General features: G+C 49.0%; 1 protein-coding gene, 1 long non-coding RNA gene and 1 pseudogene across 9 annotated transcripts; 1 reads left to right on the forward strand and 2 right to left on the reverse strand.

Moving 5' to 3' along the window:
• Positions 1-12,615: 12,615 nt before the first annotated feature.
• On the reverse strand, positions 12,616-13,618 carry LOC144161483 (uncharacterized; annotated as a pseudogene).
• Positions 13,619-15,935: 2,317 nt separating this feature from the next.
• Positions 15,936-39,968, forward strand: LOC144161487 (mitochondrial amidoxime-reducing component 1-like). Of its 7 annotated transcripts, none has more exons than XM_077692150.1 (9): positions 17,602-17,815; positions 18,845-18,929; positions 19,037-19,308; positions 24,282-24,458; positions 28,221-28,368; positions 35,356-35,502; positions 35,585-35,646; positions 39,185-39,256; positions 39,352-39,968. In XM_077692150.1, the coding sequence occupies exons 3-9, from the start codon at positions 19,067-19,069 to the stop codon at positions 39,494-39,496; spliced, it is 993 nt and encodes a 330-aa protein (XP_077548276.1). In that variant the 5' UTR covers positions 17,602-17,815; positions 18,845-18,929; positions 19,037-19,066; the 3' UTR covers positions 39,497-39,968. The 7 variants fall into 7 exon arrangements, with proteins under 7 accessions (XP_077548282.1, XP_077548276.1, XP_077548279.1 ...); XM_077692151.1 differs by having other exon boundaries at positions 17,804-17,940; XM_077692154.1 differs by lacking the exon at positions 17,602-17,815 and adding an exon at positions 17,950-18,005.
• Positions 39,122-43,450, reverse strand: LOC144161488 (uncharacterized). 2 transcript variants are annotated; one of them, XR_013320481.1, is made up of 3 exons: positions 42,429-43,450; positions 39,976-40,233; positions 39,122-39,490 (listed from the first exon to the last, which is right to left on the reverse strand). It is a non-coding gene; the product is annotated as an uncharacterized LOC144161488 (long non-coding RNA). The 2 variants fall into 2 exon arrangements; XR_013320480.1 differs by lacking the exon at positions 42,429-43,450 and having other exon boundaries at positions 39,976-40,354.
• Positions 43,451-71,277: the final 27,827 nt, after the last annotated feature.

The raw sequence follows: 71,277 nt of genomic DNA on the forward strand, positions 1-71,277 counted from the left end.
GGCGATTTGTCTGGACCAATTTTGTATCTTTCATTTAGATATCAATGCACAAAAACTTTTCACAGATGTTGACTGCGTGGGCTACGAAATGTCAATACAACCATGCATAATGTACAAGATGCGATGCGAAATGAAGTCACAAGATAATTCATGATGTGTAGTTATTTATGTAAACAACCGGCAATATATCACGAAAATAAGCAGCAAAATAAGGAGCCTTGTGTTATTTATGAAAACTAAACCATAATACCTACACGAGCTGGGTTTAGAGAACCACAGACGCCGGGTGCGAATCACGAATACACAAACAAAAGGTTTTCCAGTGAATTAGGCATCGATAAAGATCCGAAGAGTAAGTAGCACCATGATGCCTCGCTCGTGAGCACAAAAACACCGTTAGCACCGAGAAAGGAGTGGCCAAGAGCTACTTGCGGCAGCACACGATGTAATGCGCCAAACCAGAGCGCGCGGTAGTGGAAAAATGAAGGCTGATACGCGGCAGCGAGAGCATACCACATCACACAGTCGATACCATGCGAATGGATGCTTGCAAGAGCACTGCAGCTGAGAGAGAGAGAGTCTCAGGCCTCGGCAGGTAACGACACGACGACGCTATAAGCTGGCCACCAGAGTATTCGGAAATCTTTGCAGCCCGCTGTGCAGAGTAAATCGTACAGACGCCACGCAAGCTTGGAGAAGGGTAGCCAGCAACGATAGGGCTGTTTGAAGGCAACACATGCAAGACAACTATAGTTCATATCACAAGCTAGCTGCAGCACTGTGGAGGCTACATTGTTATCAATAGTGCGCCCATTGAGGTAAATAGTCGCTTCATTGAGGTAAATGTTTGTGTGTCTAGGAACAAACCTTACATGACGCTTTAATGATCACAGGCGGAGCCTGGTGAAGGAAGGCTGGGGGAGGATTAGAAACCCTAGTAATTAAACAATATTCTGACTGGCATTTAAAACAAGCAATTTCCAAATATTGTGAAGCAAGAGTGGTTTATAATGTTAAAGAAAATGCCCGCCCCAGATATTCGGAAAGGACGCCAGCACCTACGCTTGTCCACAGCCTCTGTGGCAACAACTGCATGCTGGAAATTTCTCTAGATGAGCCTTTCAGAAGCCAAGAAGTATTCGCTTTTACTACGAGTTTTGCGTTTAAAATAGATTCATTGTCAACTCTCTTTATTTAAATTGTTATCTCGTTACTGAGAAGGGGAGCAGATAGAATTGAGGACATGAAACGGGGAAATACTCGTCTGGCCGTACACGAGCCGTCTACGGACAGTGCACGGCTGACCGTGTGGATGTTTGTCTGCGACGATGTCGTCGTTTGCTTTTGCACAAGTATTCCATCACACCTTTGCGACTAAGTTAATTGATATTGGAATCTTTAGAAAATGAACCCAGTATGAAATGTAAGTTTTGGGCTTACCAGGGAGCAGCCGCGAGCCAACGGAAAAAATCCGAAGTGAAGGAGGTCACGAAGTGATAAAGAAGGAACTCTCGTACGGACCCGAGTGTATACCGGCGCCTCACGCTGGCTAATAGCCCCTCGCTCGCGCCAATCCCGCTATGTTGGCGACAACGATTTCATTCACGTCGTTGTGCAGATAGCTCAAGACGGCTCCTAGATGAATCAACCTTTTCCCAGTATATATGTATCATCACCCTTTCAACAAAAAGTGCTAACCAAGAACCATATGCTTTGGTAACCAGCGCATATGTTCCCTCCTCAGAAGTGACTGGGGTGACCTTGTAGCGCCGGCCACTCACAAAGCGCCTCGCTGTGGGGCGCAGTGCAGTGGCGTCGTAAGGGGGGGCCGGGGGGGGCACTGGGCCCCGGGTACCAGACCCTCGGTAAAAAAAAAGGGGGGGGGGGGTGCCACTTGTCCCCCTGCAATGTGCAATGCGGAGGCCGGAAACTGGAAGACGACTGTAACGAGACCACAACTTTTGCCTGTTACGTCCCCGCCTTTGCCGCGCAGTGTTTGACATTTTTTTCTAGTAATGTTCACAAAGCACTCAGCCGAACGCTTTCACTAGCACAGATCTCTAGCACTCAGCGGATCGAATGCCTAATGATAGAAAGCGGGTGACGTACCAGGTGTTTATCTTTTTGTTATGCAGTTAATTTTGTTGCCCTGTCCTTTTTTTTTACTCATCCTCCACCTTGAAAGATGAACCTACCAAAGCAACATATTCAGGCCATCAGCTTCAAATATTTCTTTACTTAGAACTCCGTGGGACGCTGTCACGAAAATGCATGATAAAATAGAAAGAAAATGACCACAAGGCTATCCGCTTTATTTATGTGCGCAACGCAAGTACTCATTTATGTTGCTTTTAACTTACAGGAGAATGAATGAATGAATGAAACTTTATTAACGATACGGGGGGCTTGGTAGCCTAGTTGGGGAAAAGGGGAGAAGGGAAAGGGAGTGGGGCGGCCGTCAGAGTCGTCCGGTCAGGTCTGCCGCTCGCACGAACTCCCACAAAGAAAGGATCGTGCTCGCGGCGTCCAAGTGAGGGGGCGGGGTTGTCCATTCTTCCAATGATGTAACGCCGGCGCCCTTGTGCCTGTTCCTCAGCGGCGAAAGGCCGGGGCAGTCCCACAGTAGGTGCCTTAACGTTGGAGAGGCACCGGTACTGCACGTGCAGCACGTCGCAGTGGCTGCCTGGTCGCCCTCCTCGTTCTGATCGGTGATGTCCACTTGTGGGTCACCGCCACGAGCTCTTTTGGATGCAGTGTGTGCTCGCCACTTGACCAGAACATCTTCCGTAAGGGCAGCACCTGTCCTAGCCTTGTGTATTAGCACTTCCGCACCGCGCGGAAGCCCTTTGGGAAGTGGGTGGGGATTGTGCGGCACCTTCGCCCTCAGTTCTCGTTTGGCTTGCATCTTCATCCGCTCGCGTTCCTCGTCCGGGTCAAAGAGCAGCGAAGCCTGAGGGACTGTGTCAAGGGGGGACGAGCGGAAACGTAACAGCTCGCTCGCCGCGTCATGGGCGGCGCCGTTTCCGATGCTGCCCGCATGCCCCGGGACCCAGTCCACCCGCACCATCACGCCGTAGAGCTCGTGAAGGGTTGCGCAAGCGACTTTCACGTTGTGCGCCAAAGTGCCGGCTCTAGGTGTCTTCGTCAGATTTTTGAGGGCGTCCAAAGAGTCGGTAAAAATTGTGAAGGTTTGTCCTCGCACAGAAAGTGGGCTGGTCCTTGCACATTCAGTCAACTTCTCTAGTGCATAAAGGATGGCCTGCAGTTCAAGTGACCTCACAGGTTGCTCTTGGCAGTATTGAAACGCCTGCGCATCCCGCTGCTGTCCTCGGACGGCAGCGACCGCTCCCCGGAAGGTGTCTGGGTCCCAGGCGGCGTCCGTGAAGATGGCGTTGTCCTGGAAGTCAGCCCTCTCAGCAAGGGCGGTTCGTTGGGCCGTGTGATCCCCTTTCGTGCGTCGGCGCGTGACTGGCTTCGTGACACGAACCTGGACGTCGTCCCAGGGAGCGATCGCGCGGAGCACTTCTATCTCTTCACCCAGCTGTTCCCCGTCCAGCTCTAGGAGCGACTGGCCCGCTGGCGTGTAGAGACGGCGGCGATCGTGTCCTGCCTTGCGTTCTGCGATGATGTCTCTGAGCGGCGGGATGCGAGAGTAGCGGTGCAGCTCCTCGACCCGGGCATGGCGGGGCAGGCCCGTTATCACCCGAAGACACTCCCGGTGTAGTATTTCCAGCTTGTCGTATTGCGATTTTGTCAGGTCAAAACACACAGCTCCGTAGCAAGCTTTGGACGTTAGTATTGCCATTGTGAGGGTACGAGCTGTGCGTGTGCTGGCTCCTCCGGATTTGTGGGCTATGCGTCTTACAAGATGCAGAAGCTGTTTCCACTTAGGCTCTAGCTGCCGTAGCCACGTTGCCGCACCTCCGCTTTCATGTATCGGGATGCCAAGAATCTTGATGTGCCGGTCTGGAGCTCTCTCGAGTGTCTGGCCGGCGAGGCAGAGCTTGACCTTTTCGTTTTCAACCGTGGAGCCGCCCAGGAGAATATATTTTGTTTTTTCCGGAGACACTTCCATTCCCGTAGTCTTCAAGTAGTCGGCTAAAGTATTGAGGGCGTCTTGTATAGCGTTGGCTGCGTCTTCTGTTGTTCTGAGAGGGTCACCAGGCTCCGTCCACAGCGTCACATCGTCGGCGTACATGGTGAGGCGCACACCATGAATTCGCCGCAGGCGTGTAGCTAGCCCTCGCATCACCAGGTTAAATAGCGTGGGCGACAGTATGGCCCCCTGGGGAACGCCAATGCTGCTGCTGTAAATCCTAGGGTTCCTAATGCCACTCCGAATCTCAAAGGTGCGTCCCTCCAGGAATGACCTGACGATGTTGAGGATGCGGGCTCCTGGCTTCGTGTCTTCGAGTGCGGAGATTACTGCCTCGTGCGCTACGGTATCGAACGCCTTCCGCAGGTCGACGGCTACCAGTATGCCAGGAACCCTTTTTCTTCCTCTCCGCTTTTGAAGACAACGGCGGAGCAAGAAAATGCTGTCTTGTGTGCAGAGGCCTGGACGGAATCCTGTCTGGCCCGGGTCGAAGTAGGGTTCTTTCTGTGCCTCTTCAAGGTGGTAGTTAAGCCGGGTGAGAACCATCCGCTCCAAGAGCTTGCTGAGTGTTGAGGTAAGCGAAATGGGCCTCAAGTTACTGATGCTGACGGCTGGCTTCCCTGGTTTGGGAATGGGGCTCACCACGGAGTGCTTCCATTCAGCGGGAATTTCGCCTGACAACCAAACCTTGTTAATTTCTTCAAGTAGCTGCATTTTCCCGTGTTCGTTAAGGTTGCGCAGCATCTGCCAGGTGATGCCATCCTTTCCTGGTGCGCTCTTGGCGTTGACGGATTCGAGAGCCATCACTAATTCTTGCATTGTGAAAGGCGACTCAACATCTTTGTCGGAAGTAGGTGCTGTGCGTTGATAAATTCTGGGGTCTGGTGGCACTGATGGCTGCGGGAAGAGCGTCTCTGCTGCCTTTTTTTCGAAGTCGGACGCCGAGTCGCCGGTCGCCAGCCTGACGTTTTTGACGGTGTTTCCAGTCTTGCGGTTGCCTGACATGGCCTTGTAAGTTTGCCAGAGCTTCCGCCCGCCAGTCCGTTCATTGAACGAGGCGCAGTGGTTGTGCCATCGCTCCCGAGAGAGCATTTTTGCGTAACGGCGCGCTTGTGCGGTCTTATTGCGCACCTTGACAAGGTCGACATGCCGTTTCCCCCTATCAAGGTAAACTCGATGCAGCTGGCTACGGGTGTCCCACAGGTTGAGAAGGTGCTTGTCGGGTGTAGGAAGGTGTTCATCCACTTCAATCTCTCTAGTGGCTTCCCGGGCAGCTCTGGAAAGCTTCTGAAGAAACGGGACGTTTTCGTCGTAAGCGTCAAAGCCGGATCGAAACCTGTCCCAGTCGACAGCTGCGGTCATCCGTTTTTTCCGCCCTGTGGCTCTTACTTCAAGTTCAATCCAGATCGGATAATGGTCGCTACCCATTCCGTCGGGACCGCACCTCCAGTCCTTTACAAGCCTGGACGTTGTCCAAGTCAGATCTGGTATAGTGTCGCGCTGCCTGGAGTGAAGTGCATGACGAGTAGGGTAGTCTGTGTCGTTGGCCAAGGTAAGTCCTGCCGCTTCGGTCTCTTCGTAAAGTCGGCGCCCCCTCTGTGATTCTTTGTCGTATCCCCAGCTCTTGTGTCGAGCGTTGAAGTCCCCCCCGGCCAGCAATCGGTCTTTGGGGTACCGATGTCGGAGTTCGCGTAACCAAGCGAAATTTGCAGTCTCCGAATTGCCCTTTCTGTAGCAGCTGCTCTCGGGACGTAGGTAGGCAGACACCAGGATGGTCTGGCGACCGCCGAGCTCACATCGCACGGCAACCACCTCTTGTATTCTGTTGCAGTACTTCCCAGTGTCGAGTTTGACGTGCGGAACATCTCTACGAATGAAGATTGCCGCCTGTGCTTCGACTACCTCGTCTGGCTGCTGACCTTGCTTCTTCTTGTTTGTCTGTGTGTGCACAATGGTAGGTTGAAAATGCCCTTCGTATCCCTGGATGCATGGATTAGTACCTCTTGTCTCCTGTAGTAGAAGGGCCACCGGTTGCCCTACGTGTCTGAAAAGTGCTCCAAGAAATAAAAGAAACGTAGATTTACCCGATAACAGTTAGGTAAAAAAATAAATGCCTACATAACTGTTCTATTTCTTGCATAATTTGTTCGACAACCTACTCGTCCGTTGTTCTTTTAGTTTAATTACATGGGGCCGCATCGGATACACCCCTTCCATATATCGCCATCGTCGTGCAATCGCCATGCGCTGGCTGCGTCGTTGGGCATGATGAACGAAAGTCAACGACTGAAAAAATATGAGCTATCAACACTCGATTTCAGATCCTTCGCGATTGCTTGGATCTCATTGTTGATTGGATTGCTTGGATCTCGATTGCTTGGATCTGGGTGCTCATTACTGTTAGGATTATTATTGATGCAGTGCCTGCGTCTACACCAGTGGGAGGGTTCGGAGGGAAGGATTTATGTTCTTAGCTGCTCTGTAAATACGCACGGCTTAAGTAGCACTCTTTTTCCCCAGTTGGTATAACGCTGTCGGAACGTTTCACCTAAGTTTCTTTTGAGGACTGATGTTTCGCAGTGCTGGGCGACAGTTATATACACCATTTTCCTTGCTAGAGATGGGCGCCGCCATTTGCTTTTTCTGACCGGACGCTAGCGCCGTCTATGAAGCGACCGCCGAAACTTCCGCGCTGGGCTGTTAAGTGCTCCGTTCTTTCCGTGCGTCTGCTCGGTACCCGTGCATTACCAAGTGAACCGTAGTGGTTTGGCGTTAAGTTAGCGGTTGCAGTGCTTGTGTGTGTGTGTTCTGTTTTGTTTTCATCATCTGCGGACGGATTTTAGGTCTTAATTTGCTGCCAGAGCGGAAAATGCCGCTCCCGGCTGTTGCGAGCAGCAGTAGCAGTGTAGTAGCAGTAGCAGTGTAGCAGTAGCAGGTGCCGGTGGTGCTCCGCAGTTCCGTGATGCAAACGTACCGGTATGGCACCGACTGACATAGAAATCGATATCGGGGAGTAAATACGTGTTTTCAATGCCACCGTGCTCGTTATGTTCACCGATTAGTCATGTTTACGGAAGCGCGGGCGTCGAATGCGAAGCGCGCACAGCATATGTGGGTCACGGTGATCCGTGCTCGCGATGGACTTTCGACGAGGCGATTGCTCCGCTGTTGACATTGCAATGTAATATAATCTTACTTAACTAGACTTATGACGGTTACTGACGAAACGAAATTACCTGGGCGGAAAAATAACGCGACTGCACAACCAGACAAATTACTATTCGAAGGATGAGCAGAAGGGTCGACGTTCGGGCGAGTTAATTCTGGTTGATCATGATCGTGATTGTGATTGACCTAACTCTGCGCAACGCATGTGGCCTGTCGCTCGGAGCCCACCTTTGTGAAACCGCTACTTGCACCAAATGCTTTACGCGACCAGCAGTAACTGTTTTGTAATTGTAATTAGATTCCGTGACAACGTAAAAGGATTAGAAGCTTTTCCTTTGACCGCGTTGTGAACAGGTTGAGCTATTTTTCAAATGCAGCGTTCACGCGTATCTCGAGCTTCGTTTCCACATTGGGCTGCCTGCTTATCCTGCTATCGACCAGCAGTGTGCGAAGGAGAAAGTTATCCTTTCATATCGTTTGGCAGTGTAATGCGTTGGCCTGAAAAAAAGTAAACAAAACGCCGTGATTTTAAAGGTTAGATTCGATGAAAAGCGTATTGTTTAATGCCAATCGGCTGTAATGACCAAACAATATATGGTATTTTAAATTGACTACAAGGAACCAGAAGGTATTGTAATGTTGTATTGTATCGGCGCTCGTGAAAGATCCTCAGGTGGTCAAAATTAACCCGGAGCCCTCCACTACGGCGTGCCTCATCACCCAGAAGCGTCGGGGCGTTAAACACCATAATGAATCAATTAATCAATCAATGCTGTATGGTAAAGGATAAAGTTGCTTCTAACATTTCAGGGGGTTCCGTTCCCTGTCGCAGCTTTGCGTGTGATAAATGGATTTTGCTCCGTCTGCTTGCCGTCCAAGTGCACCCAACAAACCCTGGAGTTGGTCGTTGGTACAAAGTCGTTGCGATTTATCAGCGGCATCCACCAATATCTCAACTCGGTGTGTGTTGGGAAGCGATGCAGCAAAAACACGCCGCAACCGCACTGCATTTTCTCCAGGCAGTGTCGTGCACATGCGTGCTGTCAGCGACTGTTTCTCGCTTTCTCTGGTTGTTCAATAACCCACCACCGCGCAGTGCTGACCAAGTGACGTGTGCGCCTTGAACGGCATCGCAGCATTGGCTAAAACAGTTGAAAGTTCCGCAAAAACTAAGCACGCGGTGCGAAATACCCCCTGTATACGCAGCGGAGCATACCGCGCCGAGCGATGTTAACAGCCCAGCGCGCACAGGCAACACTGGTCGGCCGCCGAGAGAACTGGTTTGAGAGTATTTTCCTCCTTTCCCGGCTGCTTTCTTGCTCTGCCTGACTCGTTCCAGTAGATTTTCCCTCTCCCCAATGCATGAGGAGGGGCACTCAGCGCAAAAATCTTGTATTCGACACCGGGCGTCCGGTGCCACAGACTTTGATAGTTTTTTTTGCTAGAAATGTTCACAAAGCACTCAGCCGAACGCTTTCACTAGCACAGAAACTGCCGTTCTCGCCCACCTCAATTATCGTACGATTCCCCGACCATCTTCGGAGATGGGCAGCACTCAGCGGATCGAAGGGCCAAAGATAGGAATGGGGTGGCGTACCAGGTGTTTATGTAATTGTTATGTAGTTAATTTTGTTGCCCTGTCCTTTTTTTACTCGCCCTCTACCCCTATAGATACACGTACCAAAGCAAATTATATTTAGGTCATCAGCTTCATTTCTTTACAGAGAAGTGCGTATATGGGACCCCCACACGAAAAGCGTGATTAAATAAAAAATAACACAAGGCTATCCGCTTTATTTATGTGCGCAACACAGAAAACAGGCAAATACTCGTTTATTTTGCTTTTAACGGATAGGAAAATAAAATGAAAAACTTTGATTTACCTGATTAACAGTTACCTAAAACAATAAATGTCTACATAACTGCCGTATTTCTTGCATAATTTGCTCGACAACTTACTCCTCCGCATTGGTTGCCTTCTGAAAATCTGACAAGCGGTCCGGAGTACATGTGCACGGTCTCGGACGCGTCACCACAAAGGCGCCAGAAAAAGGTAAACATTTACCATGAGCGCGTACACAACATTTCATGCCCGCAAAAAAACAAAAAACAAAAAAACGCCACGTGGAAAGCCGCCGAGGACACATGACCAGTCTTGTTCTCGTCCGCTGCCCTAAAAGTGGTACTGGACGGGATGAAGGGGCTTTGTTAGCCCCATTGCCGTCCATTAAAAAACAAGCTCGCTGGCTACACACGTCCGCGCGTAGCAGTCATACCGATGTCACACCCTTTCCAGGAATAGTTCCTTCCTACTAAGGTAGCGCCATCTTTAGATCTCGCCGCCTTTCGCCCTCGCCCGCGCTCCTCTCTTACTTCGTTTTTTGCCATTTTCTTTTTCGCCGGCGAACGCCGCGCGCCATTGGCCAAGGGAAAAGTCACGTGGTTTTGTTTTTTTTTGCTCCGCCGCCGGGTCGCCTCGCCGATGCCTCGCCGGCTGGGACATTGCGCAATGCCGCCGCTGCGACGCCATTGCTGGCTTCCGAGCCACCGTCGCCACCGTGCTTCAGTACCGGCGGCGGCTTTATCGTAGGCGCCAGCTAATAGCAAAGTAAGAATTAGCTGCTCGTTTCGAAAAAATGTCGCACCGGTGTCGTTTTAGGTTGCTTCTCGGTGTCGATGTGTTGTGCCTTAGGCAGCGCGAATATCGTCAGGCAGGGCACAAGACTTCGTTATTCCGTCCGGGAAACGCGACGCAGAAAGGAGAAAAGTTTGGTTGCATAGATTTGAACGGGCATACTTCAGGCCGACGCTACCATCACTCTTTTGCGAGGTAAGTTTCTGAATGCTTGTTCTTGCTCTGTTAAATTCTGCGCGAGCTAGAGCGGTCACTTACGAAGAGATGCGTATTCCCTTCGCGACCGTCGTCCACGCTTTGTTCTGAGTAGGCATTGCGCGCAGCGCCGAGTTCGTCCCGTCGTAAGCTTTGGTTTGGATAAGAGGCCGTGTATTTGTCATGTGCGCGCTTAACTTCCAGCATCAATATCAGCGGCGTAGCATGTTCAGTCAGTTGTCGTAAGGGTTTCGTGACGCGAGAATTGTTCACCTGAATTCATGCTTGTTTTGGCCGACGGCAGCTTGCGTCTGACCATGTATCGTGTGCGTTCCGAGTGCGTGTACGCTCTTTTTGGCGTGAAGTCATGTTTTGTGTGTTAGCTACCCGGGTGGTATTATAATCCCGTTGTTATGACATCGGAGTGATTTGCTGCGTAATATGGGCTTGGTCGGTGCGGCGCAAATTGAGGCTGTTGCGAGAAAAAAAAATTGCGGCTAGGTAAAACATTTTAAGGTCAGCTAATATAGTGACCGCGCCGTTGACGTACGTTTGATGCGCAATTTCTGTTATCGCTTTATTAAATTCGCGCACGTTTGAATGAGCACTTCAAATGCATATTCGCACCGTAACCGCTGTACGCCCTTTCTTCCGTGTATGCACAGAGGAACGTTAATTACGACTTACGTTTGCATTACACGTGATGCCGTACATTTGCAGTGTGCGCGCTTACTTCATCTTAGTAGTCAATGGCGCAGCGTATCCAGTCATTGCGATTTGAACCAAAACACACTGGGCGACTATATTATTTTCAGCAGACGTATTTTTGTCCAGCAAAGCGCTTGCTAAACGGGTTTAGTGTAGCGAGTTGAGCGGACGCGGCACTGAGCAGATGCGCGAACACGAATTTGACCATGCTACGGTAGAACAGTCACTAACTCCCTTCTGCAATGCATTATTGCCTATATTTGCGGAGTGTTTGTGGCGCATCTCAAACTCGGTGGCGACATTTTTTTTCCCTTCTCAATAGGATTATTTCACGGATCAATTTGAGCAACGGATATTGGAGAAGCTTGGCGTTAAAAAAACTAAACCCAAATGCCACTCCCAACATTTTTTCTCACGGGAAGCCACGTCAGCAGCACAAGCCACCTGCACGACGTCATTACGGACGTTTGTTCCAATAAAATATCTATTTGCTGGCACCAATTTATTTTTGTGATTTATTGTTTTCTCTTGATAATCATCGTGACATTGGTCCTCTTTCGAATTTCTTTCGGGTGTATCCCTGTGTTAGTGCAATGTACAAATCTGCCAGAATATATCCCAGCAGAAAACAATTCTGTCCAGGCGCCTCCATTAATAACGGCTGTAAAGACCGCGCCCGGTGAAAAAACGTATTGCATGATTAATTAACTGCAGTAACTAGTTACATAATTTGTACCTAGAGGGACTCGATCTCTGGTTCGTATGAGAAATAAGAGGCCACAAATCTGTAATTTCAGTTTACCCGATCGATTGATCGCAGTCTTCTCTGGCGCGTATTCCCAGAATTACAAGTCTGCGTTTTTCACTAGGTTCGCACATGAACGTACGGCCGCGAGTGTAGTTTAGTGTATCCGGCTGCGAACTCGGGGAAGCAGGGGCTTTTCACGTCGCTGTACGTGCACACACGCACAACAGCAGGTGTATGTTTTTAGTCTACTCACAGCAGCCTATAACGACATGAAGGTGAAGGAAACATTTCTACAAAAACGGCAAAGCACTCTAAACTGCGCGGAATTAAGGTAGGCTGTAGGTCGTTAGTAAAAGCGGGCGCAGAGTGAACGCCGCTGAGGATACACAATTATCGCAAGAAAGCCGAGTGCAAGGACGCCAGCGCAGCGCTCGAACTACGGCATTTGCGAATGAAGCGCACTGTATACTGCCGCGAACCATGCGCAAGACCTCTGTGCAGTGATTGCACGACCACAGTCACGCGAATGCAAGAAGGGAACTACCGTAACAGAGCAGTTTGAAATGTCCACGCTCGATCCTTTCGCATTCACGAGCTATCCTGAGGTGTTACAGAATGCCGCACACGTAAACAAAAACCGCGCTGTGCGTATGCGCCAGCGGCATCCGCCCCGCAAATATCCCCTTGTAGACAAAAATATAAAACAAAACACTATCACTCAGTGCGTGTTGGTAAAACGGGGCTCCAGAAATCCTATAAATGCTACCAAAGAGCGATTTCGGCGCGAAAACAAGAGCAAACTGCAGCGAGCGCCCTGAAGCGTAGCGAGGGCGTCTGCTCTCAAGTGGCCAACAAATATGGCGGCCCCGCCGCGGTGTTAAAGGGACGGCGGCGCCGCGGGTGAGGGGAGAGAAAAAAGAGGAGGGCAGCGGAGAAGGAGGGAGCAGTTGGCGCTACCTTAGTTCTTTCAGGGACCTTACTTCCCCTCCGCTCACCCTGCCGCCTCAAGCCGCACCTATCTAAAATGACGAGGGAGAGGGCATTAGCCTAGACCCCCGTTTTAGCCTAGGGCATTAGCCTAGACCCCGGAATCCCTTGGGATTCGGCGGCGGTCAGGGCCAGACCGATGACTTTGCGTTGCTCTTCTGCTTTATGGTTGAGTAATAAGATCTCCTAGGATTCCACATTTCTGTTCGGGTCGTTATAGAAAGTGCATGTCCAGACCTAGGTCCGCAATGCTATTGCAGTGAGTGCACTATAGGAGTAAAGACTTCCGGATGCCATTTGCTGTATAGTTGAGGGTTCGGAAACTCCCCGGTTTGCAATTTCCTCCACATAACTTCCTCTTTTTTGCTGAGCTGTTTATCCGCCGCTGGATAGGTCTTGCGACGGAGCTTATAATGAGAAATTATTTCTTGGAATGTCCTTAGTTCGTCACCTGAAGGAAGGGGTTCCTCGCGTGGAGGCGGCGAGTCAGCTGCGATCGACCGGTAAGTGAGGCCTCCGGTGGTCGCATGCGCCTTCTCGTTCCCCCGCAGACCCTGGTGGGCCGGGCACCATATCAGTGAAATTTGATGTGCTGGTACTTGACCTTCTCTGAGAACTTTGGCGGCTGCAGCAGAGACCCTGTCCATATCATAATTCTTAATGGCTGCCTTAGAGTCACTAACAACCACCCTTGTACCGGTTTGTGCTCTTGCTAGAGCAATAGCAACTTCTTCTGCCTCAGTTGCATTTGTGTTTTTGACGGTGCAGCACGAGACCGGGTCTCCACTCTCACGAACTACTACCGCTGTGTGTGCGGTCGTGTTAGTGTCGTATTCGGCAGCGTCCGTGTACAGCACACCGGACCTCCCTTCAAATTTGGCCTGCAAGGTGATAGCCCTATTTTTTTGTCTGCCTTCGTGAAATATATGTTTTTAGGCAGCGGTATAATCATGAGTCTATTCCAAGTTGGCCTAGGTACGATATCAGTCTGCTTGGAACACTGAGACGGTTCGAATCCCAGGCGCTCTATGATGTTCCTTCCAGTTTTACTTCTCAAAAGTCTTTGATGCTGAGACACCATGGCGGCTTCTATGAGCTAATCCAGAGTGTTTGACACACCTAGTCTTAGAAGTTTTACCGTCGGGGTGTTCGGAGGAAGACCTAGTGCGGTTTGGATCCCTTTCCTGAGTATGATTTCAATTTTATCTTTCTCTGTTTTACAAAGTTTGAGATAGGGTGCAACGAATAGTACTCGACTTATGACGAAAGCCTGAACCAATCTCAAGAGATTGGCCTCCTTCATCCCCACATGCTTGTTACAAATGCGCTTAAGTAACCGGCACGTCTGGCTGGTACTCGCTTCAAATCTCCTGATAGTTTCAGTGTTTTTGCCATTTGTTTGTATGCGCAGCCCTAGGACTCTAATACTGTCTACGGTCGGAATGACATTTTCATTCACTCGTAAAGCAATGTCGTAGCTCTTGCAAGGGGGACTGTTCCTTTTCCTCTTTGGAGATGGTAGAAAAAGAGCCTCTGACTTTCTGCCGAGCATTTCAACCCGATCGGCTCAAGCGATTTCTCTATTGTATCTACGGCCTTCTGAAGTGTACTTTCAATTTGACCGTGGCTACCCCTGTTCACCCACAGCGTCAAGTCGTCCGCATATATGCCAGAATTCTCCTCACAAATTTATTTTATTATACCCGGTAGCAAATTTGAATAGGCTGGTGGAGACGTAAGCTGAACAGGCCAAAGCTGCGGTCTCGTTACGTTTTCCAGTTTTCGACGTTCGCATTACACAGTGGAGGAGCACAGGTGGCACCCCCTCCATTCACTGAGGGGCTGGTACCCGGGGCCCTGCCCCCCCCCCCCCCCCCCCCCGGCCCCTTCTTAGCGACGCCACTGCGCATAGCCAGGAAGGAAAAAACGAAGAAATAAATGTGAAGAAATAAATTTCTAACAGCCGATTTTTGTGGATAACGCGCAGCGCCAGCCGCGGCAGACTCGACCATCCAAGAGTTGTCTGGCATGGTCGAGCCGCGCCGACCGCCTTCGTTTTCAGTAGCGGGAAGCACGTGAACTGTTCGTAATGGCACTCTGGTAATGGCGTGCGTCAGAAGCCATGCTATCACTGGAGCTATCACCTTCCCGCCGAACCGCGTCCTGACGCAACTGCAATTTCGAGGCTTTGCATTTTCCCGCCAATGCCCCCGTTTCTTCTTGATACGAAGCCGCGGTTTCTGCATTTTCAAATCAGCAGTAAGCGAGCGGATTACATGCGCTGCTGTGAAATCTGAGCAAGCTGTTAGAACTTTGCGGCTGTAAATACCCGTAAGTGTGCATTTGCATGCGGTCGCAAACTCACGGTTTCGTGACTCTACATCCACAGTGACTGCGCAAAACAAGCTGTCTTCGTTTGTAATAGCAGACGACACGGGTGACACGGTTGAGCGAATGTAACGGTGCAAGCAACCGAAACCGTCAGGCGAACGGTCCGTTGAAGCGGCTCCGTGCGCATTATTTTGTCTCTGCGGCAGTCTCCTTTCGAGCAAGGAAAGTATGCGGTGAACTTTGGTTCCACCCAAAAAAATGGCACAAGTTTGCAGGGGTCATCTGTAGCTGTAGCATTCGCGGCGGTATGCTTTAACAAAAATTTAATTTTGTTTACACCGTCTTAAAGTTACCTGAACATGAGCGGAGATAAGGCATGGTTATTCTGGGGACGGGTCATGTCAGTTTACTCTGCTGAGTGTGGGTCGTCTTTTGAAGTGCATGAGATGGACGCATGGATCTCGACGGACATGTGGAAAAGTCTCGGGTGAGGATAGTGCGAAGTATTCCGCCAAAATTAAAAAAAAAATGCGCGAAACATACGACTTACAGAGCTAGCTAAACCGCGACGGAGATATCCAAGACAACATACAGACGATTAAAACGGTTGGCCTCTACGGACATTCTACGGAATGTTTAGCTATAGCCACACGTACGTCTTCCTACCACAGAACAGCAAGCCAGCTGGGAGTGTATGATGTAACCTGGCGAGCGGCATCGTACAACATATGAAGGTTGGGGAATGTTGTAAGACAGTGGCGCAGCGCTATCGTTCGAAGCGGAGGGCAATCCACTTGGGGGTCAATCTAGCATTGCGCATCCTCGATTTACCGGTCCTGGATTGCCCGCAGGCAACTGCCGTCCTGTTGGAGGACTCCATGCGAGAATGAGCGCCGGATCTTGCCCCGGGTTGTCCTCGGACGGTCCCGGACTGATAATCGAGGGTTCCCATTATTATCTCGCCTGCGGTGACTATTTCATCACAGATAAGGACAGTAGCGGAGGCTCTCTTCCAAGAAAGAATTTCAAATCGTAGGTTGACCTATTGCGCGTGCTCCGTGCAGATAGCTTAATTCGTGGTAAAAAGACGTACGGTTTTAGTTCGACATTCCGTAGATTGTCACGCGAATTCACGTAGTGGCCAACAGTTTGAAGCGTCTTGTTGTTGTCTGTGGGTGATACCTCCGGCGCGGTTCAACCTGCTGTAAGTCCTATCTTTCGCGCATTTTTTTTGTATATATATATATATATATATATATATATATATATATATATATATATATATATATATATATATATATATATATATATATATATATATATATATATATATATATATATATATATATATATATATATATATATATATAATTTTGGCGACATACTTGGCAGGCTCTTCACGTCCGACACCACATAACCTGAATTATAAGCGAGCTCAAAAAATATGAATAATGCTTAACTGCCATATGACCCAGTTCTCAGAATAACCATATGCCTTATCCGAATACATTTTCAGGCCAAGTTAAACTCTCGGAGATCGCTATTTTGAAGGTGTAAACAACGGGCATCCTCGATTTACCAGTCCTGGACGGTCCGCGGGCAATCCGGCGTTCTGACCGGAATTCGCACCATAGGAATACATGAGAACATTGAGCGCTAAATCGCGTCTCGGGCACTCCGCGGACGATCCTGGACTGATAATCCAGGATCGAGGCCCAATATTGCCTAGAGAAAGCACCTACAAATGTAGTACTGTAGTTGCGTCCGCAAACAGCTGACGCTTGCGCAAGCATGTCTTTTTTCGGGTGGAACCAATATTTAGGCGTGTACTTTCCTACAGACACGATAATGCGCTTGGTGGAGCCCATCTCGACGGACCATTCGCCGAATTATCCGTTAATTCGCACCAGGGGATGACCATAACAAGGGGTGTGTTTCAGTGTCAGAACAACCCCCGAAATTTATGCATGCAGAAATATGATATATATTGTTTGGGATTCCGGCGCAGTCACTTTTTCCTCTTTTTTATTTTTCCGGTGGCCTGTATTAGTGGTTTTAACTTCACTCAGCAGCTCATTGTGCGAGGCGTTTACCAGCTCTCAGGAAATAACCAATGTTTAACACGTGCTTTAGTGCTAGGTAGCTATAGATGCATGCATTAGAAAAGCATTTAGGGCTCGTTCATCAGGCGACCGAGCCCTAAATGAAACCGCGTCAACTACGTCGTCTGCTACGATCAAATTCGAGACGACCGCCGAAACACAGTGGCGCTGCCACGCATCACGGATTACTCTTCAGCTTGCAAGCATGGAGCCTCCATGCTTGCAATATTGCGCTTTTCGAACAAAAAAAAAAACAAAAAAAACGAATGGAGCCAAAAAGAACAGGTGGATGAAAATTATTTTGTCCGAATCCCTCCCTACAAACACCAGCGTCCCAGTTAAAGAATGCTATGCATTCATATGATTCAAACCATAGAGTTTTCAAACTACAGTGAACTAGAATTCTAGTTCACTGTAGTCGCGTCGCCGAACACCATCTGGATCCGCTGCTCAGCGTCGACGTTTCGAAGCCAAGAATTCTAGTTCAGTATAATTCAAACCACTAGTACTCGATAGCTCTATCACAGAGTTAATACCATTGAGTTTTTAGTAAAAAAGAAACTCTATGGTTAATACTACTGACTCTATTGTCGATAGCACATGATACTCTCGCAGCGCCCCTACACGGTTCGCTGCTTTCCCCTCCATCACTTAATGGAATCACTTCGAGCTACTAGCACTACTAGTTAAAATTAGTTTAACGTTTTGTTTCCCGAGTTCAGTGACACCAGTGGCATGTGCACATTTTTGTTTTTGTGAAGAGCTCCCTGTTTTGCGTGCTGTACGTGTTGTACCACCGTTACAACCCGCCGTGCTGTGCGCATCACCGTCACCGGAGCGCCTGAGTACGACCGGCTTGTTTGGCTGCTCACTTTCGGGCGTGCGAGGCCGATGTATAAACGCGCGCGACTGTTTTTTAAACGCGATTGCTGTAAATGTTGCATGACATTCGACCTTGTGCGTGCAATAGGTTAGTGAGTGCATTTCGTGGCCTAATGTCAGTTGCGTAACGATAAGCGGGGATTGAACAAGCGTGTAAGTTCGTAAGGGTAATATGCCGTGTAGATGAAATCAATTGCAACTTTATCGAGAAATTGTTGAAGTCAGATTTTTGACGAGATAGAAATTGACACTTTTTGTCGGCAACGCAAACGTGTGCATATCGACATTCTGGCAGCCAGGTTCCTGAAATTTGCGTACACGCTTTCTTTTTACTGTCACATTGAATAGTGCTTTTCAAGATTCCCGCACAAATAAAGTAATGAGCACGCTTGAAGTCGTGAATGAGGGCACCTATGCATCGTTGTTTCAGAAAGAACAAAATACTTTTGCTGCACTCTTCATTGTATAGGCAAAAAAAAAAAAAAAAAAAAAGAACCAGCACTAATGGCTCTTCAGCGAAAGCATGGGAATGTCATGTGTACGCGATGGTTCTGCTTTTACTCTATGTCGCTGATGTCGCCGCCTTTGGATGTTTTCACGGAAACAAAGCAGGTTCCAGCTCACTTGACGTGTAGTTGCTTGCTCTCTTGTATGCCGGCTGTTGGGCAACCAATTTTCTGCTTTTGTACCTTCTTTCTGCTTCCGAAACGCAGATGTTTTCAGTTCATTTGATCGTTTTCCCAAGCAAGCTGTGGTGTGATGTGTCGCCGGAGAGAGAGAGAGCTTTCTTTGAAGCGACCCATGTCCGGACTGCCGAAAATGAGGTTCTGGTGGGCTGAAAGTGCACTTATAAGCACGTATTTGCTACTGTTGCGTTATGTGCCCTCTGTGGCGAGCTCAAATTTCTTAATAGTACTGAAAGTACATATCTGTTGGGCGGATTTCTGACTGTGGAGAGGTGCTCCTCAACAGTGCTCTCATTTGGATGGCAGGTCAGTGCACAACACGACATGGAGCCGCAGTGCTGTCACAACATATTCTTGTGCACTGCTCACCACTACCGCCAAACAGGAAGAGGCAAGTGCTCGGCGAATGTACACTTGCAGTTTTCCCATAAGTCTGCAAGGGGAGGGACGTTGAAAGACTGTTGAAGTTTCCACCTTTCACTTTTGCTTCCACTCTAGGTGCCGTACCATTGATCTGCACTGCCGGCAATGGTAGCCTTGACGCTGCGAGCACCGCAAGTGGGCACCATTGCTGCCACGGCCGCTGCTGCTGCTGGAGCAGTGGTGGCCTATCTCTGGCTGAGACTGCGAGCATCGGCCAGGAGAGGCTTCGTGCCTGTCGGACGCCTGGCGAACCTTTTCATCTACCCCATCAAGTCCATCGCTGGTATCGAGGTGCCCTACGCGGATTGCACAGTCACAGGACCAGTCTACCAAGGGCTTCATGACAGGTTCAACAGTTGCCAATGCACCAACTGCTCATTTGCTTGACTGTTATAGCTGATACATTGCTGAACTAAATCGCTAATTTCAGCTGATTCAGTGGTCGTTGGAATTGGTTGGTGCATTAAAAATGCCTGAGAGTACTGGCATGTTGGTGTCGCCTCACAGGTGTCAGTAGTAGTAACATGCGGCAGACTGCACGGTAGTTTTGTAGACAACAGTGCAGAACTTTATTTAGAAACTTGTCATTCATCAGCATGTTCACGTAAGAAAAAACTTCACAAAATAATTGGAGGGGGGAGGGGTAAAAATGAGTTTGTTCTGCCTTATTTTGCAATCTTTTAGCACCAGAGTGTGAAATTTTTCGGCTGCCCTGTAGTACACTCATGCGATTCTGAGCGGACTTAAAAACGTAGCTTTGAATTTGTGCTTCAGTAAAGTTAAATGCTGACATTTTCTTGCTTGTTTTGTTAGTATTGTTCATTTTTACTCAGATATACCACTTTTTTAAAGGCTAAGGCCTTGTATGTCCTATTATGAGGTTAGGTGCCAGCGTTGTGACTGAAAGATGGTCATTTAAATATGTCATCAAGGGCGCACCATGTCTCGGAAAGAGCACAGAAGTGTTGACACTTCGGCATTTTGTCTGACAGTTCAATCATATTTCAGCATTATGGGACTTGGCAGCAAAATTCCAAAAGTGAAAAAGCAAATTATTGCGGCAAACTTGATATGGGTAACAAGACAGCCTTTTTAATTAATGGTGTAATAAGCAATTTTTCAGCAAATGACTACTTTCTAAATGGTCTCTCAATTGAGTTTGTCAAACTTTTTTGTGGCTCAACTGTGTGGTTCAATTGTGTAATTCTTTATTTTTTATTATTTAATGCAAGCCTTGGTTTATTGATAAAGTTTTAAGGATGAGATTAAACCACTGCTTTTCAATATCTGAGTGTTCTTATGTTTGGTTTGCACCAGTTTCATGGTTAATGTCATGGTTTGATCTCAAGGTTACATTTTCAATGCACACTTTACACAGATTGAATCTGGTCACAATTCATTGCATTCTACCGCAGTACTCACAAATGTATCGCCATGTCCGATGTCGCGAAATCGACAGCACATCAGAAACGGTGCTTCTGAATCAGCTTTGTATTGGGAAAGTGTTCGTTAAGTAAATGGGGGGAAAAAAAAAGGCCTGCTCATTCTGCTAGAGGCTTTAGGCTGATGAAGTAATTAGATAGTATTTAAAACTATTTTCAGCGTACTGCAAAACAAAAATGTATTGTCAAGAAAAGGGCATTGCCCAAACATATGTTGAACTCAAAGAGTTACAGTTGGACCAAGCTGTCACTACATAACTGCTGGGAAAATGCAATAACCGTAAATGCATCAGTGGGTTCTACTGTAATGGTGTGGTAATGTTTACAGTTTATGGTTGCTTTTAGGTTGGTAGGGTGATAATGAACTAACCACTGAGGATGTGCTATAGACTCTTATTGTGCTTAACTTCCTTCTGCAGGATTCTTAAATAAGCTGAACCGCAAATACTTTCGTCATTGCAGTGGAAAATAAATTAACGCAAACAACTGGGCTTGTAGACTTGTGTCAGTGGGAATATTTTATAGAATCCCTGTGAACCTACCGTCAGTGATAGAGCCATACAAGTTGCGCAAGGTGGAAGGCAGCAACAAGCAGTCAAATGATATTGTAATCAAGAAACTGAGTTTTCCTTGCAAACACTGGAGCAAGTTCTCGTCCAGGAAGGACACTAGAGTTTGCCCAAGCCCTTCACTGCACTTGTTCACTGCATTGATGTTGCATCATCCCTTACTTAATTCCAGGCAGGATTTCGTGCCAGCTCTGGAGCGTTATTTTAAACAGTAAAGGGTTGAATAAGCATAACAGGTGTGCACTATTTCAACAGCAGTCCACTGTATGCATACGTTTTATTATGTTTGAGGATATGGTGCATGGCAGGGGTGTAGCCAGGGGGGGGCACACCGGGCTTATGCCCCCCCCCCTTCCGAAATGTTTCGTGCCAGGCTGGGGTGCGGTTTAAGTAGCCTCAAGAACCGCCTGAAGTCGCCTGCAGGCGCGGAACCTGCAGTTTTAAGGACATTCTTGCTCATATAAAGCTGAAAACAAGGGCTACGTCAACGTCTGATCTCTATGCCCGCTCCATATGCTGTAAATGTCAACATATACAGCCCGGGTGCGTTTTGCAACGAATACACTGAGCAGCGCCGCTAACCTGCCCCTAGCCAATCGAGGCAGTCCCGCTGTTTCGTTGGCGGAACAGCACGGCCTGTAAATGCCGGAACTGCAGGAAAACCCTCATATAGGCATACGTGTGGTCTGGACTTTAGCATGTCATTCCTTGTCTTTACACTAGTGCAAAGTATAATCACATGACAGAGCATGTCACTGCATTTTGTTCAGTCAACTATCAATCCTTGATATGTTTATTTTTCTACCGACATCGCATTTCATTGACTATTGCAGTTCCATAATTTCTGCTGTATGAAAAGCATTGCTCTGCCCATTTTGTATTTCCTCCACATCAACAAAACTGTACAATTCTCTTTATTGCGGAGCTTTGTCGCTTTGGCACTATTCCATTGTTTCCTTGACCTCCCTCTTGGTTAGAATCAGCATTCTGTATTTGCTTAACCGGAATTTTACTGAAGCCATGTCTGTTCGATTTAACGGATAGAAATAGAATGAAATTTAAGAAACGTGCATCAAGCTCAACATTCAACAGCAGTGCAATAAGGTGTTCCGCTAGGCGTAAGTTTACTATTAACAAAAAGGCGATTACTTAAGGACGAAGACGCGCGTTTTCTAGCTTCACCGCCATAATATACGAATGTGCCGCACATACAGTCCACTGCGATTCGAAGGTTATCGCGAGAAAGCTACTCTTTCAAATGAAGCTGACAGAACACTAGCTTTAGCAAATCTTCCATGCCAGTTTTGTTATCGTCGGCTTAGATAAAAGGCAACGAAGTCTGTGCTTAATAACAACGGATGTAAAGATTGAAACCCAAAGGGTGGCAAGTCAGTCGTGCAGGCCATTGTTGTCGCATGGAACAGCCAACAAGGGAGAGAAGAGTGCGAAATCTTGATTTTCATGGTTCGAAAACGAAACCGTAGGACGGTGGCACGTGTGGCCGATCGATCCTGGCGCGATAACCTTCAAATCGTGCTCGACTGTACTTCATAGCTGATAAGAAAACTTATTAGCCCCTTTCCTAAAGGAAAACCTAAAAAACGCGAATCTTGACCTCCACTTCCGCCTGACGAACTTCTGGGGCCGCGCGCCACTCACGAACACACAAATGATCACGCTCACGAGCGCGTGCCCGCATAACCGCCTGCTCTACGGACAAACGAATCACCCGTGGCCTACCCATAGACCGGCGAACGGGAATTTAGTCCATCATCGTCGTCGTCGTTATCATCATAATCATCGTCATCATCATCATCATCATCATCATCTATCTAACTTCCTTAAGGTGGGCTTTACTGTTGGTGTTCAGCATACACAAATCGCATGTTAAAGTCAGTTATTTCAAGCTTCGTTTGAAAAGCAACGCGCAAGAAGCCTTGCCTACCTATTTACCCCTCCCATCTTCTGGTCAACCCCCCCCCCCCCCCCCCCCTGGAAAAAATTCCTGGCTACGCGCCTGGTGCATGGTATTAAGAAAAAAGTATTTGGGAAGAGTGATAAACGGTGATTGGATAACCTAATGTTGGTCCAGTTACTCAAAGTTTTTATCGTATGCTTGGGAACACATTTATTTCTAAGGGTGTTGGTAAAAATTTAGCCCAGCAGTGACTTTTCTCAATGAATAATTGTTAATTTTATCACAGCATGGGATGTATACCTGTGTCCGTCAAAAAGGTCTGTATGTATAGGTGTACGTACATCATGATGCCTCTCTTCCATGACTTTAATCTGTTTATTGTACTCTCCACGATGGCTTACTGAGTTTTACTTGTGCCACTAATATGCAGGGCTTCAAGGAGCTGAGTTCTCTCGGCCCCTCTATTACAGCCCAGTTCTGCCCCTAGCATTAAGTCGCAAAACTGTTTGCAGGATTGGGGTGTAGCGGACAGGATGGATGAACACCTGTCCTGAGTGTTGCTAGTGATGGCGAGATTTCTTTGTGAGTGAACCTTTTCGTCACTAAGCTAAGAGCAGATTGTAGAGTGGAATCGGTGATGCCTCTGACGGTGGGGGGATCACCCAACCAGAAGAATGAGATGCAGGGGTGGAGAGGTACAGTGTCACGCGGTATCACATGATGTGTTCCTCTTGAGAGGAAGGAAGGTGTAGGCGATATGTGCGTATGTCACAGACCATCGTCACGACCCGCTGTTGGCTAAAGAAAAGGTTTAGGGGTAGTTGGGTGAGGATCACACTTGCCTTGGAGGACGGTGGGGGGATACCCTGTTGGTTGGGAGAAGCGCAGAACGAAGAGTGTGATGGCGATCGTTCTGCTCGTGGGAAGCAATGCTGTGTGCTCCCACTGCTCGCTGGAATGGGTTGCAGAATGAGGGGCAATATCGTGATTGTGCTCCGCATTTGAGACAGCGGAGGGTCGTCTTGCACCCCGTGTAACAGTGGTCAGTCATTCTACACCCTCCAGTGGAATTAGACAGACTGCTAGCTTTCCCTAAGAAGTGTGCTTGTGATTCAGCCAGCTTTGAAACACCCCAGCCTCAGATGGTGTGTTCCACCCCATTTCTCACAAAAGAATGGACTTCAATTTTTTTTTTGTTTTAACTGTTGGTCTGAATGCTTCGAAGCCTTCCAGTGTCACTTATTTTGTAGCAGCTTGTACAGTTTAGCTTTCACTGTAGCTTTAGCTTTCACCAGCTTGTCACTGCTTTTGCCATGACGCTCCCACCCATTCTCCCACCTTTTTCCGGCTGTAGCCTTACTTGCGTCTTTTGCCCATCTCGTTGCCTGCAGGCTCATGCTGGTTGTGAAGGGTGACTATTTTGTCTCCATGCGGGAGGAGCCTCGCCTGGGCCTCATCCGAGCGAGCTTCGAGAAGGGCCAGCTGAAGCTGACCGCCGACGGGCACCCGCCACTGGTGATCGACGTCTGCGACCGTACCTTGAGGAACAAGCCGTCGTTCACCGTCAGGTAGGCTGCCCTGGGAGGCCAGCCCTTCACCATTGTGGACAAATAGCATGCGCACCCAGGGGTGGGTTCAAGGGAAAAGTCTTTTTCAAGGTTGTGATTGCAACTGCGGGTTGGGAAGGTTCTGTTCTTGTGATGTGGCCCTCTGAATAGTGTTTCTGCCAATGCTGGTATCAACCTCTATGCTGCATTTGCACTCCCAAGTGTACCGTCACAATCGTGTAGTAGCCACACCCCTGAGTTTAGGGCCAAGTGATACAGCGAGGAAACAAAAACGCAGTGTCTAGAGTGCCATCCGACGGCTCTTTAGCGGGGCCTTGCTGTGCCGTCCGACGGCGCTGCAAGCGTATGCTCCCGTACCGTCCGGCCCAACGTTACGTTGGTCCGGCCAGTCCGGCGCTTGAGCGGCGGAGCTTTCAGCACACGGCCACTACCGCGCCTTCGAGCTTCAATCGTCTTAGGATACCTACACGAAAGAAAAGAAGTTTCTTACGACGCACTGACTAGCTCAAGATCGGACGCAATAACGAAGTCGAAAATAACGAACTCAAGCAGACACTTTTCAACATCTTCTATCGCAGGAAAAAATACAAACGTTTTCTTTCAAACACTACAACCTGCAACCCAGAACGCAAAGTTCGCTTCTTTTCACAGACGCAGAAGTTCTGGCACCTTCGAACTCCACGTTGAAACTCTATGGGTGTTTACTACTCGCCGATAGAGGTACGACAAGGCTGCAAGTCAGGCTACCGTCCCGCTATGCATCCAACTACTATGACTTGCTTTACAAGTCAAAGTAGTTTCTGCGCACTGATGAGGCCCACGCTGTTTGTCGATTGGTACATGTGTACGCTGAAGCCACTGACTAAAGTGCACGGGACGCTGCTTGCCGGCCCAGCGCCAGCGTGCCCGCCTTATTGGCGGGCCGGGCCAACTTTGACCGGGCGGCGCGTCGCCGCCGTCGCCGCCGTTCGGCATTGCGAATCTAAACGTTTCGTTACCGGCTACGTCAGGTAACTCTGCAGCCGTGATTAACTATCCGGTTTTGCGATGTGATCGCGCGACTAGGCACTAATGATCGGCTTTGCCGTCACAAAGCGACGAAAAACGAAGGCCCCCTCATGCTTTGCGAGGTGGCGCGGCGTGCTAATTAAGTTGCCATCATTGCACCTTTGTTTCGGCTAGCTTCCTCACGGAGATACATAACCCAACAGTTTATATAAGCACTCGCGAGCGTCCGATGTTGAGCTGGCTAATGCGTCATAACGAACTTCTTTTAATTCTTTCGTGCTGACCGTGTGCCGATAGCTTTGTACAGGAGCCGCTCAAGCACCGGACCGGCCGGACGGCATGGGAGCATACGCTTGCAGCGCCGTTGGACGGCACTGCAAGGCCTAGCTAAAGAGCCGTCGGACGGCACTCTAGAGACTGCGAAACAAAAATGCAGTTGAAGCTCATAACACTCAAACTTCCAGTTATAGTTGGAACTGACGCTGTGGTCCCATCAAAATCATGTGTACGTTGATATGAAAAAACTATTGGTAATTGGAACACATAGGTGTTCACGGGATGAATTTGAACAGACTGTGCCACCAACCATACTCCCAAGTGCATTGCACTTGGTCATGAGGTAAGCAGGCAGCTTTCTCTCACAGTCTGCTTCATTCGTCATATGTTTGTTTGCCTTAGTGATGACAGTTGCCACACTCTGGTCTTTTTAATTTTTTTTCTTGTTCTTGTTCTTTTTTTTCTCTTTTTTTCTGGCATCGTGGCAAGCTGGGGTGTGTATAACCAGCTGTTCACCAAGAAACCTCAAGACGAAAGTCTTGCCTCTTTTTTTTTTTTTTGCCGGGAAAATTTGGTTGCTGCATTACAACCAGTCGGCAAACACCAAGCCCTGCTTGTTGAGGTGCAGGAGATACGTTGCCTGCAGACAAGCGTAACTGGTTATTCCCAACCATGATGTGCCGCTCTGCTTGCTAATACATGTTTTGCAACTCATCGAATGTGTGTTCGGTTATGTCACATGTGCTGCATTATGCACCACTGCATGTAAGTCTTCCACTGAAAAAGCTTTTACTTCAAACTCATTCGAACAAATTTCCAGTTCCCTTCTATTAAAGTTAACAAGCTTCAGCTGTGGTGTATTTACTCACGGGATGGACGTACCCCCCCCACTGGGGATGAAAATTTAGAATTTTTAAAATACTCGCAAAAGAATTCAGTTCCTAATTTGAATCACAAAAATACAGGCTCAGGATTTTTTTTTTTTTTTTTTGGTCGTGGAATGTTGTTGAAATTCAGTTTAACATGGCTGCTATCCTATCACCTCTGCCACATTTCCTGAGGGGACAGTGCCTTTTATCTGTCCGTCCCCCTTGGACAGTGCGACATGACACTTGGTGGAGTATAACACAACATGCTCACTGTGGCCGAAGATAGATAACTCCGCATATAGAAGACCTCCATATATAATGCAAGAATTCTGCTCCTGGTAACTTCTACTGAATGGCAGAACCCTCAGTTTAGTAAGCTTTCTAGTTCTGATATTGTCTCCTCAACACTTTCGTGCCCGCACCTATTCAAATCGATAGTATACGTACTATCGATGCTTTCAAGTTCAAATTTTGACATTTTCCCATCCGAATTTGGCGTTTTCCAAGTGCTTTCGGAGAGCTGGTGCCATCTACTGAGTTGTAGGGATACTTACATCCTCTTTTATTTGTTTTTCTCTGCGCCGAGATTTTTTAAAGCACCGCCGGTGTCATGTGACGGATGCTCGGATGATATGGAGAGAGTGTCGACATAGCACGCCATGGCGTCGCGGAAACGCCACATTTTTAGCGATTTGGACGATTCTACACACGACTTTTTAGATGAAATTAGCAGCACTGACTGTGAAGACAGCTTTTCATCATGTCATTTCAGCACCGAAAGCGACAGTGCGCCAAACCGGCCCAAAACCTGACACCCCTGCTCAACACAAGCCCCATCAACTGCAAATGTAATGAAAGTGTAAATTGTGCTATCAATAAAAAAAAGTGGAGCAGAAAACAATTGTTTTCTCCAATGCATGTGTGGCCAACCTATGTTTGAGGAACTGCTTTGCACAGTGGCACCAAACCCACTAGTGCTAACATTTTTTTTTTGTTAGTCAAGAAATTTTACAGTTAAGCGTTTGATATTTGCAGGTTTTGCACTGATAGTATGTGTACAAAGTGTATATTCTAAATTTATCTATATTCTAAAGTGTATCTATATTCTAAATCTATATTCTAAAGTGTATATTCTAAAAGAACTATTTGCTTTCATAACGTGGACTTTAAATGACCAGTGTAGGGGAAACTCTTTAAAGTGGAGTAAGTTTCTCTAAAGGGAAAATTTGACATCCATTTGAAATGCAGTGATACAGCTACAATAAAAAGCTACGCAGCTTTTTCAGAAGCTTCGTGGTTGAAGAAAAATTTGTCCTGGTCTGGTATTCGTCCCTTCTCATAGCCTGGCCTTCCAATCATGCTGGCTCCTTTTTAAGACGGTTTACAGATGTAAGTCACATTGGGCTGCTGTTGGTCTGCTTTTATAGGCATCATAAAATCATAAATTTTAGCTAATCAAATTTTTTTACCCTCCAAGAAAGTGAATTGCTGGTTGTTGTAGAACTTTACTTTAGCCTCCGGTGGTTGTCATTGGTTTTATTTACACGACGAACTCACCCGTTGTTGAACAGCGCGAATACAATGCCAACTGCTCACATCTTGTGTGCAGAATGCGGACCTTCAGCTATAACGCTGTCGAGGTGTCTGCAGAGGCGTCACAGTGGTTCAGGGACTACCTCCAGAGTGACAACGCACGCCTCGTGAGAATTCTTCTCGACCAGGATGCCCTCGATCGGGGCAAGAACTGCCCAACCCCGGTATGTGTATTCTCGACATGCACGCCCTGCTTTTTACGCCACCTATGGTGTGTCTGTCCGATTGAGCCTACCCTTCTGGAGCAAAATTGATGCTGGGACTCTTACATGCAAAAACAGCTCTAACGCATCTCCTGTGATTCTCCTGTGACTTTCGCTCACTTAATTGTTCTTGCTTCAGTGCAGGGAATGCCCTGAACCTGTTTCGCACTCGCATGCGCACTGATTTCAACATTTAGCAAATGCGTAATCCACATGCCTCAATCTGCAGTGTAGAAGTGAGCAAGGGATTGTAGCGCCTAGGGGACTGGCTGAGGTTGTGTGGGGGGACTAACTAGACCGTACCTTGCTAAAAGCAGAGGCTCATTCAAGCCTAATCTGAGCACCACAGTAAGATTTGTAGCTGGTTAGTAATGCAACTTACCACTTCGAAGGACCTGGTTACAGTGCACTGTGGGAAGCGCTGCAACTTATTCGGCACATTCAGTAATTCTGCAGGTCAAGCAGTTTTTTACAACTCGGAGAGAGAACTGTAGCACATTTTTATTTGAGCATTGCCAGACGGTCTCTCCTGCCCTATCACTCAAACCCGCACCACCATTTCTTTGTGTGCGCATGAACGCTCTGCCACTCACTGCGCTGGCTGTGAAGTGCACGCTTCGTTGCTGACAAGGCGGTCTGCACAGGAAGTGGATGCACCCGCGGCGTCAAGGTGCTGCATTGACTGAGCGGTTCAGTTCTTCCAGGCCAGAGCCCTTTAATGCTTTACTGGTCATGAAACTGCTCCGTAACTGTAAGGGTGAGCTTCATATGCTGCCTTTGGCTGCCATGCGGTGGCACCACCATCTTTTTGAGGGCACTCCTCGGGTGGTGGAGTGCTGGCCAAGGCGACAAGGACGCGGTCAGTTGGGAGTGTTTTTGGTGTGAAAAGGGCGTGCAATGAACTCACGGTGTTTGTTATTATGCGACTTAATAAGTGCGTGCAAAGGATGATGCCAAACACGTGTTGTGTCCCGGGATGGCGCCTTCGGTACAAGGTTACAATGGAAGAAGTTTCCCTGTCCTGTTTACCCAGATATGGAAGGCAATGTTAGAAATGGAACCGGGCCATTCCGCGACAAGAAATGGACGACTTCTGCTTTGGCTCCGAGTATGTGCGTTTGTGCGAGAAGCAGTTTGACGCCACTGACATTGTCCGTGCAGATGAATTAGTTGTCAACGGCGATGTGGTGTCACTGCAGCGCGACAAACCAACTCTGAGGCCTAACGCCATTCCAGAAAAGTTCGATGGCTTGCCAGCTTGTTTAAACAAGTCAAAGCTGCGATCACAAGTGCTGACAACAAGACCAGCTGTGAAACAACGTTGTTGAGTCTGCGCCGAATTGTCTGAGAGCACGTTACACAATTTACAACAAACAAAATTGCTTGTACAGGGTCTATATGAGCATTGTCAAACAGGTTTTGCTCGACAGTCAGACAGTTTCCGCTTCTGTTGGCTGTACTTTGTGGGAATGACGGCTCAAGTGATTCGCTTTCTTATTCGGTGCCGCCTGCATTTTCTTCACGTGAGAAAAAAAAAATTTACGATTGCATGTGACGAAGAGAACAACATCCCAGCCGGGAAAGGGAAAATCAAGCTGACAGAGAAGTGATCAAACGAAAGGTGCCCTTTTTTGAGCCCCCTGCACCTATCATTGTACAACACTCGCTGAACTTAAAGCCTGATTTTTTCTGACCAGCAACTTAGTAGCTGTGCATTAATCACCTGCTTGAAAATTTGCACTATCTTCTGCACAGGCTGGTGCGTAAGAAAGCTTTTTAATGTTGCCTGTGTGCTTTTCATTTCAATACATATTCTGTTTCCACCATATGCAGCACATTATACGGCAAGAAGTAAATTTATGAGATAAGATTTATTTTAATTTTCTCTTTGCGCTTTCATATTTGCAAGGATTTAAAAGCGTTTCTGCCAAAAGACACACAGTACATCATGTCATTTCGTGTTTTAAACCATTGTCTTTGCGGAGCTGCATTGAATCCTTCCAACTATGTATGAAGTTGTCCAACTGACAACATTATTGTGCATTCACTTCGAGTATTATTCTCTTTCTGCCATGATCTGCGCATTGTTGCTCAATTAATAATTTATTTTTTGTGTACTCTGAACGACACGTATTTCTTACATTCATATTTTTTTATTCCATTCAGTTTTTTTTTTATTTTGCCAGTATAATACGTGAAAAAAAAATAGTGGAAAATAAAGAAATCGGTTAACATTATGGTACGCTAAAGCCTGAGGACACAGGTGCAGTCATCGGCCACAGCAGGAGTAAGTCAGGGCCAATCTGGGGGGTAGGGGAAGAAAAAAAAAGAAAACCGCTTGTAAAAGGCAGGAGGTGTATGTTTACGATTCGTCAATATATTGCTCAAAACTGGGTTAAAAATTGCAGCGAAATCAGAGTGGGGCGACCGAACGCAGCAACCATTCTCATGCCAAGACCGGGCAAACGTTGCAGCGGCTTGCGTCACGCGTGGCGTCTGGATGCCCTATGAGCGACGGTAGCGCCTGCAGCGGTGTACTCTGTGCCTATGTGAGACTGGTGCTGAAGCTTCATGACCAGTAAATGAATTTAAGGGTTCTGGCCAGGCTAACAAGTCCCTGGCTCACAACGTTTGAGATTGGAGTCCATTGATGACTTTCGAGTTTCCACCTGAGGAAAATCTGCCGACATCCACATCGGCAACACCTGTGGCATTGATATTGGCACCCAGAAACGGTAGCATGCCTTTAATGAGCGGCTCCGTGAGGTACCAGCAGTTCTTCAGTCTCGTGTTTAATATCTTCGCCGCCATCTAGGCTGAGAAAGAGAAACTACGATGAATCGGCAATGACTACTTGCCAGAAGATCTTTCCCTTCAGGAATCTTGCTCTTTTCAAGACCAAGCAGCAGCGACCCCTTACTGCAGACAGGAAGAAAATGGATTGACAAAGTTGTTGGTATTTCGAGAGACATTGTGAGCGTAGAAGAATAAGAAAGCTCCCTCTTTAAGCTGCCCCACTTTGATAGGGCCCGTTGGGTGCAATGCACTTCAGTTGGGAATTTTTTTAAATTGGTATTGTACCTAATTCATGTAATCCGAGATGTGTTGTTGAAATGTTGCTGTACATGTTTACTACAGTGGTTGCTTAACAGTAAATTGCAGCATAAACTGTACTTTAGAGTATCTTGAAAGTAACAAGTTACGTTTTTCGAGTATTTAGTACTCTGTTCTGATACTTGTCAGATCTGAGCATTTAGCAGTTGTGTGTAATGTCAAATTTGGGACTGAAAATTGAATACAAGTACCTAGTAGAGACTGGCCCGGAGATTAAATAAAATATTTTCGAGAAAGAACAGTAAAAACTGACAGCAGATTGAAGCGATATTTCAAAATACGAAATCTTTGCTTCAGTGTATGTACAGTTTCTAAAAGAAAGTTGAAAAAAAAAAAAAAGAGTTACGTAAATTGGGCAGTCAGGACTTTCACACTTCTGACTGTTCGCGTACTGGTGCTTGATAAGAAAATGCTACATAAAATTCAAGATTAAGACAAGATAGCAAAGCAGTGGAACAAAAATTTGGTGTACATTGCCGTGAAGAAATGCAGGTACCTCAATGTGCTGTGAATACACAAAGTGTCTTTGATTGGTCCCTCCAGTCATTGAAAAGAGTGATGTGTGCTAGTGGCGGGTATGACCTTACTGCGAGCCAACAAGTAATAACTCTTAGTTCCCACTCATGCCACTACACTGACAGGAAACTTCTTTTTGGCTTATAAATTTTATACAAGTAGCGTTACACTTCAGCTAACATATACACTTGTTTCGTGCAATGCTTACAGGTGTTAGGCTTCTTTACACTGTTTCGGCGTTGTGCAAAAAAGTCAACCTGAAAACGCGTGCCGTCTGGTGCAGCTTGAAAGTTTGCATTTTTCTGCAGCAGGGCAGGGCCAGCAAAGTTACTTTAAAACTTATTCCGGAATACAAGTACCGCAATATATGGGTTGGGTGCTTAAAATACATGTACTGAGGTGCATTTAGTTTTAACATAATGGGGTATTTCTGAGATACTCTTCCAGATGCAGAAAATTGTATTGCTGAATACAGATAAAAGATATGGATTGTGATTTACTTTCTTTATTTTGGTAGCTTAATGTTCTGAAAATACGGTTTGACACATACATTTTACTCAACTTCAAGACAATCGTGAAATGGGATTCGAACAAACACATCGTCATGGCATGCTCTTTGAGGCCAAAGCGCGAAATGAACAGGAGATTGATTGCCTCATGCCCATCTTAAGGGTAGCACTCGCTTCTTGTGATTTTCAGGGCAAACAAGTCACTTCACTCCGGCCAAAGTCAAGAAGATTCTAAAAAAATCGCGGGCACTATACATACCCAGTGCGCAGTTGAACCATCACGTGATAATTCCAACATAGTAAGCACAGTCCATCCGCAGGAGCATGCCATTGCATTTCATCGTGAAGCGAATGCGGCCACAACACACACGCAGCTTCAGCCGCCGGCCTGGCTGTCACAGCAATTCAGCGTTATGTGAGGGCATCGTGCAAACCACGCGGCACATTCAAAAACACAGGAGCAAAAAACTTATTCTATCAGACGGAAATTACTGTCCACAGAAGAGCGTAACCGTGGAGGGCCGATGCGCTACTTGCTGCCATGATGTAAACTAGGAGATATGCAAGCCTCCTAGTGTACGTGCGAACAACGCAAAGAAATGGCCTACGCTAACTCTGCGTACAGCTGCTTATGCTAAAACTCTCTATTTAAATTTATGGCTCGACAGATGGGGTTATGCAGCGCAGCCTTGGTGTACGTAGAGTTGGAGGTAACAGGCATGTGATTACGCCGAACCTGCAATAACCATCGCAACTGCCACCAGCGCCGCGGCTTGGCAGCTTGCAAATGTCGGCACGGCTTGAAGTACACGTGTACATTTATAATTGTTTATGTCTTATAAAGGTTAACGTGCAAAGAAAGATTTTGTGTGTTTCTTTGAGAGCTCATGTGTGCGCTTCTCGCTCTGTTGTTCGTCAAATGACTCTTGGCACATCCACTCAGTCGCCATTTACGTCATCTCAGCTGGGCAACAGATAGCTTCATTTTTTTATTATTTATGAGATTATTTTGAAGGTACTGCCCCAGAGACTGGCATATTCATTTTCTCGGGATGCCAGTCTATCTACTTAGACCAACTTGGCTTCTGTCTTCAGTGTCCCTTTGATCAAAGTGATACGCCGAGTGGGAAGGGGAGATGCGGTACCTGACGACGAGTCTGCTTGCGTGTCACCATTCACTCTTGAGACCAATAGGCAAGCCGGGCAGAGTGTTTTGCTCCTGTCGGACTCTATCTGACTCATAAACATGCTATTTCTCTAGCAGCTGCACCCAGTAAAAGCGCTAGAGTAAGTAGTGATGAAATATTCTTTCTGCACTGTTCAAATAACATACATGACATACACGACATACATGAAGGCTTGCATGCAAAGCCAATAATCTCACCAACTTTGCCTGACCTTGAGGCCTGCGGAAACATGCGTCCCATCTGCACATCGGTGACCTGATTCTCTCTCTTTCTCGTGTGACTGGTCGAACCCAGCGCACACATGTGCTATATGGTTACAATCATTGTGAATGCCCCATCAGTGCCTGGTTAACCTAACACTGGTGACCAAAGAAGTGATGCCAGGCACCGAAAAATGAGAGTTTATGGCAAAACATATGGTATCACTCCTAATTAAGAAGTAGAAAAAGAAAATGGTTATCTTTTGTTCCATGATAAGTAAATGTAACGAGACAAGAGAGACTAGCCAAGGGGGTGGAATTCACTGTACTCGTGTACAAGTTAAGAATGGCAATAGCTCACGTAATGTGTCACTCCGCCAAAGCAACGGACCCGGATGTCAATGCATGCGTGTTTTGAAAGGAGATAGCACTTAATGCATGGCATCGTCTGCTTTTTCTGACGTAGTAGTTTGTTTGTTGTCGTTGCAGTTGTTTATAAGCGGCTTACATCGGGAAAATCCTGGAAATGACTTGCGTCACGTTAAAAATACTTACAATAACGCCTTCTTTGCGCCATGTGGAGAAACAGTCGGCTGCGGTGATGAGTTCCAGGGGCAACTTCCGTTGTCATTCTGAAGTTGTACACGAGTATAGCGTCCTTTTATGCCAACTTGCGCAAAGCTTTTGCTCAAAACTTGGGCACTGTTTGAAAGGTGGCCTTACAATTTTGTGCCTATTGTCACCACCAAATGCGGCTGGGGTCCCATTAACACTTGCAGTGTAAAACCATTTTTCTGGGGAATCTAGGAATAGTAGTGTAGAATCCAAAACACAATGATAGCATTGTGAGGAAAGCTTAAAAATTATGCCATCAGTTTTTTAATAGCGGTGGTGAAAGTGATAAGCTGTGGCAATGATTACTTTTGCTTTGGTTCTAAGGCCAGTGTCCTGGCTGGTTTTATTTTTTTGTTAAAAAAAAAAAGGTTGCACACAGAGTTTGGCAGATGCTGAGAGCAACGAAATGATCCTGTAGTAACGCACAAGAAGTGAGGTGGCAGTTGAGGTCTGTTATCTATTATCGTAGGAGCATATGAGGAAGGGTGTGTCTGTGCATGGTGGGGTTATCAGCAACCGAAAAGTGTGGCGTGAGAAGGGGGTTGACCCAAGGCTAAGGAGATGGCGGCACTCCAGCGGCTATCGTCCTCCAGCAGGAAGAGATAAGTGTCGAAACAGTGCTGCCAGCTCCACTTTCAGAGAAAATGTTCTTCGGGAAAGCTTTTGTGATGGCCACGGGCACGTAGAGTTTGTTACATATTCTTTGCATACTTTGGCAGACTGGTGCGGGGTTAACTCTGAAGCCAGTAGTTGTTAGTCAAGTGTGAGCGTGTTGTTGTACCAAGTGGCCTTGGCCCTTGCCTGCAGGTAGCCTGCCAGGACGAGTCCGCCTTTCATGTGCTCTCAAAGGCGTCCCTGGATGGGCTGCTATCGAGGCTGCCCCCGGGCTCTAACATAGGGCGGGACAACTTCCGGCCTGCCTTTTTCGTCGACGATTGCGAGGCCCACGCAGAGGCGAGTGTAACTGCGTGGGAAATGTGCAAGTGTGTGTTGTGTGCAGAGAAGTATCATGTAGAGCAAGTATCATTTCCTGCAGGATCACTGGGAACGTGTGAGGATTGGGGACGCAGAGCAGGCCTTTTCACACCGCACCACTAGGTAATTGCGCGTCTGATGTGGCTTTTGTGTGCTGTTATGGCTGTTTTAAGCCGCGCAGAGATGTCTTGAATTAGATTTGTTTGGCTCAAAGGTCAATAAGAGTCTGCAGAATTAGTCTGTTGAGGAGAATGCCCACTTCTGAACAGGTTTTAATAACAACGAGAAAACATTAAACTGACAACTTGCGTAGGTTAAACACTGCATGAATGACGTAGTTTTGCATTCACCAAGCTGCAGTGCAGACTTCTGCTGCCTTGCTGGCAAAAATCCTGGTAACATTTCGATGCAGCTCTGTAATGCTGCCAACTACACACGCCTGAGATCTCAGCAGAGGATTGCAAAGTTTGGTTTCGACTGGGCTTTGTCATCACTCTTGGAAGGCTTGGCTCATCATTGCCTCAAGACTACCAGGGTCCCAATTGTGGGAGATTGTTATGGCTATTTATAGAAGCTTCCGTTGTTCTTAGCACCGATCAACCTGATTTTATGACTGGCACACTCACGCAAGACGCTCAGCTATAATGGGCACACTCCATGGCTGAGCCACAAGTTAGACTGGCCATGACCGTAGGTGCTCAGTGCCATGGAGAAGCAACCAGTAACAATTTTAGGCTCACAATATGCACAACGGCATGCCTGGCTGATCCTGATAACAAGCACTTACTCTGTGTGACAACGAATTTGCCATTCCCACTTAGGCACATCCCTGTAAAGTAACTGGGGAGATTTTTTTTTTTTAAGGGGGGTGGGGGGGGCTGCAATAATGGCTAATTAAATACCACATGGCCGAAGATTAAATATTTGAGTTCCTGTGGGGGAGTCCATTGAATCGTGCTTGCTAGTATTAAAAGGGGTCATACAGACAAAATACAAGTTTGTTTTATTCGAAAGATTTAGTGTTCTATAGTGCCCTCAGCACTTTTCTAGCAGCAAACGATGCTTTATTCACTGAGAAATTAAACATTTTAAGCTAAAATTTCAAATCTCCTAAATTGTGTGTTTTCGTGACGTCGACAAAGACGTATCCAGAGCAGAGCCTTAACACTAAAGATAGCCTGCTGACCAGGGCTGCTACCATCTCACAGATGGCTGTTTGGTTACCTTGTTTATTGCCCACTTTCTTAGGGGGGCACTGCAATACTCCTGAAGTGCCAGTGCTCGCACTTTGCTTCTGGCCGGACTTCTATACCTGCCATATTTTTATTAGGGTTCATACTCTTCGTTACCTAAAACGTAAGCTATGGGTCACGTAACTGACCATGCTGCGTATGTCAGTTGGTTACTGTTGTGTCAGACAAGTCCAACACAGCCAGTGGCTGTGTTAGGCAGTGTCAGCTGGCAAAGTGCTGCACTAACTGCTTCGGTGTTAGCGTGTTCGTTCGTAACTTTAATTGTTAACCGCACTATTCCTACTGCTATAAAAAGAATGTGCCCTAAATTTAAGTGCAAATAGCTCGTTCGGCAAGCTTATAAGCACTGCCTAATTTGAGCTTGCTTTTGCCGGCATCAGCCAATTGCACGAGAGAGAGAATGCATTTAATGGTAAAAGCGAGGTTAGTCGAGCCATAGCGCTTAGCGTGCTACACCATATGAATGAACGAAAACATGAGGGTCTGTGAACTAAAATAAATAAATAAATAAATAAATAAATAAATAATAAAAAAAAAACGAGGTGTTGCGCACGAGTGGTCAACCGCATTTACAGAGTTTGGAAAGCACATACACAGAGTTTCGAAGTTAAGTTGGTCACAGCACTTGTTCCAAGCCAGTACTACGCAAGAACACCAACACAGCTTTGGTAGCCCTTACGGCCTGGCGTGGGTCCGACCAAGGGCCCAAAACTGCCCTTAGTTCTAGGCCTGCGTGGTGTGGCATACACAAAGATGTTAGGAGAGTCTGCCTTGGCACTGTGAAATTTGGACAGGTACAGATGACATGTTTGATGTCTTCTGTTACATGGCAAGTTGGACAGAGTGGTGAAGAGTCCTGCTGAACTTTGCAGAGGAAATGCCGTGTGTACGCCACGTTGAGACGTAGGCGATGCAGTACCGCTTCCTCCCGCTTGCTGAGCCCAGGAGGCATCTTGAAGCTGCATTTAGGGTCAACGATATGCAGAGGCGTGTACTGTGCATATGACATCATACGTTCTACTGCGGGAAAGGAGCTAGTGAGTCGCAGGGCCATTCACTTTTTTCCCAATCACATAGCTTATTTAAAGGAGCCATGAAGAGAAAATGCAAGTTGGTTTTATTCGAAAGATTTCGTGTTTTATAGTGCCCCCAGCGCTTGTCCGGATACAAACGGTGCTTTATTCACTGAGAAATTAAACAATTTAGGTTAAAATTTTGATTTTCCCGCTCAATCGTGCGTTTTCGTGGTCCCAAGTGACATCACAGGAACCGACCGCTCTGCCAACGTTTTTAGATTCGCTCTGCAGCCTAGAGTACCTTCATTCACGCATCCGCCGTACAGGGTAGAGACACGTATACGCTGGCGCCGCCATTTTCGGTTGCTCACTCGCCGCCGAAGCAAGTCATTGTGTTAAAACCGCGCTAAAATTATCGCCGCAACGCGGTTTACTGAAGATGTTTGAATCATATTGTCTGTTTCGCGTTGATAGGTCTCGTGGGAAACGAAAAGAATAACGCGTTGAGCCCGTTGGCCCAATTGCGGCAGCACGGGACCGTTCAAAGGTTGTCTCCACCCTGTACAGCGGTGTTGGTTTGTTCCTGCGTTTCTTTACGTTCCGTAACCTAGATGGCGCCACCATACCGTGGCAAGCGTTTGGTTTGTTTTTGCCCGCATTTAAACCTGGCTTGTTTTTGTTCTGGGAGAAAATATTCGTTCCCTGAAACAGTGCTCGCTCGACAAATGGGGTCACGTAAGACACCGTTGCTTGCGTCAATCGGCCAGTGTCGTCTGAGACAACCCCAAGCCCCGTAGTGCTGTGCAGCTAAACCAATCTTGCTGTGCGCAGTACGAACAGCAGAACGCATCAGTACTTCTATGTTTACATGTGCTTTCGTAACTTCCACTGTTTGTCCCATCATTCTTATTGCTTTGTAAAGAATGTGCCCTAAATTTAAGCGCAAATCGCTCGTTTGTCTAGTTTGTAAGCTCTACCTAATTTGCGTATGCTTCTGCCAGCCTCCGCCAATCGCAGAGCTTAGCTCATGTGACATCATAGGTTCTGTTGCGGGAAATGAGCTGGTGGGTCGCATGGCCATTCCCGTTTTTCCTAATTATGTAGCTTATTTGAGCGAAGTTTACGTTAAAAGTGGTGTCAGTATGATTCTAACGAGACAATCTTTTGAATGAACCAAACTTGTGTTTTCTCTTCATGGCTCCTTTAAGCGAAGTTTATGCTAAAAGAGGTGTCAGTATGCAGCTAACGAGGCAATCTTTCGAATGAACCCAACTTGTGTTTTATCTGCATGGCCCCTTTAAAGGGCACGTGCTGCTAATGGACAGGAAGTGGGGAAACATTTAGCATGTTTTATTGGATAACGTTTATAGTGTTTGTGGTTGCATTCGACAGGTGCCTTTTGACCACGGTTGACCAAGTGGCTGCAGTCAGAACGGACAAGGAGCCCCTGACGACATTGCGCAAGTAAGCGTGCCGATCTCTTTGTGCAGAGTGGCGTTGTGTGGCCACCCTGTGAGGCTGCCCTGCAGTGAGCCGTTGTTGTTGGGGCTGCTGGGCAGGTACCGAGTGGACCAGTCAGACAGGGGACGCCAGAGGTACCAGTCGCAGCCTCTGCTGGGCATCAGCACCTACCACATTGCCCCCGGCAGGATCACGGTCGGAGACACGGTCTACGCCCAGGTGTCACCAGAGCCACTCCTGTGAACGGGATCAGCCGTGCTTGTGTTTGCTGCTGGATTTGCTTTTCGAGCATTTCACATTGCAAGCATTTCGAGCATTTCACATGCAGTTATTTGTTGACGCTTTTTTACTGTTGTAGCAATTTCAGTTTTCTTTTTTGCTGTTTTTGTTGTTTATGGCTTAGAGTTGTTTCTTATCCCCTGTGGTATTTTTATTCCCGGTGAGGACATGAACTGTCGGAGGATCATTTAGCTTCATTGAGTTTTGGTGTGCATCAATAAAGGTAATGGCACCATCCAATGGGGACCATATTCCTAAAACCGCTGACTGGCCTAATAACTGGGAGGATGCGTACATCATAGGTTGTAAGAACATTTTTCGACCCCCTTCCATTTATGCACTCTAAGGGAGGCCCTTGTTCTCACTCAGCGTTGATGTGCTACCCTTGGAGTACTGTCACGTTTTTAATTGCAATAAATGCAGAATTGTTTCATGATACGTACTCGCATTGATCCTCTACCTTCATCTTCATCATTGCTCCTGTTTGCCTGTGCTTCTGTCATGGCTAAGGCAGCATTCAAGTGACGACATCATTGCTCGTACTTTTCCATCTTCATTTTGTGCTTGTTGAAGTTGCAAAAATTATCGGGAGTCTTAAATGATGGCGCAGCTCTTTAAGCAACGTTATCGTCTGGTTCTTTCCTTGTGCAGTCAGCTCACTGAAATGATCCAGTTGTATGAGCAGAAATGAGTGTGTCGAACTGAAAAAAAAATACAGTTGGGTTACGGTTCAGGTTTGGGTGAACTTATTTCATTCCGGTTCAGTTTTGGTTCTACTAAATCACAGCCCGAACCAGTTCGCGAACCGGTTCACAAGCTTGAAGCAGTTCGCGAACCAGTTCAATGAGTTATTATTACCGAATCACGAGAATCACAAGAATAATCAAGTATCTATGTGTATGCCGCTATTGTCGATTAGGTGTGAAACATGGAAGAGGGAATTCAATCATTGACAAGGACGTGGATACCTGGTGCCCCGCTTAAAATAGGACTAAGCTGTCCACATAGTTTTAACATTGAAAATTTCAATTCCTAGTCGCAAAAAAACTGACAGTCACTAAGAAAGATTTATAGCATCCCAAGTTCTTCGTTAAATTGGTGAGATCATAATAAACTAGTTTACACAAAGTAAAGAATTTACTACGCAGGGCAGGTTGCAGATATTTGTTATCCCAACAGTGTTTTTAACAGCAGAGCTGTTTAGGCCCACACAAATTTGTCTGGCGTAAACAGAAAACCCTGAGCGCACAAGAGCGCATGCCTCGTTATGACCGCCCCGCGTCATTTAGGCTTGCACGTGGGCTTGCGCCGCCTGAGGAGCTCCCACATTCATCATCGTCGTTGTGCAGTGACGGATGCGACACGGATCCGCCGCAATTATTGCCCAAGTGCGAAAAAAATGTTTGTAGTTTAAAGCGACCATAAAAAAATAAATAGTAAATACAATTTTGGTGCATTCAAAATAAAGCTTCTTCCCAAGAAAAAGTTGTGCAATTTTAGACAACAGTAAGCAATAACGCGAGATACTAAGGAAAACCGATGAAGTAGTGATGATTCACCAGCTGCTTTCCCACTCAACCCTTACGTTGTCCTAGGGACTACTTAAAGCGACCACCAAGGGTCGTGCTGTCTGTGGAATATACTTTCTCCCGCTTCTGTTTTTTTGTGTTGAAATCGCAATGTTCTCTCTGGAATTGCCCGTCACCCTGAACGTGAAACCCCTAGAGTTGGGCCTGCGTACTGGCGACAGCGGGGGACTCGTTTAAATACCAGTACTGTCCTTTTTTTTTTCATCAGTTGTAGCATGAAAGAAATCCTACAGCGGCTACGTAACTGCTACCTGTGGAATTCAATTGTTTGGCTACCTAGGATAATTTGTTAGCAGTGAGTCACTCGAGCAGTGAGTCATCCTCTCGAGGGTGTGAGCCAAAATATTCTTAAAAGTGAGCTTGAGTCAACACTTAGTCACAATTTGTTAGCAGTGAGTCACTCGAGCAGTGAGTCATCCTCTCGAGGGTGTGAGCCAAAATATTCTTAAAAGTGAGCTTGAGTCAACACTTAGTCACTGTATATTGCTCTGATCACTGGAATGCATTTTGAGAACGCTGCTATTACAGATGTGTGTGTCACCATGAATCAACTTTGTTCTGACTGACCACCGCCATTGTTCCAAATCAAATCAAATCAAAATCGCTTTGTTTCCAACTACTCTAACAGTGTTGGGGGTCCCTCAGACGAAAGTGTCTATCAACCGCTTGAAGCCCTCATACATGTGAGCAGCATGTGATCAAGCTAAAGAACCTATTTGACGCTTGGAACAATTGGAAGTGCTACGTGAAGAAACCAAGCCATCTTATGAAGCCATGTCAGCAAAGGAAGAATAAAAAAACAGTACATAGTCATCCTCATTTGACATTTAGAAAGTACACATGACACGCCAATACCGCTTCATGATAGTTTCAATGGTACAAATAATCAAAAAAGTGTGCAACGTCAATAGCCACCATACCATTTTATACAACATTAACCGAAGTCAAACTTTAACAGGTTGGTGACTCGCAGATAGTGTAAACACAAGGAAATGCAGGCATTGCATAAGTGCATACGCTGTCTTTCAAAGTCAAAAGCATGATGTAATGATAAACTGAAAAAAAAAAAAAATCCTGCTCCAGCTAACATTTACAGAATACAGTTAAACCTCGTTATAACGAAATTGAAGGGGCACCGCGATTTGCTCGTTATAGCCAATATTTCGTTATAGCCGTAACCGACATTTACTGCAAATATTATGCATTGTAGTTACCTAAAACAAAAAGCGGGCGAAATAGCATCTTGCTGCACGGCGATAGTCAGTAAAATAAACACGTTCCGGAGGTAAAAAGGAAAAGTCACGAACCTACTTTATTGCAGTTCAACACTCGTATTTCAAACAGACTTGGCTACGAAGTCCGTAATTGGACATTGATGCACCTTCCTGATGCGAGCGATGGCTCCCTCAGCTGCGGCCGGTACGTTCACGCATCTTCGCCGCCCTCGTGCGCGCCGAAGTAGCGATGCAGCACGTCCACCGCATCTAGTCCCTCCGACGCCGTCCTTAGCGCTTCTTTTCAAGCCATGTGCAACAGCGCTGACGATGGAATCTCAGTTGCTCACGATGGTGGACAGGGTACTCGTCCACACGTCAGTCTCTTGCCACCTTACCACGGAGTGCACCTTACCTTCCTTCGCGCCCGATGCGACGGCTTTTATCATAGCCGTCTTCTGTTCAAGCGTGATAGTCTTTCGGCTTCCCGCCTGTCGCACTCGCGCTGTTGGAATCACGCCGGCAGTACGATAAGATAAGGCTGAAGACTGCCAAAACCCACGCACACACAACTACGCAGCGACGTCGGCGATACGAGGAGGGGTGGAGGAGGAAGGCGACGCAACCGCGCGCGCCGTGTGCATTGGGGTTCTTCTCGGGCTCACCGCGGATAGTCCGCGGATTCCCCGAAGCCATAGGGATACGTGGGAAAATCGAACGTCGGACTACAGTGAACTAGAATATTCTAGTTCACTCTAGTCGGACTGCTTCTCGGGGAGCCCGCGGTGAGGAGGGGAGGGGAGGGGGGGCTTCGCGGGCGCAGCGTCCGCATGGCGCGCCAGCCAGCTTCGCGCGCGTGGCGGGAGTTTTGAACTGCTAATACAGTTGCCGCGTCACGCACTGTCTCAAATCCGCGTTGCGCACTGTTGTAAAATTAGCTCAAAATTTGATTTCTCAACGAAATTTGTTCGTTATATCCCGTAACGGGGAAATTTTACCTCGTTAAAACGAGGTTTTAAATACATTGGTTTCTATGGGGACTTTCAAGGGGAATTACGATTTGCTTGTTATATCCATTATTTCGTTATAGCCCGTCTCGTTATAACGAGGTTTAACTTATTCGCGCATTGCTCTGCGCTTACACGCATTGCAGTTCAGTTGTTCATTTTGGTATCTAACAAAAAAGGCACATTGTGTTTAAAGGGGCTGCAGCATGTAGCTTGTGCGCCGGTGTGGAATCGGCCACCTATTGCTGCCACGTGTATGATAATCATTTCTTTGAGCTTCTAAGTCCGAAGTTATTCTAAGAAAGGCTTTAAACATTTCATTTTAAAAGAAAAGAGGGAAAAGAAGCGGATAGTCATAAATATATTTTGCATTTATTATGGTATAGCAAGGGTAAACTGGCTGTGTTGAGTGTGTGTATGGCACATTTGCAGTACTATACTGGATAGCTCTTTTTTTGTGTTATCAAAACTGTGGGATTGTTTTTTATGGTAGTTGTGCCCGGTTTGTTTCCGAGCAAAAATACCAGTTCGTTTCCGGTTTTTGGTTACGTTCAGTTCCAGTTCGACAGGAAGAAAAACTAACATCAACCTCGGAGCACTCAAATACTGCTTGGCAGCAAGCCCAGCTTCTCATGTTTCTGCAGCAGAAGAAAAATATATCCTCATATGACACTTGAACATGCAACCATTACCCATCTAGGGCCGTTTTTACACCAATTTGGCTAACTGGGACAGTAGTCAGGGGTAGCACAAGAGAAAATTAATTGTAATCTCAAAAGTAAGACCTTATTGATTTCCTGTGATTTGATTCGTTGTTTGAATTGCCCTGATTTTTTTATTATTATTAATATATACGTGCTGTGGCACTGTCTGCTATCCCGGTTAGCCAAATTGGCAGAATAACTGCATGACCTAAATAGGCAGTGGTTGCATGTTCAAGCCACACATTGGGATGAGTTCTGAAAATACCAGAAGCATTTGTTTAGAAGGAAATTAAGGTGAAAAAATTTCAGCGGTCATCAAGAGCAATCCGGTATAACGCAATGCCTGGCCAGGTGGCACTGCTAATCAGGAAACTTGAGACTGGAGCGGGGTGTTTGAACATGATCTGTGGAAAGCCTGGCACTGTGTCGTGTTGCATAAGATGACTGTTTTAGTTTGACCGCTGGTACTATTAACTGCCTGATGAATGTACAGGTGCCCCCTCCCTCTCTCTCTTTTTCTCTCTCTGCGTGTGCACGCATTTAGAGGCCGACACAGCCGAACAATCAGAGAGGGGAATAGGCGAAAGTGTTAAACCCCCAAGGCCGCGACCTAGTGGCAATGGAAGGGGGGCAATATGAACGATAGTACGAGGCAGAGGTGGAAGAAAAGGCGAGAAAGAAAGGAATCAAGATTGCCGTGGGGTATCGTGTATGTGTTCACGCTTGGCGGCTTGATGCCACCTGGGCTTTGGCTTATCACGGTTGGTGCATTGGCGCTCTTCTGCCACGTAGGGCCGTCGAAGGTTAAGCTCCCGCCTGCCAGTGCCTGCTTGCTTGAGTCTCTTTAGCGAGTGGTTGGGTCCGCAGCGAACTGTTTACCTTTGCACATGAAGCAGCATCGAACAAGGGTTAAAAAATAAAGGTCGAGACAAGGCGGCGTAAAAGGTGGGAAAAACGCCAGTGTATCCCTGCCAGCGTCCCTCGTCATATGAAGTGCACCGCGTGCAACCAATCATTGTATTATAGGTTTTTAATGCATTGTTTCTATAGAGAGTTTGCAGGGACCTTATTTATCTGTCATAAGAAGTGGGCAGTCGTAAAACTGGTGGTCGTATAATCGGGGTTTCACTGTAAACCATGTTGCACCTTCTTCAGCAAATTTTCAAGAACATTATGATAACATTATTTTTCACCATTCCTGCCATGTTTCTAATGCATTTTGCATCATAGCACACAACAGTTCACAAGACAAAGTTTTTGTCCACCCCACTCTAGTGCATGCTGTGATACCTCAGTGGATTTCGCCAGGTTCAGCCCCCGCGCTTCTCGCTTTCCTTGACCAAGATTTCGTATTGAAGGGAACATTCGTCGTTTCCATGGACCGCGACGCTTTGGCGCACGTACCACTCTACCGGCAATTGCGCCTGCACGTTGCACCGCATGTTACTAAGCTGTTAAAAAAGGAAAGCAACAGAAACGCAAAAGACAGATGTGCAGTAGCACCCTTCGACAGTGCTCGAAAGCCTGTTTCAGCTACCCAAAGCCACAGGAAACGAAATCCGGGTAGAGTAGGGAAATTCTAGTGCAGGAAATTATGGGAACAGGAAATTACAAAAGCTGAACATAGTATGGGCGACGAATCCGAGGCTGAAGCGGCACATTTCGAAAATGCTCCCACTTGGCAGAGCGGCAGAAGTGCATTGATTGAGGGGCTTAAGCCTAAACAAGCAAAAATAACTGTTGCACCTGCCAGGGGGCATGCTGCTGGAAGCATGCCTGATAAACTTGAAGTTTGAACTTGCTTATTTCTTTTCTGAAACAGTTTACCTTTTCCTTACACTCTTTCCACCACCTGACGTTGTTCCGCAGATGAGCCACTCTTACCAATGTGATTTCCCTCACTACTGCATGCGCCTTTCCCCCATTAGGGCTCTCCAGAGGTTTCTTGTACTCCCTGTCAGCTTGTTCCACGTTAATGAGCATGGCAACTCCTCCCTTTTTTATCATCTCGCAGTTCTTTTGCACGCTTCCAAGGCATAGGTGTAAATTGAAAGTGTTGCATCAGGGTCTCTATGATGAGTTCCATTTAGGTTGTGCGCATTGATTGCCTCCTGCCCACATTGTTACTGTATTTGTAACCTCTTTCCACGCTTTCTGCTGCTCTGCTTATATCGACATCATCATCATCAGCCTATTTTATGTCCACTGCAGGATGAAGGCCTCTCCCATAGACCTCCAACCTCCTCCATCTTGCCCTGTCTGAATCCATTCTTTGCTGCCAAGTTACCTCACATCCTCCCTCCACCGAGTTACTGGTCTTCTTCTGCTTCTAGTCTCATCTCTCGGGAGCCACTCCGTTACCTTGGTGGCCCACTGTTCGTCAGTTCTCCACATTATAGATGTCCAGGCCGACACCACTTATTTCTCCTAAATTGAGCTAGGGCATCTTCCACCCGATCAGGTATGTTGCCTGACCGTAGAGGCTGATTACTGCATTATGATAGCATTACTGCTATCATATTTTATATGACTTATTAGATGCGACGCTGAGAGGATCATCTCTTGCCGGCGGCCCTGTCCTGCGTGCGTCCGTCGTCCGCGTCCGCACAGCTGCGTCTCTCGTCCACTCGCCTCCTCTCCTCTCTCCGATAGCGAACACTCTCTCCCAACATCTGCGGTCGCGCTGCGCGCGGCTGCGCACTGTGCGCATGTGCAGTACTCTCTCTCTATATCCGCGGTCTCCTCTCCTTCGGGTGCGCTGCATATAGAAGCGGAGTGCCGCGCTCCGGCCGGTCTCTCAGTCGACGGTCGTCCGCGCTTGCGCTTGCGCTTGCTCTCTTGCCGTACCCGACGATTGCTTGATGCGACGCCAATGGAACCCCCTTCAGCGTCACATCACACCATGGAGGGTTCCCGCGAGGGGAGGTGGGCGTAATTTTTTGGCCGACTTAAGTTTTATTTCAATGTTTTTAGGAAGTCCTGAAGTTCATTGCACATTAAAGATCCCCAGGTGGTATAAATTAATCCGTGACCCTCCACTGCCTGGGTGTAGCTTCATCATGTTGCAGCCCCCCCCCCCCCCAATATTTTACAGCGATGCTGTTTACCTCTAGCCCGTGGGAGTTATTTCCAGCTGAAAAATATCCGTAGGGTTGCCACCTGCTTTGTTTTGGACCGGCCCGACCGGCTTTTTAAACAGCGGGCCGGTTGCCGGTCCATACTTAAAACCGGTTGTCATTGGCCGGTTTTTCGGCCCTCGTGCGGTGATTATGTCCGTTTTGGCGTTTTATAAGCGTCAATTCAACAACTAAGACGATAAATATGTGTCGACAAGCTGCGCTAAGACACGCGAGCAGAGAAAATACGCGGGCGAGCGCGCTGCCTAAGATGGAGGAGGGCCTAAGGGAGGAACAAAACAATGAAACGCTGCCGCCACCGTCAGCAATTGCGGTTACTTTTCAGTGAAGCACATACAGAGCAGCAACCAAGCTCTCAATCACTTTCAGTACAAATTGTTATGTTACGCTACAGTACATGGCACTTCATGTAAAAAACATGGCGTCTTTTTTTTAACGCAAATATTCTATACGCCTCTTAGGTGGGGTGGGTGGCCAGCAGCCGCAGCTGCTCAGCGACCTTGGCTGTTCTGTCTGTCAGGGCTTGTTGCATCATCAGGTCAGAGCAGCCCGATTCACTGGACGGACCAAGTCAGTGGGCCGATCGGTGACAGTGCGCGTGCTCCAAGTCCGGCTGCACTCGGTCCGGCTTGGCAGAGAGTGCATCCACATGGTGGACTTGGACAGAAAAGATGAGCCTCCGCAGCAGCTCACAAATGGCCATAATGAGGCAACCCAGCTTGCCTCATTAAAGAACACCTAACCCAGCTCTTCACTCGATTGTTTGGCTCTGTAGATCCTGGCACCACCCATGTCTCACTAAATGAGTCAATCGTGGATTGTCGACCCTTCACCGTAACCAGCGTGAAGTACCGCCCCCTCATGGGCGCCTTGAAGAAATGGCTGAGTGGGTGGGCCAAGTCACTGCTGTACGCGGGGGGGGGGGGGGTGCCCCCCCCCCCCCTTCTTGAAATTTTTGGGACGGTGGTGACTTTCAAGGCTGGATCCACCACGAGCCATTTTTTGTTTTGGGGTGTTTTTTTGCTGCTTTTATTATTTATTAATGTTGTTTGTTATTAACATTATCTGATAATTTCGTTTGTTATTATTTTATCAAATTTTTAATTGCCCCCTTCAGAAACGAAATTTAAAAGGAAATCTTTAAGGTAAACTCTGGATCAAAATACAAAGTAAATGGTGCTGTTACGAATCGGCCCGCCGCCGTACTTCCCCGCATCACTCCTCGGCTGTGCGGCGAAGCCATTGCGTGCGCCTTTGAAACAGGTCCCCTCTTGTCGGTGAATCATACTTTCACGTCGAGATGCGCCCAAGGACACAGAGGCCCCGCGATCGCAGCGGAGTCCTCTCTCCCCTCTCTCTCGGGCTCAAGTAGCGCCGATGCTACCGACAGCTCACGAACTCTGGAAAGAGCGTTGTGTGTGTCTGTGACGTTCGTAGCGTGCGCAAATGTAGAGGAACGCTGTTTTGACCGTTGCGCTTTTGGGTATAAATAGAGGCCCCGCAAGCGTTATAACCCATTCCTGTTTGAGCAGTGAATCCATGCTGTCACTCTGCTCGAGTCCTGTACTGTAACCTCGCCCGTCGAGGCATTGTTCTTTGGCTTCGGCTCTCCTCTCGCTATAAAGTAAACAGTTATACGTTAGCCTACGACTTCTGGACTTCTTCACGGCTGCAACAGCGGCTGGCCGCTCGTCACACCGCGCTACCACACGTATGCCGGAGGCCACGGAGCTCGGCTCGGCTCGGCCCACCCGGTCGCAACAGTGCCAAAAAAGGGAAGACCACCAAACCCAGAAAAAAAAATATAAACTTCACAGAGTGAAAAAGTACATATCTTGAGACACTTGCACTGTTGACGATCTAAACAGATTTTTCCAGTTCAGAGTCCCATAGGAAGCGAAGCAGGGTTCAGTCCCCAAGTTACTATCATCGCTATTGGCTCAGGTTTCAGAAAAATGAAAGGGTTCGAGGCTGCCTCCACGTCGTACACGAGACGGAGCTAGCTGCAGTTTTGCGCGCAGCAGCGTGTGGAAGGCAGATGCACAGCAAGTGATGATAGTCTCATGCACAGCGCAACTCGGGCACAGCGGTGAATCGCCCCAACCTATCTTGAACTTAAAGCTTCGCCTGAACACTACGTTCAGGCGCAGTTGGTGCAGCACCCCTTCACTCCGCTTTTTGAGGCTGCGTGGAAAGTAAGGAAGCTGGGTCGTGTAGGCACGCAAGTGGCCTGCGCTGGCGGCTGCGTCAGATCTGTTGCCTTGTATTCCCGAGTGACCAGGCAGCACTGAAGAATGATGCAAAGATGTGAGCGCACTGCCATTGTGTCAATTTCGGAAATTTCGCATACTAGCTGACTGCGGTGGTTGGACAGCTTTCGGAGGGCTTGTATAGGCACTATGAGAGTTGAGGAATATTACACATTGCTGGGCATGATGCCCACTGATGTAATGAACTGCAGCCCTTACAGCTGCCAGTTCGGTAGCGGTCGAGGATGTTTTGTGGCTTAGTTTTCTCTTGATGGTGCACTGGGGCTGACGGGATCCACACGCCGATGGTGGATGAGCCCGGGAAAACTGAGCCATTCACATAAGTGTGTGTATACCCCTTGTAAGGGCTGAAGCGCGGGCGTGATCGACTTTTTGCTGATTCCGGGAATTTTTATGCGTATTTTTCACGGCGCTAGTATGCATATACACAATGCCAATGCCGGCTTCAGAGATCTTTGAAAATTCGCCCGAAACAGGTGTCTTATATGCTGCGCAGAAATGGCTGCCAAATGATGCGCACAACACCGGATCAAATGGTACGCAGACGTTCTGAGCACCTCTTGATGTTGTAGCACTGTGGCGTAAAAGCAGCGAGCTTCGCATAGAGTGCAAACTGTCGATGTGCATTTAGGTAAACCCAGGCAGGTGCGCAGAGCTCTTGTCAGCACTGAGTCTATCACCTTCAAGTTTGTAGGCGATAGCTGATGTAGGGCCGGCAGGGTATAACGCAAGAGACCGACAAATAGGGCTTTAATTAGGCAAAGGAGTGAGGATACAGAGCAGCCCCGGAATTTCCACCGAGCATACGCAGAATTTGCGCACAAAAGACAGAAGCCGCTCTTTCAGTTGCCGAATATGTGGAGCCCATGAAATTGAGCGATCAAATGTGACAGCGAGGAACTTGTGGGACTTAAAGGAGTACTGACACGAAATTTCAAAGCTGTGATAACTATGTAAAACGCTTCCTTTTTATCAGGACGTATCTCCCAGCAAGTTTCAACAGCGAAACATATTTAAAATCCATTTTAATCTTCGCCCGCACGAGAAAGCCCAGAGCGGGCCGACATGACATCATGTGCTACTTGCCCCAAACTGCCGACGTCGGGGCTCCCGTGACAAAGCCGACGCGCTGGCTGTGGTTGGCGCGCGCTGCTCGGGCGTGTGTACACGTCATGGTTTTGGGACTGACGTCATGCTGCCCGGGCCTGTGGGGACGGCGAAGACCTCGGCCGGTCTGGGCGCGCGCGTGCGCTCGCTCGCGCGCGCTTCCAGAGAGGCAGCGATGCGGCAAGAATGGTGACGTCATGTGATACATCCTGTTATGGCGGCCGCTCGGCGTTTTTCAGTCGAAACCGAAACTGGCACGAATAAACGACGCCGTAAATGAATGTTTACGCTGCTCTCGATCTGTCATTCTATGATTAGTGGGCTGGTAGGCACGCATAGCAGGGAAAAAAACGTAACACGAAAATTTCGTGTCAGTACTCCTTTAACATAAGGTATTGGAGTGCCTTCTATGGTGAGTGTATAACGTGAAACTTCACGCCAGAAACACTGCTGCGGATGGTTCAACGAGTGTACAAGGGAAAAACCGTCGCAGTGCACTTTGAGCCGACCCGGTCAGACCGAATGTCTGTCACTAGGGGCCTCCGTCAAAGCTACCCACTCTCTCCGCTGCTGTACATCCCGTATGCCCAAAGCATTGAGCGGATGCTTCTCCAATGTGGCCTAGTTTTCCGGGGCTCAGATATAGCGCTACTGGGGTGGATTAGCCCTACCGCCTGTCAGGGCTTGCATTTGCAGACAGCCCTGTAATCATGGCTGAGCGCTCGCAGGAACTGCAGACCCTGCTAGAAACCTGCTTGGCTGAGGTGACACGGCTGGACCTCCAGTTCAACGCCAAGAAGTCTGCTGTTCTTATCCTCGCGGGAATCAGCGAAGATGCAGCAGTTAAACTTCGCGGGGAGGAGATCGGCAAGTGGCAAAACCGGGGCCTAGTGCTTTCTGCCGGTAATGCCATGTACTGGCACCATGAAGCAAAGGTACGCCAGTCCACCGTTCGTGGCCAGTGCATTATGTGGGGCTGCAACCGTTCTCTGATGGTGCGTGACTTGTGAAGGTTGGTGCACGTGCCGTTTCTCACGTTCGCGAATGCCGTGGTGTGCCTCTCGACGTCCACTCAACGTTCACCCGGTACCCGCATGCCGGGCGCGCTCACGCAGCCGGCCAGCGGCCGCCGGCGTCGTACGCTCGAAGGCGACACGATTAGCGGCGGCCAGGCAAACCTGGCTGCAAATACAGCCCGCCAGCGGTCACTATCACGGTGCTCTTGCCGTAAACAGAGTTCCATAAGCGTGACAGAATGTGATAAGGATAGCTGGCATTGCAGTAGCAAGAGTCACAACCGCGGATTAAGTATGCGTCGTGGTTGTAAGCCCCTCCGGGGTGAAAGGCTCCTTCGGGCACTTCGAAACCGCCGCGGTACGCGCGCCGCTCTCTATTGGCGCAAGTAGATCCGGCCTCGCCCACGTGACGCGGGCGTTGCCAGACCACGTTGCTTGGTTTCGTGGTCCACCCCAAAATTATAATCATGATCATTATCAACTTTATTGCGACAGAGGGGGGAGAGAAAAGCCTGTCTTGCCGTGTCTTGCGCTGTCCGGCGGCGGTAAGCAAAAACTGAGGCCGCCGTTCGTCGCCCACATGTGCTGACTGCCCAAAGCCCGAGACCCTGGATCACCTGCTGCGCTCGTGTCGCCAGCACGATGCCCCGAGAGCTGAGCTTCGGGCCGCGCTCCAGCGTCTCGGGCTATCCAGCCACCCCCTGATGGACCTGCTTTTCCCGACGGGCCCCAACTCCATCCTGCGGGAAGCCTTCCGACTTGTCCTGGACTTCCTCAAGGAGACCGACCTCATCAAACGGCTCGAGCCCAATGCCTACCGGCCAGCCTTACGCACTCCTTGTTTCTTTCTTTCTCTCCCTCTTTCTGTGTAGGGATTGCGACATCTCACTTATCTCCTCTACCAATAGAACCTCCACCATGGGACACAATTCCTAGAATAATGGTCAAGCCCATCAGGCGTCACATGGACCCGTCTTCAGACCCCGGCAGGCGCCGAAGTAGAGCCCTCCATCTTTCCATCCCATCACATGACACATTTTGTCACAGACGCCATGTTTACCGACAACATAGCCACAACTGTCGCGGTAGGTCCACGTGAAGACCATCCGTCAACACTGCAATGTACCTTCTTCTACAGCGGCTGAAATTCAAGCCATTGCCGATTCGATCATGCTGCAAACCCATTCAACTGACCAAATTATCATCCGCACGGATAGTCAATGTGCCCTCGGAGAATTCGCAACTAACTCCTTACATGCGCACATTCATCACGAGGTGACATGCTACATGGCAGCCCACATAGTCACCTGCACGGATTTCTAGAATGGGTCCCCGGACAGCAGGGAATTGTAGGGAATGAAAGGGCTCATGCCCTTGCTCGTGCGAATCGTAACCCGAGCGACCCTCAACCCTGGCCCCAGGACTACAGCTCTAAGGAAGAACTCGCCGCCCATCGCAAGGCTCGGAGGCAACAGCTGAAGGATCTTCGCAGTTCTCGCCGCAATCTTCCTCCTCCCACTTCTGACCTCACACGCCGCGAAGGCACTTCCATCCGCCAGGCTCAGGCTCTCTCCCTCCCTTAATTGTGACCTCGTTCTCCACTATATAATGACCCGAGATGACACGCCCCACTGTCAGGTGTGTGGTGCCTATCCCGACGTTGAACACACTTACTGGACTTGTCCTCGCGCCAGGCGATCCGCTCACTTTCTTCATCCACACCTTTTACCATCCCACATTCCATACTCATGGGAAAGCTGGGCCGCTCCTCCGTCTGATATTCGCCCCATCCTTTGGCCTCGCCTCGCCCGGCACATTGCCCACGTGCGGGGCCCTGACACCTGCGGAATTCCCGCCTGAACGCATTCCAGGCCCACCAGAACCCCATTTTTGGCACGCCGGACGTGGGCCGCTTTAAATAAAGTTTGATCTCTCTCTGTCTCTGTCCTCACTTGTTCTCATCTATCCCCTTTCATTCCCCCTCTCCCCTTCCCTTGGACTGGGTTGTATGTTGGTGAATTCCCAAATGAGTTCAAAATATCCCGTCCACTTCTTTTCCACTTTTTATTTCAATAACTCACTCACTCACTCACTCACTCACTCACTGATGATGTCCTCTTACGTGATGCGTTGACCGCGGTTCAAAAGAGCGATTTGGTGCGTCGTGTGGATCGTACTTTAACGCTTTAACAGTATTTGACTGACCCTTCCTTTGCCACCTTTTCTGTCTTTTGGGGCCGCAAATATGGGTTACGTAAAAGGGGAGATTCACAAGTTTTTTCTAGCTAATGTGTCTGCGACAGGTAGCTTAATTGTAATATCACGGGACACTTTATTTCATACGCCCCTATTTTCTTCTCTGGAGTGATTGAGGGATAAATATCTATTCGGAAAATAAATAACTGAAACCAATAAGCTCCAACCGGAGCACAGTCAACTCTCGCAGTCAACTCTCGCCAAACACATCGAGGCCATCATCAACATCATCGTAATCAACAGCAGCGCCATCTGCCGCGTCAGCTAATTCCAAGCGTTGACTGCAGGAGGACAGCACGTTTCTCTGCCATTCTTGCACCGTCTGCCTATCCGCCCATTTCCGGCGAGCAGCTTGTACCTGATGGCGTCCAATAAGCCGAAGATTGCCCAGCCGTCCTTGGCACCCCCTGGCAAGCAGCGCGGTAAGCAGACGGGCGAGAAGGCCGGTCCACAACCAGACACATCGAACGACACCGGGCGAAACTCTGCGACGCGCGAACCCTCACTCGGTCGCCCCAGCACCACGCAGACGACGAACGCCACCCAAGGAGCGCCACAAGACGCCGTTACTTACCCTTACCTACAAAAGGCCACGGGCTTCGATGACCCGGACATCGTGATGGCGGTGGAAGAGGACGGAACCGTTTGCTACTTCCTCCGTAGAGACTTGGTCATACGTATGCACAAGGAACTTGCTGGTGCTAGTTAATAGAAGCCCGCAGTCCTTCTTTTGCACATCTTATATGCTCTTGCACCGTGATTCCGCTAATAGCTCTGACCCAACCAATTTAGTTCTCGTGATATTTTGGCTTGAATATAATGGGTGATGTTACATTTTTCTGGTTGTTTCCTTGTGCCTCAAGTGAGCCCAGCAGCAATTTGCTGCTACGGCCACATCAATTCGTCAGTCAAGACGGTCATTAACGGGCACTGGTAGTCTCTCTCCTGATTTGTAGTGCATAGTTAAGCGTCGATAATTTGCTTCAAAGAACAAAGATAGCGAAGAAGTTCACGTGCCTTAAAATGCGGTGTATTGTGATTCAAACTCGCTGTTAGCAAAACCTAAATTGTAATAAGTTTAAAGGGGGCTTCTTGCGCTCGTCGCCCGAAAACGAAGAAATCGGACCTAAGCTATGCTATCACAAAGTGTAATTTTCTTGTCTTTCTTTTAAAGGTGAAAGACTAAGTGTTGCATTGAGCGAAGACGCCGGCGTCCACCGTAAGCGTCTGGAACCGGAGAAGGGCTCCCACACGGCTGCGAAGCGTTCCATGGCTCGAGCTTTAATAAAAACGCAAGTAAAGGGCCGCGCTGGCAGGCAACGCCACGTGCACTTGGATGTGAGTGCGCTGTTCGGCCCCAATCAAGCACGCGCCCCGAGGAACTCGCACAGCGGCACGACATCCACAGCGCGAAACCTGTGGGAGCACTGAGCGGCGTTCAATTAGACAACGATGCTGTCGCATTTGTAACTCTGAGACGCATGCTTAGGCGTCCTTCAAGTCTTTTCTCCCTAAGTTTCCGAGCCTAAGTTTCCGAGCCAAAAGCCACAATTCAGAGACTCGTATCGACAATTTAATTGAAGTGACTATCAAATATCTCAAACATACGGTCCTGTACAACATTTAGTTTGCGTTTCTGGCACAGCAGGTGCAAGGAAACGAGGTCAAGTGGAGCTTGTGGCGCAAAATATTTTAGATGCGGAGCATCTCATGCTCGCGGCTGTGTCCCCCCTCCCTTGTCGTTGTTGTCCGCCGTCCGCACCCCCACTGCGCATGCCTGGCCACACACCGCTGATGATGATTGTGGCAGGATGCCCCTAGGGATTGGCCAACCAAAGAATCCATCACGAGAAATCTTCGCGTTCAACCACCGTCGTCATCTTCTCGTAGGGGAACCGCTGGAAAAGAAGAGAGAAGACAAAGCTGCGAAGAGGAGGACGTGTACGTTGCTCTCAGCTCATGCTCGGGGCTGTGTCCCCGCTCCCTTGTCGTTGTTGTCCGCCGTCCGCACCCCCACTGCGCATGCCTGGCCAGGTACCGCTGATGATGATTGTGGCACGATGCCCCTAGGGATTGGCCAACCAAAGAATCCATCACGAGATAGCTTCGCGTTCAACCACCGTCGTCATCTTCCCGTAGGGGAACCGCTGAAGAAGAAGAGGGAGGAGAAGACAAAGTCGGGTGTGTTCTATTCTCGGGTGCTGCTACGTATAAGCTCCATCGCCTAGTTCTTCTGGAACGCCAGGCTCTGCGTTGCTGTTTAGGGCTACCTAAACATGCAGCTAATGCTTTACTTTATTTGGAAGCTCGAGTTCCCCCTCTGATACACCGATTTCGAATACTTACTGTGGAGACTTTCTTGAGAGCCTATGGCGCGGGGGTTAGCAGGGCACAATTTATCTTTGTAGCTGAGCCAGCTGTGTTTCTGGCGGCCCAGTGGCCCAGGTCCTATCGACCGCAAGTTACTCTAGCACAAAGCTTGGTGTCTCCATTAGGGGTTGCGCTTAATAACATACTTCCATCTCTTGATAGGGGTCATACGATAACGGTCAACTTCCGGAACATCTTTCCCCAAAATGCTAAAATGCTACCTGCCAGACTGCTCAATGGTATCCTAGAAGATCATTTGGCCTCAATTCAGCAAGGTACTATCATTTATACAGATGCTTCTCAACGAGATGAAAAATCCGGAATAGGTATAGTTTCCCCTTCCCTAAATTGGTACTTTTCGGTTCGTCTGGTGGATTTTACCCCAATATTCTATGCGGAATTCTTGGCAATTGTGTTGGCACTACGAAAGCTTGACATATCGGTATCGTATCCACTCATAATTACAGATTCCCTATCCGTAGGCTTAGCCCTTTCTTCTCCGAAAGACTCACCTCTTCTACGGACGTTTCGATCACTTCTGCCACCTCATATTACTGAAGTTGACCTTCTTTGGGTCCCTGGGCATGCGGGAATCACCTTTAATGAAACCGCAGATTCTCTGGCAAGGGTAGCACTCTCCGGCCCTGTTGTCGATGTCATTGAGACTACGCCTCTATTAGCCGCCGCAAGGTTCCGTAGATTGTTGAAACTGCAAAGGCAGCACGAATCAGTCCTATTGTCGTTGCGAGATTTTTGTCATCTAAAATTCTCCTGGAAACCGAATTGGTGCCCCTCACGCGACCTGGACGTGATAGTAACGAGCCTTCGATGTCGTGTGCCCCAGTTGTATAGATACCTCCACAGGTCTCGTCTGGCGCAGTCTGCCATGTGCAGTTACTGTAATGAAGAAGAGTCTGTCGACCATTTCCTTTTGTCCTGTCGACGATTTTCAAACCTCAGACGTCAGTTCCTTGAGGTGCCGCTTCATCGCCTGGGGTTGGCATTATCAGTGCCGGCTCTTTTATCATTTGGGGCTTCAGAAACTGGATATGGCCGCCGGGATGTTCGTTCTGCTCTTCTGCGCTTCATAGAAAATTCCAAAAGATTCACAACCTAATTCGTATCTTATTCTGGAACCTCACCAGAGTCCTCCAAACGTATCCATTGCCGTTTTTTATTATTATTCTCCTCCTCCTCCTCCTCCTCCTCCTCCTCCTCCTTCTTCTTCTTCTTCTTCTTCTTCTTCTTTTTCTTTATTTATTTATTTATTTATTTATTTATTTATTTATTTTGTAGGGCGCTATGTCGGGCGAGAGGAAGGAGCCTCAGGCAGGACGACCGTTCGTCGCAAGGACAAGGAGATTCTATTTTGTGAGCACACCGCGAGACCCCGCGTCCTCGTGCGCTCGCGCGGCCGCGCCAGTCCCGCCATGTCGCTTGGGCTGCCGCGCGAGGTGCGGCGCTCGGTCTAGCGATGTCACTGGAGCTGCTGCTACAGGGCTCCCCCCTAAGAGAGGAGCGGGAGTGACGAGCGAAAAAGTCATTCGTGTTTCCAGTGGACACGCCGAGGTGGTCTTGTTAAAGAGGTCAGAGCAGGTTCCAACGAAGTGACTTCGGGCGGTTCGAAGTACGCGGGTTTCAGGCGTTCAATTGCGACGGTGTCTTGAGAGCCGTCGATGTCCAGTACGAATGCCGACGCGCGGCGGTGTACGACAGGGTACGAAGGTAATAAGGCCGCGGTGGTCCTCGGACGGGTCCGTAACGGACGAAAACGTGCGTGGCAGTTTTGAGGTCTGCGTGCGTGTAAGCCGTCTGGTACTTTGCAAGGCGAGTTGGTTGAGGCCGAAGGTGCCGAAAAACCTCTCGTAGTTGATCGACGTAGTCGCTTGCAGAGACGGGGTGTGAAGACTCCTCCAATAAGTCCGCTGCCAAACGCAGAGAGGTACCATAGACGAGCTCAGCAGACGTGCACGAGAGGTCCACTTTGTACGCGCACCGGATGCCAAGGAGCGTCAGGGGTAGTTGTTGGACCCACTCGGTGGGGCAGCCGTGTGCAGTGAGTGAAGCCTTGAGGTGTCGATGAAAACGCTCCACAAGGCCGTTCGACTGCGGGTGGTGCGCAGCTGTTCGCTGATGAGTCGTTCCGAGAAGACGCAGTAGTTCGGTGAACAGGGACGACTCGAAATGCCGGCCGCGATCGGTGACAACAGTGGAAGGGCATCCGTAGCGCGACACCCAGGTAGAAACAAAGGCTGAAGCTACTGTGGAGGCCGTGATGTCGGGAAGAGGGCAGGCTTCGGGCCAACGTGTGAAGCGGTCAACACAGGTGAGGATGTACCGGTAACCTTGGCACGGAGGCAGGGGGCCGACGAGGTCAAAATGAACGACTGAAAAACGTTCATCGGGCCTGAGGAATGGCTTGGCAGGGGGAACGGAATGGCGTTGGACTTTTGAACGCTGGCACGGCGTGCAGGCTCGTACCCAGTCTCGAATGTCAGCGTTCATACGAGGCCAAACGTAGCGGGACGCAATGAGTTTTTGAGATGCCCGAATGCCGGGGTGGGCCATGTTGTGGATGGAGTCAAACAGGCGGCGACGATGTGAGGCAGGCAGGAAGGGTCGGGGAACACCTGTGGACGTGTCGCAGACGATGGTCACACCACGAAACGGTACGTCTTCAAGTTTGAGTGCGGTAGGTGCTCCACGTAGACGGGAGAGCTCGTTGTCGTTGGCTTGCGTCGTAGCCAGTTCGTGTACGTCAAGCGGGTCGGTAGGTGCTTCCTGCGTTCCTGGTGAAATGGCATTTACATCGTGCATACGACTCAGAGTGTCTGCAGGGGAATTGGCCACACCACTGACGTGCTGGATGTCGGACGTGAACTCCGAGAGGTATGCCAGTTGACGCACCTCTCGTGGAGTGTAGAGGGTGTCAGGGCGGTTCAAGGCGAACGTGAGCGGCTTGTGATCGGTGAAGATCGTGAACGTGCGTCCTTCGAGGTGATGTTTGAAGTGACGAACAGCGAGGTACATGGCTAGCAGTTCGCGGCCGAAAACGCTATAGCGTGTCTGAGCCGGAGTCATGCGCTTGGAGAAAAACGCTAGCGGCTGCCATGCACCTTTAACTCGCTGCTGAAGGACAGCTCCGACGGCAGAACTTGACGCATCGGTTATGAGTGCCAACGGAAAGCTCGGATTTGGATGAGCCAGCAGTGCAGCGTCGGCGAGAGCGCGTTTGATGGCTCTAAATGCACTGTCTGCGGCATCGTCCCAATCAAGTGAAGTGGGTGAGCGCTTGGTGGAAAGCAGCCTGTCGAGAGGTGCGAGCAGCGTGGCACAGCTCCTAATGAAGCGGCGGTAGAAATTTACCAACCCTAGGAATTGGCGGAGCTTTGTCACCGACACTGGCTTGGGGAAGTCGATGATTACCTGAGCCTTGGCGGGAAGTGGACATATGCCAGTGGCGTCCAAACGATGACCAAGGAAATCGAGGGCAGTGGCACCAAACTCGCTTTTGGAGACGTTGATGACGATGCCGTGAGCAGCGAGACGCTCGAAGAGAAGGCGAAGATGCTTCAGATGCTCTTCCAGGGATCCCAGGTAGCACAAAAGAGCTTAAATACGTCTACTACCGCGATTTTTCAGGACGAAAGAAACGGCTTGCAAACATCCCAGACAATCCGATCACGCATTCGCGACGTTTTCGAAAGGTCTTAAATCGCGTCTAATGTCCAGCGGGTATTACTATTTCTAGACGATTTATTTACTATCTTTAAAACATCCTCAAAAATCGGTTTAGAAGTTGGATTTTACAAGAGCTGTATAAGTCTGTCAATGCGACTTTTCAATCCGCATTTTAGATGGTTAGAAGACGTTCTGATATTCTGGTCTAGCAAAGGGCTTTAGAAAGATGCTAAGAATCCCTTTCTTGGGATATTTAGAGCCGCTTTTTAGACGTATGAAATACGGCTTTATGAACCCCCCTGCCATACCCCCCTCCCCCGGAGGTGATGCTGGGGGCGAATGCAGCGGCTTTGCTGCATGCATTCGCCATTAAAAGCCACTTGGCTCGAGCAAACATTTTATTGAGACCAAGCAATGGGGGTAATGTGCTGAGGAGAAAAATACCGTTACAATTCAGAAAACATTGCGGTGAAAGCGTCCTTTCCACCTGCCAGAAGCATCTTATATAAAAACGTCCAAATAAAACACTTAGCAAGATAAGAGCAATGCAACAAACTTGTATCAACAAGTCCAGAACTCTACACTTTCTTATTTTTAAACAAAGGATGGAGGGCAAACAGAACTCTGAAAACAAAAACAAAATAAATCAATGCAAGAAACTTGTAAAATCAGGTATATAACTCTGTGAACTTGCTTATGGATATTGGAAGGTACGAATGCAGCACAAATAAAACACTACAAAAAAGGCACACGCAAGAAACTCTCACCATCACGTCCACAACTTGTACAGTTGTGTATGATTATTTGAAAGCAAGTATGCAGCACAAATAAAACTTTCACAAAAAAATATAAATAGAAGAAAATTGTACCATCAGATCCACAACTTTGTACATTTGTTTTTAAACTTAAACAATAAGATGCAAGGACAACTTGTTCTACAAAAAATGATAGTCACTTAGGAAAGTGAAACAATTGAACTGCGTTTATCTGAAAGATCACATTGCAAAAATGTACCACAACATGTGTTAAATACTTTCTTCCAAATAAAAAGCCACGTGCAGCATGACTAACAGAGCATCACCAGCGGGAGTGAACATATCTTAAATGCAAAGAGCTTTTCTTCAATACCATGGTTCATACATGGTTGAAAAAAAAGGAAACAATGCACAATTTTTCTAAACAAATAAAAAGCCATGTGCGTCACGACTCAAAAATATCACCAGTAGTAGTAAACCTATCCTAAATGCCAAAACGTTTCATCAATAGTCATGGTTCATACATGCTTGAAAAAAAAAATACCCTCAGCAACCACAACAGATAATGGGGTCCTCTTGTCTGCACTGATGAGGGGCAAATCCTCTGTGACCTTTCTGTCGACGACGCCTTTCCCATTTCTTGCACTTTCCTTAATTAGCTGTGCTGTACTGGTCGTACCTCCAGCTGTTCAGGTTGTCTGGATGAACTGCAGAAAAAAAGCCAATAAAAACCCTAGGTGTGTAATCCGTTTAAAATACCCTGTTATGTGTTAGTCAATGTGGGTCTTACGTTCGCGCCTTTGCATTCTTGAGCTGGATCATGATGACTGTCTTCATTTATGCGTCCGTGGCTCCTCTTGTTTGCATATTCGCTCTCACAGCCTCTTAAAAAGAGCTGTACACGCACGCATATTTCAGAGAACATCCCTTTTTTACGGCCTATTGTACGTACTACATAAATTTAACTAAACTGAGCAGTTGCAATAAGATAATAAAAAGTTGAACCAGGGCAAGCTGAAGCAGCAAGCATGGTGCTATTTCATTTAACACTGCAGGCTTCACAGCCCAAAAAGGAGTTGACTACCTATTGACTAACCTCTGACGAGGTGGCACAAGCTTGTTTTTCTGGCCCGAGTTTTCTGTCGCGAGCTGCCTAATTATTTGCCAGCTGCTTCGCTGAGCCACGGCACAGCGACCTTCCGTCAGGTGAAGGGTGCAGGCCTTTTGGGCTAGGAAATTATTTGCCGGCAGCTTGGTTTAAGTAAAGGTCCTATTCTAGGTTCATTTTAAAAGCGCTGTGACGGCGCAAATGACCGAAATAACCCACGTGGTCGTACTGTCACGGAAGTTGTCCTTCGCGAGCAAGGAGTGCCGGCATTTTGTGTCAGAATAAGTGGCTTATTTCGGTTATTTGCGCCGTCACAGTGCGTTAAAATCGGGCCTAGAATATGACCTTTAGTTAAACCAAGCTGCCGGCAAATAATTATCCTAGCGCAAAAGGCATGCACCCTTTACCTAACGGATCATCGATGTGTCGCGGCTAAGGCAAGGAGCCGGCAAATAATTAGGCAGCTCCGACAGAAAACTGTCAAGAAAGCTGCCGGCTAATAACAGCTTACAGCGCGGAAGACCGGCACTCTTCGCTTCACGGCAGCTTGCGAAAGAAAACTCTCCAGCTGTCTGCCGGCAAAGCGCGTTCTCATACAGCATGCCGGCACTAATCATGTGACCGCAGCAAGCCAATAAGGGGAGACTGCCGGCAAACTTCCGCTCGCGCGGGTAGGCCGGCTGCCGGCCGAATATCCACTCCCAAGAATTGGTGTTTCAAGCTGATATATTTTAAAATTTGCTTAAAATATGCAAAACTAACCATCGCGCGACATTTTTGCACTACTTTAATTTAACATTGCCGAAAGAGCCTTATCTCTAACCAGGATTTAACATCTTGCGACGCTTACCACGTCTATCATCTGGTTGGGGCGGCATGTTGCGATGGCAACAGTCGGGTCGGTTCCGAAACAGATCGCGATTTGAACCTACGTAGATTTTAATTGCGGCAATACGTTGATATTAATTGCTGCGAAAAAAAAAATAAACAGGCGCCACTAAAATCGCAGTGCCGCTTCGAGCAGAGGCACCCGTGTTGAAGGCGGTTTGCAGAGCTTTATCGGCATCAAAACACGGATATCTCAGGCGCTGCGGCTGGCTAAACGTTCACCCACGACGCCCTGTCAGGCAGGCACTGCGTCATGGCATGGGACGACAGAATTCTCCCATAAGGAGTGAAACAAACCCACTTGTTCGCTTACGGCCCTCCTGGGTTAGTGCAAAAAAGATGCCGCAAAATTTTGACGCCGGCTTTCTTAAAAATTACGGTGAAAGCGCAGCTCAGCGTTTCCGACCAAGGATGCCAAGATGCAGCACAAGTTGTCGCGCAAGTAAACCAAAACATTTAATAAATGTTACAATGCCAACAATATATTCCAGGAGCAGCTGCTTAACCAAATACTTCTCGCTTAAAACTAACCACGGTATTACGTATTCAACACTCGTGTTTGACAACATCGCGAAACTGCACACATCAAGACAACTTAACGGGCGTTTGTGGCTGGAAATAAAGCTTTTTCCAGAATCACTGTCACAAATACATCAGAATCATGTCACAGCGCGGCGGTATCAACGGGCGGAACAATATGTGACCAATGAAAACGGCACAAATAGCAAATACTTACAAAAATGAGGGCTACACAAAGAAGCTCGAAGATCGGCGCCCAGCCGCAAACTGACCGTTGGGGTTGGCGCCAAAATGATTACTCTTCAACCCAGCGCGCGCCCAAGCTCATGCGAACGCTGCGGAGCAGGTAGAGGCAGAGAGGAAAGCCACTGTTTTCCCAGTCCATGGAGTCACATCAGGCCATACCGTTGGCGCCAAACCTGATTACTCTCAAACCAGCGCGTGCCCAAGCGCGGGACTGTACGGCCGGCTACAAGAAGGCTGGAGGAAGAACTGCTAACAGCAGTTATCAGAAATACGTTTTAAAGACGTCATTGTCTGAGGGATATTATCCTTGCAATGATTGACTTCTAGAAGCCATCTTTTCCTGTCTGAAATCCCTTTCTGACGTTTCCTCCATAAATACGACGTTTTCTAGACATTCTGTGCTACCTGGGATGTGCCACCAGAATGTCGTCAACGTAGGCGTAGACGAACGGTAGCCCTCGTGTGACGGCATCAATGAAACGCTGGAATGTTTGTGCAGCGTTGCGGAGTCCAAATGGCATGCGCAGAAATTCGAACAGGCCGAATGGGGTTGTAATGGCAGTTTTGGGGATGTCTTCTTCTGCCACGGGGATCTGGTGGTAAGCACGAACCAAGTCTATATCTTAGAGAATATTGTAGCCCCGTGGAGAGTGGCGGTGAAGTCTTGGAGGTTGGGTAACGGATAGCGGTCAGGAACGGTCTTGGTGTTCAAGGACCGGTAATCTCCGCAGGGGCGCCAGTCACCAGTTTTCTTGGGCACCATGTGCAGTGGTGATGCGTAGGTACTGGATGATGGACGGATGATGTTCAGTTCCATCATGTGTTCGAACTCCGCACGGGAGACTTTGAACTTGTCAGGCGCGAGCCGCCGTGGTCGAAAGAAAACGGGAGGGCCAGTGGTGATGATGTGATGACGGACGTCGTGACGAACAGGATGAGTCCAGTCAGGTGGCGCTGTTACGGTCGGGAAGTCCCGCAGCAAGGTGGCGAACGGTTCATCGGCAACTGTAGCGCAGGATGGTGCTAGATTAGCAGCTGCCTCCGCTGACACACCTTGCACTGAGAGAAGTGTGGTAGCATCAAGTAGACGCTGCCGTTTTAGGTCGACGAGAAGGCCATGTTTTGCGAGGAAGTCGGCCCTGAGGATGGCGGTGCGAACGTCGGCGACGAGAAAAACCCACCGGAAAACTCGGCGGAGCCGCAGGTTTAGAGTGAGTGAGCGTTGATGGTAGACGGGTATGCGCGTGCCGTTCACTGCTTGTAAATGCGAGATGGCGCGAGAAGCACGATCCAAGCGTGTAGCGGGCAAAACGCTAACCTGGGCACCGGTATCCACGAGAAACCTCTGTCCGGTGGTGCGGTCGGTGACGTGAAAGAGCCGACATTCCTGAGTGGGGCCGAGATCGCTTGTCGCCGTTAGCGGTCGGCCAGGCCGTTTCCCGTCCAGGCGCAGGGCAGACGGCAGTGGCGGGCGTCAGCGCCGAAACGCCGGTGGTAGTAGCAAATGCCCGGGTTAGGCCAGTCACTGCGTGGGCACTCTGGGCGCCGTCGCTGCGACGAAGAGCGACGACGTTGACGGGAACGTTGCGGCGAGACATCGCGGCATGTTGCGGCAACGATGATTTCCTCTAGACGATCGCAAAGGCTGTCGAGTCTAGATGAAGCGGCGGACTCCCTGGGCGCTGAAGTGGCGTTCCTGGGGCAGGGAGGAGACGGAGGCTTAGGTGATGCAACCGCGGCCACTTGAGAAAAGGGGGTGGCGACCTCCATGACTTTGTCTGCCAGCGCGGCGAGTGCCTGCAGGTCCATGGCTGCGGCAGTGGCGAGGACCATTTGGACATTGGAAGGTAGGCGCTGAAGGAAGAGCTCACGCAGCAGGATGTCATCCATGGCGTGAGAATGCGTGCCAAGGAGTTGCTTCATGCGCCGTAGGAATTGGCTTGGCCTGCGGTCGCCGAGCTCCTCGGTGGAAAGAAGCTGCTGGATGCGCGTGAGTTCCGAAGCAGCTGTGCGCTCCAGGAGTGCAGCCTTGAGCTGGTCGTAAGGCGCTGCGGGGCGGGTGTGGTTGAACGAAGTGAGGATGTCGGAGATCTCCTCTGCGGCTGTCGGCGGAAGTGCTCCGACGACGTGGAGAAATTTGGTTTCTTGAGAGGTGATCCGAGCTAGCTGGAATTGCGTCTCTGCTTGCAGAAACCAGGTCGTCGGGTGGCGCTCCCAGAATTTCGGAAGCCGAACGGTCAAGGCTGATTCTGCTTCGCCGGCTTCTCGCGAACGGGTTGAGTCCTGGTTGTCGAGGGACATGGCTCTACATTAACCTCGGTGGCGTGTTCGGTAGGGTCACCAATTGTAGGGCGCTATGTCGGGCGAGAGGAAGGAGCCTCAGGCAGGACGACCGTTCGTCGCAAGGACAAGGAGATGCTATTTTGTGAGCACACCGCAAGACCCCGTGTCCTCGTGCGCTCGCGCGGCCGCGCCTGTCCCGCCATGTCGCTTGGGCTGCCGCGCGAGGTGCGGCCATAGAGGGGTGCGGCGCTCGGTCTAGCGATGTCGCTGGAGCTGCTGCTGCAATTTATTTTGTTTCAATATTGACTAATTTCCAATCTCGATTCCTCAAACACAAGATAAAAAAACCTTCCAAAATTTTCTAACTTTTCCTCGAATCATCCACCTAGGCAGCAATCTCATTCGAATTAGCGACTGATGTTTGGCCGATCCCCTGATTGGGTATGCGCCAACATAGAGAAGGAACAACAACAACAACAACAACAAAGCTGCGAAGAGGAGGGCGTGTACGTTGCTCTCAGCCGGTGCACCAACGTCAACAACCTTTACCTCACCAACGCTGACGGAGACTACCGATTCTACCACAGAGACGACAACTTCGTTCTCCGACAGCGACAGCAACGGAGGGCCCGCAGCCGAAACCGCAAGCGCAAGGACGAAGACCCCCAGCGCAACTGTGGTCGGACTGGCTCCTACCCGAGGCTCCCAAGTGGCTCCACTGCGCCTGACAGCAAGCCGGCTACCCCGTCGACTGTGCAGCGGCGTCGATCCCGGTCAAAGTCCAAGCGACGTGGTTCTCAGCCACCCCCTCCGGCTAAGAATGCACCCAGTGACCAGCGACCATCGTCTCAGGTGAGCTGGGCAGCAGTAGCCTCCCCTAACCATGCGCAGCCTTCCCGTTCCCCTGCTTTGCCCGTCCGTCATACCTTGTCTAACCCAGCCCCTCCACCACCCCCTCATAGCTCGGAACTTGCCTACCTTCGCACCTTGCTTAAGAGTGTGGTCGCCACTCAGCGTCAGCTTCAGGCTGATGTAAAACAACTGCAACAGGCCATCCGTACTCCTCCCCTCTCCCAATGCTCCTCTCAACTCACTGCTCCCGGTGTAATGAGCGTATCTCAGCCCACCCTCCCGCCCCCTCCCTAAACGTCGATCTGGTGACACCACCACTGAAACCTACTCAACGGTTTGCGATCTTCGGGCTCTTGAGGAAAAATTTGTTGCTGCCAACACTGCCCGTTGTAAGGAGCTTACTGCGCTCGCCAGTCAATTCGCGGAAATTAAAGCATCCGTTGCCACCACCCAAAATATGATTGCCACCCTGAACACGCAGTTAGCCAATGTCCTTCCCAAAGACGCACCTGTCCGCACCAAAACTGCAGCACCAGGCCCTACGCGTCACACTCCGTACACCCGCATTCCAGTCACCTTAGTATCGGTTAATAATGGCGACTCTTCTACAGTCTCATCCTCCCCGGCTACCCCCTCGCCCTCCAAGCCCGTTTAGGGTCTGGCAGTGGAATTGTCGCGGTTTTCGGTCGAAGCGCGGCAATCTCCAACAGCATCTTAATCACCTACGCCACCGATCCCTCCCAACCCCTGACGTGATTGCCCTGCAAGAGACAGAGGTCCCTGCAAAGTTACCCGGCTATCGAGCTTTTCACTGCCAAGTCACAGAAACAGATGCCCCAGCAAGGAGAGGTGTGACCACCCTGGTGCGACGTAACATCCCGGCGTGCCAAGAAAACCTCATTGCTTTGGGCCCGGAGTATGTTTTTGTGAAAATCTTACCTGCCCCCAAGAAGAAAAAATTCCCCCGCATTTCCCCGAGGGGGAGAATGTGAAAGTGCGAATGCACGGTTGTCGGCCCGCTTGCGGCGCTTGCGCTCGGCCCCCGCAGCCCACCGCCTCGCCGCCTTCTCTTCCATCTCTTCCATCGGGTTAGTATATCACGTGTACACCACGCAGTTATCAAGCCGCTATAACGCCGCTGAGTCGCCAACGCACGCCGCTGACGACGTAGTTTGAGTGCGTTAAAGATATAAGGCGCGTTCTGACACCGATATCAGCGTCGCGTCCGTGGCTTATTCGGTAGAGCGTCGGGCTGCGGCCCGCAAAGTCCTCGGATCGAAACCTGGCGCCGGATGCTGTTTCTTTCTTAAATATAGAGGAGCACTGCGGACGCCGCCGCCGGCGGTGGATGGTTTGGGGTCGCTTATAAAGAGCATTCGCTCTTAAAAACAACAATGCCTTCACATACTGAACATTTATAGTGCCGTCAAGCAGTCACAGAATCTCACGTTACTTCTGCAAAAGGCCTGGTCCTACGCCCAGGGCCAGCCGCTGCTTATTGTCGGCGACTTCAACGCCCCGCACCCTGAATGGGGGTATCCGCATGTGTCACGCAAAGGCCGTGGAGTGCTCTCTACGATCCTCTCGCATCAGATGCGTCTCCTTACAGACCCGGCATACCCCACTCGACAAGGTAACAGCATCCAGAGAGATACCACTCCTGATCTGACCATCACACATAACATCGCCAACTCAGTCTGGCGCAACACTAGTCATGATTTGGGAAGTGACCACTATGTGGTTCAAACCCTCATTCACGATGGACCCCCACAGCCGAGCTCCCGTTCCCACAAGCTGGTTGACTGGGACGTCTTCCGATCCGTCTGTGATGCCAACTTACCTGACCACTTTGATGATTTGGATGACTGGACTGCTAAACTCCTCGAGCAATGTGATGGCGCAACCAAAACTGTCCCTGAGCAGGCTCACCTTGATGTGGTTGATTCTCGTCTCCTCCACTTGTGGGAAGCCAAGGAGGGCCTTGCGCGCCGACTCCAGAGGCAGAAGCACAACCGCCCTCTCCGTCGCCGCCTGGCTAAGCTCAACCAGGACATTGGCAAGCATGCGACCAACTTGACTACCCAGCATTGGAATGCCCTTTGCGACCGCATGGAGGGCAACATGAATGTTCCGCAGACCTGGAATATTCTCCGTGGCCTGATAAATCCGGAGAAGAAAAGAGAGCACATCAAGAATGAGATGGTCACCCTCCTCCACAAGTCATCGAGTTCCGAGCAGGAGCTTCTTCGACAGCTTCAGGAGCTCTATATTCCGTCCGCTGTCTCCATTCCTCCTCCGGATTACACCGGCGGCCCCAACGAGATCCTAGATCGCCCCATCACGGTTGCCGAAGTAAGGGCTGCTCTCACACGTGTCAACGTTCGGTCAGCCCCGGGTCCTGACGGCATCACGAACAAGCTTCTTCGGAACCTCACTGGAGCCGCAGAACAGGTGCTCACAGACTACATAAACACAGTGTGGACGACGGGCTGTCTCCTCGCCTCCTGGAAAACGGCAAAGATCTCACTTATTCCCAAACCAGGCAAGGAATTGGCTATAACAAATCTCAGACCGATTTCCCTAACCTCTTGTCTGGGCAAATTACTCGAACACGTCATCCTGGCCCGTCTTCAAGCCTATATGGATGATCAGGGTCTGTTCCCTCACACCATGCTGGGCTTTCGTCCTAAACTCTCTGCCCAGGACGTTATGCTGCAGCTTCAGCATCAAATTTTGGATAACCCCCTTATCTCCCGGCAAGACACTAAAGTCATCATGGGCATCGATTTGACCAAGGCATTTGATAATGTCACTCATCAAAGCATACTGACCGGGCTTAACCAACTGTGCGTGGGACCCCGCACCTACCAGTATATTGCCAACTTTCTTACTGGTCGCACAGCATCTCTCTCGGTCCAAGGCCTTGAATCGAATCCCATGCCCTTGGGCAGTAAAGACACACCTCAGGGGTCAGTCATTTCCCCTTTTCTGTTCAATGTGGCTATGCTCCAGCTCCCTCCCCTCTTGGAAAGCATCCCGGGCCTGCACCACAGCATCTACGCGGATGACATCACCGTTTGGACAGCTGGGGGCAGCGATGGTGACATTCAAGACCGCCTTCAACAAGCTGCGAACATCATCGCCACTTACGCCCACGAACGGTGCCTGTGCCCCTGATATTCAGGTCACGCTACAAGGCAACCTCATTCTGCACGTGCCCTCCATTCGCATTCTCGGACTCCGAATTCAAGAAAATGGGGCTAACACTGAAACTATCCGCACCCTTGAAAACGCAGCTGACCAGATTGACAGACTTATCGCCCGCGTCGCCAACCGCAACCATGGCCTCAAAGAAGCTAACCCCCTTCGCTTGGTGCAAGCATTCATTCGCATCACATACGCCACCCCCTTTCTGAAGTTTACCCAGACCGAAATGGGACGCCTCCAATGCATCATCCGCAAGGCGGTCAAGCTGGCCATGGGTCTCCCCCGTCACACCTCCACTGAGAAGCGTCTCAACACCGGGGCATACAACACCTTTGAGGAGCTTGTTGAAGCCCAGCGTGTTGGCCAACTCCACCGCCTGGCCTCTACGCCAACGGGTCACTCCATCTTAACAAAACTGGGCATCTCCTTTGCTACGAAGCACGGAGATAAGGTCAGCTTGAGCGACTCTGTCCGGTCCCGCTACAGTGTGGCCTCATCCCACGGAACATGAATCCTGCCTTCCATCAAGAACGCCGCCTTGCCCGGGCCAAGGCCTTACACAAGGCCCATGCTTCGCACCCCACTACCCTGTACGTCGACGCAGCGGAATACCCCGACCGTGCAGCCTGCGTCGCCGTAGTTGTCAACTCCCGAGGAGACTCTGTTGCTTCCTGCTCGGTCTCCACGCCTCACCCTGAAGTTGGGGAAGAAGTCGCCATTGCCCTGGCCCTTACAGCTGCCCCGGCCACCGCAATAATCTCCGACTCGCAGACGGCTTTTCGGAACTTTGCGACGGGTCGTGTATCCCCCATCACCGCACGCATCCTGCAGACAGCACCAACTCCGCCTGCACATTGCCCACGCCTGATATGGACACTGGCCCATTCGTCCCTTCCGGGTAACGAGCTGGCTAACGAGGTAGCCCGAGATTTCTGCTGCCGGGATGCCTCGGATGCTGCTTCTCCACCTCGGCGGGAGGGAGGGTTCGCTTGGTTAGGTATTGGGAAATCACGCAGCACTACCGCCTTAATCGGACGCACTTCCCCGGCCCTGCTCCCACCTTAAAGCGTAGGAAGTCTGTCCAGTGGCGTCGGCTGCAAACTAACACCTTCCCACATCCCGCATTATGCCACCCCCACTTCCCCACGCGATACTGCCACACGTGCACATGGTGCGGCGCGCCTTTCGCATCCCTCCACCAAATAGTGTGCGCGTGCCCCTCCAAACCCCCTCTCCATGCTACTTTGTCCCTGCCCCTTACCACGGTAGAGCAATGGGAGGCTATGCTGCTCAGCTCCGACCCACAAGTGCAAGAGTGTGTGATCCAGCTGGCCGAACTCGCCGCTAGGGCCCACGGGCTCCTGGCCGTCGACTAGGGGACTGTAGTGTGCCGGTGCTCCCAGCCGGCGCCTCTTTCTTAACAGCTTTGGATGAATAAAATTTTCACCACTACCACCACAACATCGACAAGAACATGATGGACGAGTTTCGGCGCCTCGAGAACCACCGCCTACTCACCATCACAAAACAGTACTT

The sequence above is a fragment of the Haemaphysalis longicornis genome, unplaced genomic scaffold (assembly GCF_048455015.1).
Source record: "Haemaphysalis longicornis isolate Haplotype H1 unplaced genomic scaffold, Haemaphysalis longicornis Haplotype H1 scaffold_117, whole genome shotgun sequence".
In the NCBI taxonomy this organism is placed as follows: domain Eukaryota; kingdom Metazoa; phylum Arthropoda; class Arachnida; order Ixodida; family Ixodidae; genus Haemaphysalis; species Haemaphysalis longicornis.

Excerpts from the sequence above, each read along its gene's own strand:
- LOC144161487 (XM_077692156.1), top strand. The coding sequence starts at position 19,067 with ATGGTAGCCTTGACGCTGCGAGCACCGCAAGTGGGCACCATTGCTGCC. Across the intron at positions 19,309-24,281 it reads TACCAAGGGCTTCATGACAG|GCTCATGCTGGTTGTGAAGG; the intron begins GTTCAACAGTTG and ends CGTTGCCTGCAG. Across the intron at positions 28,369-35,355 it reads GCAAGAACTGCCCAACCCCG|GTAGCCTGCCAGGACGAGTC; the intron begins GTATGTGTATTC and ends CCTTGCCTGCAG.